Raw genomic sequence first — 56,398 nt, forward strand, 5'->3', positions numbered from 1 at the left:
GAAACCCAATGGAAAATGTATCTTTTACATTACTTATTCCTTTTTTGCTTAGTCCTCTCAAGGCAATCGTTTTCAGGGTTTTATGGTAGATCAGAAAGCAATTTTGCCAGAGGTTCCTTATTCACACCAGCACTAATCTGCCACCCACATTGCCAGAAAAGCTATGTATACTCTAGTACATTGCGAGTTAAAGGATGAGTGAGGACAAGAGCAGCTAAACTTCCAGGATATTTTGGGATAAAGACAAGGAAGAACACATGAAAATAAAGAGTTGCATGACAGCTCTGAGCTAATAAACCAAATGTAAGCAAGAATTTACCGTTTTCTAACAATCCATATGGAACACCAGGAATCAAGTTCCTTCAGTGAACTGCACACACGAAGCTGACGGCACACTTCCCAGTCAGGCAACATTTTCCACAGTAGTTATATGGATAGGAACAAAATTCTAATTCTTGGATTTTTCTTGAGATATATATATAGTTTCTCCTATGATGATTCATCTGAATAATTAGAAACTGTGGCAGGCAGCAGCAATGTCCCTCATACAGAAGCTGTGTATCATCCATGTTATAGCTTTGACCTAAACAGAATTCCAAGAAGAAACAGAGAAATTGAAAACCATCAGAAATCACATCTAACGCTGTGACCTCATATTTACAGCAATAGAAAAGGAATTTTTCTTCTCTTTTTAAAAGTATGCTGAATTTGTTAATCTAAAAACATTTATACGAGATACAAAACTGATAAGAGTGAGTAGATTGCTGAAGGGGATGGAAGCATATAACCAGGAGAAATCCTAAGGATCAGAGGTACATTGAAAAGACAAGCTGTGAGTGTGAGAGAGGCTAGGAGGTTGTTAAGGGAAATGTAGGGCTGGGTCAGGCAGGGAACGGGTGTGTGCAGGAGACTGGGATGATAGCAAGGAAGGACGTGAGGACAAGCAGAGGAAGGTAAAAGCAAATTGATACCGTATGGGAGGAGCGTATCTCATCCCAGAGTCTTAGGGTAGGAAAACAAAATCTGCAACAAACACACAAATGGGAGGCACATGTTTTGATATATGCACTGAAGTCTAAGCTTTTCAGACTTAGAAAAACAAAATCAAGGATAAGACCACATAGGAAAGCACAAAACTGGAAAAACATCTGAATGTTTTTAATGCTTTTCATATAACTGGTTTGGGTATAATATAGTTGATTATTTCAACAATTGAACCAGTGACATTATAAACTGTAGTGCATTGTAAACCAGAATTAACTAGTGCTGTAAAGTGGTTTTAACAACTTGGCCCAAGAAGAGGTCAGGTTGAAAATGTAAACTTTTAATCAGGAAATTGGCTGTAGGGACACAGGGAAATAGCTGCGTCCCCTACTTGATTACTGCATTCTGGCAAGGGCCCTTCAGTAGAAGGAGTCTGAATGAACAGGACAAGAAGATTAATTACAGTGTATGACTTCTGGACACATTATTATTTAATCTTTGCAATTTTCAGTTGGCTTTCATTATGAGTCAACAAAAAATTTCTTAATCATCATCTGTTTGCTATTTACAAATCTAACCTAGTTATCATTTAAGAATCCAGAAATCCAGGTCTCCCTGTACTCCTTCCTTTTCTGCCAACAATCCTTAGAGAACATAGAGGAGAAAAAAAAAAGGAAAGCTTTGGCCAGAGAACAGGGCATAACTGTAATACGTCCTGTTACTTCACACAACTGAAAATTCCACACTATGCTTACTGAGACCTGCTTGATGACATACATTATCAAGGATGACGGCTGTGCTTATGCTGTGTTCCAGTGTAATATTTCACATGCGACTCTAGAATCGTGATGTAAGAGAGATATTGTATCCCCAGGAAAAATACTGAAGACAAATTACGAAAATATATTACCAAATTTACCACTTGTCTGAAGAAAAAAAAAACTATCTTTGTGCCTATAATGGACTCACAGTCTTTCTCTGGACGGAGGCTTCAGGACACAGTAGTACATGTTTGATTGTCTCAAGCAGCAAAAAAGAATAGCGAGGCAGGCATTACTCTTCCTTTTTCCTCACTGCTCTGAATGGAATTCTTTAAGAATGTTACTTTCATGTAATTTCAGTGCCTATAATGAGATCACCTCTTCCACAGAGAGTAGGAAAAGTATGTAAAGCACTAGCAGGATCTACAGGGCAATGGATTTCATCAAAACAGAAGTTTCTTGAGGCCATAGATTCATAGACCTCTTGATCTCTTTGTGTATCACTTTCATACACCGCAGTTCATGAGTACAGAACAAGGTAATGTAGATTTATAAGGTTCATTTACTCCATAAACTGTTAACTTGAATGTTGTACGTATGTTTCTATTCTGGATTTTCTTATGAGTTTACCTTAATAGGGACAAACTATGTTGCTTTCTATATAACAGAAATTTTTTCTTTAATAAGTAGAAGAAGTTACTACAGTGATCTGCTACAGCGTGATGTTTTTTGTTGCTATCTTATTGTGCAAACAACAGTGTTCCAAAGTATGCAGAATTTCCTTCAGTGACCTCATATAACCTATTTGGCCTAATTTCTAATTACCTGTATAAAACAGAAAACAGATACATCTCCATTCATATTTTTCTATGCAAAAGACATCTTATTGAGAAAACTGAATTATTATTCACCCCATGAACTGAAAATCAATGAAAAGTACAGCAAAGTTGTAATTTAATCATCTCATTTTAATGTGGTTCTTTCTTGGTGAAGAAGATAGAGAAGAAAAAACAATTTATCTTTACTTATGCTACTTCTGTCACTGAAAAGCTTTCCAGGAAATACTTAGTGTTTAACTCTTATTCCTGCTGCTTTCAGTATGTATTCAGCACCTCACAGGATACCCTTAATATGTCAGAAAACTGGACTCAAAATACTGAAAATGAAACTATTTAAAATTAAATTATGTGGATTATGAAACACATAATTTTGAGAGATATAAGGAGAAAAGCATAAGAGAGGAAATTGTGGGATTTTTCCTTTCTCAGTTCAAGCACTTCTAACACATGACTGAGATCCCCAGGGAGAATTTTAAGCTCACTATATGCAAATTTTTTCATATATTGAGCTGGAATATATGTTTTGATGAAGTGGCTGGGAGGCTTTTTCTTAAATTGCCCTGTTTTTCCACATGCAGAAAGCTCTTAACACACTCCCACTGTTTGGAAATGCATTCTGCTACCAGTAGTAAAAAAAATATTCTCTGTGATTTTCTTACAAGTTGAACCTGGGGAGTAAAGAACCAGAAGAAACAGTGACATACAAAGTTCAATGAAACTAGAACGTTGGGGGGGGGGGGAAGAAAAATAGCCTAATGGCTTTATCCGAGAGTAATGTAAAAACAGAGAGAATTTTGTGAGCTCTCTGTTGAAAAGTCTGTCAGGAGCAGATGAAGCTGAATAGGTCAAGTACAGGTCAGAAACAGTTCAGATTGCACTGCTTTTAAGTTTTATAGAAGGCATCCTTCATTTGTCAGAAAGTCAATGGGACAAAAAAATCCTGTGTAAGTAGTTTAGGGTCAGTCAGTCTTCTTCCAGTACACAGACAGTCTCAGGAACAAAAATAAACACAAAATGCTATATTATTGTGAAAAAGGATGGTGCAACTAAAATACAGCAGGCACTGAATGAAAACTTCCTGCTATTCGATCTGCAAAATCAGTCTTTTTACACTCATGCAATTAAAAGTTCCTGAGTTCAGTTAAAAAACTCAGGTGCGAGTTAGCCAATTTCTTCAAGACAGCTCAGCCAAAATATACAAGAAATGCCCCACTTTTCTTACTGAAACACAGCCTGCCTCACTTCTGACCCAGAGGAATTCCAGTTTCTCTAAAAATCTTCTGTCTGAGCTTGTAGAGTAAGCTGGAGAAGTTACCTAAAGAACAGCACACTTTGAACAAGGGTTTAAATCAAGTCTTAAAACTGTTCTTTAGAGGTCAGTTGAGCCCTATGACAAAATATTTATGTAAATCTCTTAGAGGGAAGTCTTGCTATGAGAGCCAGGGAAGAAGTAAAGCCCAAAGGAAAAGTGGGAATAAAAATGTAAAACTTCAGACAGAACAGGTTCAGTCATTTCATGTGAGTACAGCATCACTTATGGATTAGGAGATTCAGGGGAGTTTTGCACTACTAGCATATACAGACATAAACTTAAATATTATTTTAAGGCAATGGGCTTCTCTCATACGTGCTAAATTAGACATAAAATGGAGTATGTGCAGCTGATGATGGAGTCTCATTGGCAACTCTGAAGGGACTGTCCGGAGGAGTCCTGATGTTGTGGAGGTGATGGCTGGGATTCGTGAAAGCTGTGAGCTGGAGGACTGCAGTGGGAATCTTTCTGAACTGTTTCTCTACAACACGTGACTTCCACCTGAGTGATTTTAGATTTTTAAGCCAATTCACTGGTACCATTGTCTTTTCTTCCTCCACATGGTCTTCCCACTGCTTTTCATTTAAGAAGAAGCACATATGTGATCCCCAATTTCTGTCCTCTCACAAAAAGAAGTCAGAAAATACGCTTGGGTTCCCAGGGCCGTGTGCGGGGTGAGTTGCTACACTTTCAGCGTGGGCAGGAGAAATATTACCCAGAGAGGCACTGTTACACAGCATAGCACAAAGGAATGTATCAGTGTGATGTACAGAGCTGAGACACTAAGGAACATTTTGTGTGGAAGAAGTTGTGCCATGCCAAAAAAGAGTGGCAAGACTGCTGGCTAGCGTGGCAACAGCCAGGCAGCTGCAAGTCCATCGGAATCTGTGGAATTACGAGTGCGTTGTTAATTTTAATCAGATTATTCTTAGAGTGAAAGTTAAATTTGAAGGGCTTTGGCAACCTCTGCTGAGGACACTGCTTAAATTGGTAGGTTTACAGCATGAACACAAAATTTAAATATGGGTGTTAAAATGTTAAATATGGGTGTTTTAAATACAGTTAGACATACTGACCTTAAGTCCTTTGAGTATTTACAGAGCACTTACTTTTCAAACACAGTGTTCTTACAGGCACTTGAGGCTGTGAAGTGTCAACAAATATTTATACTGCTGTGGAAAGAGCTCCTTCACAGAAGTGTGGCGGGAAGCTTTGGAGTGCACAGTAAATTAAAAACTCAATCTGTGTGTGTTGTGTTGCTTCTGTGCACTACACTCTCTTTGCTTTGGCTGAAATCCAGGCTCAAATCCAAACACTCTCCACGAAGGTGGGAAAATGCTGTCTATGGGACTTGGTCTTTTATCTCCTGGACTAAAGCTGCATAGAAAAGAGGAAAATTTTCCCATTTTTCAGTGGAAAACTGTTTTGCAAATAAAATCTTTGAATCAAAAGCTCTGTTTGCTGTTTGGAGAAAAGAATTATAAAGAATGACTCCTTGTCACCCTGATAGAAATCCCATTAGCTGGTGAAAATTTTAAATTCACACACTGCTCGTTATTGATCCATAATTATCTTTTAAAATACAAGATGAAGGAGAGCTACTATCAGTTTGGGAAAAAAAAATAAAGAACCTATAAGAAAGGAAAGTATGATCCAAGAAAACTCAAATAACACTGAGTGGCTGTACCTACCAAGGAATCTGTTAAAATAAAAACAACAAAAAATAAAACAAAACAGCCCGCTCGCCTCAGGAAAATTAAAATCAAAATCAAGAAAATGGAAGGCTGGTGGTTTCTGAAACACTGTCTCTGTACACCGGACTGCATGTGTAAAGCATGAACACAATCTGCTGTCTAAACAGGTTCTCTGAATCTGCGGTATGGTCTCCATGAAATGTTGAACCACAACAATGTTATCTCATGATTCATTGGGGAGCTGCATTTTTCCTTGAAGTGCACAGCCCACTAAGGCGAATAAAACAGCAGAAATATAATTCCCATGTGTTTCTGAGGCAAAACGCAAATAAATAAGACTTTGCTTTCACAAATTTCATTTTTCAACCCCAAGAAACAAAAATTTCCACAGAAAGCAGATGTTTTTTTCATGAAAAATCACATTTCATACACAATCCAACTTATTAACACCATAGTTTCTATGAAAAATCTAACTGGTTAATGAATTTCAGGCCATTTTCTAGAAAGGCCAGATCCACTCATGGCATAAACCATCACGGTTCTACTGAGCTCATCACTGAGTTTACACCAGCTCTGGCCCCACACCCAGTGATAATTAAGTACATGTAAACGTCAGTTTTAATTGTCTCTGGCACAAAAGAGGTCCTTGCTGCTGAAGCATAGGTATTTAGCAGTAGTTCATTCATAGGAGTTTAAGATGTGCAGGTTTGACCTTTCTCTACTCTAACAGGCACAAGAAAAACGTAACTATCTTCCTTACAGGAGTTAAAAAAAAATTAAGGGACTAAATATCCAAGCTCAAGTGAGTACTTCTTAAAAATAAATTTCTGAAATTTTAATGTATTTCTTCTTCAGGTGCTTTCAAGGAAGAAGGAAAACAAAGAGCAAATGAAAGGGAAAGAATAAAACAACCTCAGTGCATCCTGAGGCTGTAATCCTGCTTTCAAGAGATGGCATTAAAAAGAAACCTCAGAAAAGCCTTCAAACATCAGGTGAAAGAGTACAAAAGTCATTCGTGCTGGTTTTGATGTGATGCCCTGATGTGGATCTTGGAATCAGTTTTATCAGCTGTAATTGAATTGAGATGAAGGAGACCATTGACACACCCTCCCCATCTGAGGCTGGAGAGCATCAACGCAAAGCAGCGCGCAGTCAGTTAGTCAATCCTCTGTCGGCAGGGGAGAAGCCTGATTAAGAGCCCCTGGCTTGTGCAGTTTTGCTGCTCTCTTAGAGCGCCTGTAAACATATGTATCTTTGGAAAACTATCATATGTTTTCAACTTCCTGAAGAATTCTTGTAAAATATAACTGAACCACATTACCCTTTGTCCTGAGCTTTTATTCCACTAATGGACAAATTGGGAGGAGGCTGAGAACAAATGTGCTATTAATTACCCAGATGGCTTTTTAATAGAACCTTGGATGATTGTGCAGCCACTAAACATTGTCCAGAAATTTCTTAATAATGCTGGTGAACGAAGCATTCCTTGGGAGAGAATAAAGATACCATTGACTGGGAGGCTAAGTTATGTCAGGTTAGTTTAAGAGATAGCAGACAAAGGGTATGTATTGTATGGAAGGAATGACAGGCCGTATCCTAGCTGTCCAGCTCCTTCAACAATGACAGATTTTCTAATTCACTGCAGATTCTCATAAAAGTGGGTGGTCAGTTCTGGGGAACCAAACAGTGGACCTATTGATAGTGGGTGGGAGAGATGTAATTTGGAATTAACCTAGGTTGATTTAATACAGCGGAGAGTCTTAGTACCAGCATAAAATTAGGATTAATACATTAAATGTTAGGTCAGAATGTTAAATCCCATCGTTGAAAGACCTACATGCAGTCAGTCAAGGCTCAATATGAGTATTTCAGTCAATCAGGGCTATTGGCTGGAGTGTGCCATGCTTCCACAGCAGGAACAAAGAGTGTAGAAATTAGAAACTGAAGACACTTTTATGCTCTCCCTGCAAACAGCAAATTTAGACATTCACATTTTTAATGTATGTGTTCACGTTAATCTTCCTTCCACCTGACATCAAAATGGATAAGACAATACCTGGCTCAGACTTGTCCAGCTTTCTTGGAATGATTTCACATAAAGAAGAACAGTTCCTAGTGTTTTTCTTGTGAACTACCATTCACTTCTGTGTTCACTTTCACAGATTTTTGAATTTTTTTTGTATTTTTTCCATACAGAAGATGTATGGAAAATTACGTAAAATCAGTATCGTTATAGTCCTTCAGGCAATAGGAACTCAGAAGGAAGAGAATTGGTTTGGCTCAGAAGTTTTCCTGAGAGTAACAGATATGTAAAAAAAAAAAAAGAAACTTTAAAAATTGTGAAAATTATGATAATTGCAATGAGAAACAGGTAGCAGTAAATAAACTAGATTTGATACTGCCAAACAAAATATAATAAAATAGCTATCTGGAGTTGAGAACAAAACAGAAAGCAATAAGATTATCTAAAAAGAAACACATTAAATAAGAATCGTTCATCTATCATTTTTCTAAGAGTCCTAAAAACTGGGATCTTCACCCCCCATAACACTTAGTAAAGTTTGCTTTTTTGCTTCAAAAATTAGGACTAGTGGGAACTCAGGCCCTTTAAAATTTACAAAGACATGTCAGGATGTTAAAGAGGTAAGAATTTCTTTCAGCAGCACTCCCACCTCTGGTGCAGCTGACACTCCATGAACTCCCAGGATACTTCACAGACCACCAAGATAAGCTTAGAGACCACCAACTGCAAATCGAGCAGGCTGAAGTCAATACACCCTCACATTCTCTAAGCTACCCAAGGTCTCAAATCCTGCCATTGCTCTCCCACCTGAACGTCTGGTTGCACAGGTTGCTTCTACCTCGACCAGCCATTCTCTTGTCACTGCTTTTAATTTTTTAGTCTCCTGCAAGTCTGCTCTACTGTGCTGACACTTATGGGTGATGACTCCATGATCTCATCCTAAGGAAAAAAGGTTCCTATTCACATAATTTTGTTGTGGAAAACTGGCAGTGGGAAAAGTGGTTAACCCAGCTAGGAATACCGACAAGTTTTTATAACACCATCCTATGTAGGAATTATTATTGGTCAAAATAATTAGTCTTTAACTAGGGTCAAAATAGTGGTTTAATTTTCACATAGTTCAGCATTTATAACAACTTTTTTTCCCCTTTTCTCATTATTTTAATTTCATTGTCATTTATTCTTTCCACCTTGTTTAGGTCTATCACCTTCAGCAGTGTACTATGGTATCTCTGATTAACCCAGTTCTTCTTTAGTAAGTAGATTTAATAGTGTAAGTTAAGGTCTTGCTTACTTGTAAAAACAGATCTATGCTTCCTTCCTTCCTTCCTTCCTCTCTTCCTTCCTCTCTTCCTCTCTTCCTTCCTCTCTTCCTCTCTTCCTCTCTTTCTTTTCCAGACTTAATGAAATGTGGATCCCCAAGAAATACACTGATCCAGATTCCCTGATTTACTGGCTTTACTGGGAATAGGATGAATTTAAGTAGTATTACATAGATGAGCCATCTATGCTAAAATAACCATAATACTGAGCATTTAGACAGGGAAACTTACTGCACCATGGCTAAACTCAGTAAAAGCCCACATTTTTAGGTAGGCTGTAGGATGACCCTTTTGCTTTCAGAAGTAGATTGAGTGTCGTTACAAGCTGACCCTCCAGCCAGGATTCCCTCCAGCAATCCCTGCCATCCACTAGTTCCAACAAAGCCAGACACAAAGGGTGTGCACATCAAATGCTTTTCCTGGCAGTTACAGAGGTGATCCCACAGGCGTCTACACTGCCCTTCCTGAGATGACAAGCTGGGGTCAGAATGTAGTAAAGTGCTTCTGCTCTGCTGGCTTTTATACATTTAACTCTGATCCTCCACAATATTTTGTTACCAGTATTTCCATTTAATTACAACATACCAGTGGGATAAATAGAGAAATTGCAATCAGTCCACACTGCAGTGTTAGGGTTCTTTTTTTGAGAGAAACAGGAGGCTTTTTGGCTTTCAATCTCTCTCAAAGGCTGTGACAGAAGTCCTATCAGGTAAGGAATGTTCATTTCAGTATTTAGTGTATTAAAGCCTATATAAGGTTTTAGGCAATATTAAAGAGTCTTGCCTTAATTCTCTCTGTGAGCCAAAAGCAAACCTTATGAAAAATCCCTGCAAAAGAAAAAGAGGAAAAAAAAAAGGAAAAGATAGGAAAGAAAACAAGAATAACTAAGCATGAAAATGTATATATTTTTCTGAAAATGTATATATTTTTCTCTCAGTCCTTAAACACTGGTTTTGAGCAGAGAGCTGCCTCTCAGAAACAAGTATTACTACATAAACAGGAACTTAAGTATAATGAAGCTTCAAGGAAGATACCTGGAGAGTGTCAGTTGTTCTTGCAAGGACAACATTGCTACTAATGTACAAAACAAAATATGATAGGTGAGGTCAAGACAGAAGTTGTCTTAGCTCTAAATATGCTGGCAGTGTAACAAGCTAAGCTTGCTGTCTGCCAAGAAATACCTGGCCAATACAGTCTAATTTCCTTTCTTGTTTTCTTTTGGACATACTTTTGTAATTGCTTGTCCTCAGGTACAAAGATGCTTACGGGAAGTCATTAATCTTTCATGAGACTATTCTACCATTTCTTAATTCAGAACAATAAAAGCTTGGAAAGGCATGCATTCTCATGTCACTGTCTACTTCAAGGGAAAGGAAGTTTTAATGGAAGATAAATCTGATCAAATGATAGCAGGAGATAATGAAATAACTGTGTTAAAAAGAGTAGTGTACAGAGCAAAATAAAAAGCCCTTGAACTTCACTCTTTTTTCTCTGGTACAAGACCAGATGGGCTCTGCAAACATCACAAAACATTACAGCTGAAAGAGGGGTGATTGGTCCAGGATTTTTCATTCTCCTCTTCTTCCTCCCACCACTCGTCTCTTGTCACACAGTCCCCCCTTCCCCCTTTTCCTCCAGATACAGAAGATAAAAACACTTCTTGTTTGCCATTTGAAGCAGGTGTGGTTGGACTAAACGTAGAGAAGATGTCCAGCTGGAGGGACCCATCAGCCAGCTGCCCAATGCAGGCTACTTAGATAAATACCACCTGTTTCTAAAGAGCAGGGGGAGAGAGGGAAAGGAAAACAAAGCAAAACTAATGGTCACAAAGCTGAAACCTGCTGATCCTCTGGTTATTGTATGAATGCTTTTTTTAGCTGGTTAGTCCCCGAATTGATCATGAGTTTCTCAGAAATAAGCGTGTGTAGCATGCTTAATTTGATTCTGGACTGTGATGAGATGCTTTCAGGTAATCAGGGAAAATAATTCAACCAACGTTTATAGTACACACGTGCAGGATGATAAACATCATCCAGGAGGAACTAGAGAGGATCCACAAAAGGCACAAACAGCCCCACAGGTGCTTTCTAAATCAAAGACCATGCTGAAGGAAGGCTTAGCTAATAAGATTACAATCATGAGGGCACTGAGATGATTTATATTATTCTTGTGCTTACAATGTAGATTCTGCCTTGCTGTGCATCAGTCATATAATACATGATTGCTGTTCCTATAAAGAACAGCTCGCTTTTCTAAATCAGTGTGTACAAAGTGTCCCGTGCTTTTATTTAGAGCATCTTACAGATGTGGTAATCTCTTGAACATTATTCGATCTGAAAGCAATTATTAAGCAGTGACTCCAACACATCTGTACTGCTTATGGCCGTATAAAAGTGATTCATTTGACTAAGATAGACCATTCCCTAATACTGTGAGACGCTTCTCCTTCTGCTCGAATAGCCCTCAGGCAAACAACATTTTTTTTCTCAGAAGCAGTGAAGCACTGTGAATGTTCACAATCACGAGATTGTACTCACAAAGCTAGTTTGAATAGGACTGGAGAGAAATAATCACCCTTTTGAAATGTCTTTGTCCCCTTTGTTACTGATATTGTAGATTAAATTATCTCTAACTTGGAGAGGCAGCATGGTCCCGGGCTTAGCATTAACCTGAGCCTGAAAATGTGAACTCTCTTCCACGCCTGCTGCTCTGCGTGGCCTTTATGACCCTCAGTAATTCATTTGCTCTTTTTCTGACGTGGTTCCCCATGTATAAAGTAGGTATTCAGATACAGCAAGGAAAACTTAATTCATATATTCTGGATCTCATTTTAGAAAACTTACAGTAAATAAACGGAAACAAATACAAAGTTCAAGGGTTTGGGGTACAAAACAAAAGCATAGATTTTGCAGAACCATGGTTTCGGTTACAGTTCCACATATACTTGTAACACAGGAGTTTTGTAGATCTGCTTGACTTTTGGTATGTATTCTTTAGATAGTGCGTATATGTAAATAAATGTGTGCAAGTGTTAGAACTGCTATGTATCTAAAGTGTAATTTATATAAACTAAATGTGGTTTTACAGTACATTTGGCAACAGCCATTTTTGGAAAATTTCTCTTCTTAAATTTCTTTCAAGTTTCACCGTCTGTGAAAAGCTGAAACACATCTCTGGCTTTGCCCATTTAAGATGCATATGTTCTGCATCTTGCCAGGATGCTTTGGGGCATGTTGCTGGGAGGTGCCAGCTAATACTTTCTGTGTTCAGTCAGCATCAGAAAAATCCTGGGAGAAGAGGTACCAGAAAAGGGTGAGTACAGCTTTTGTAGAGGGAAATCATGGCTCAGAAAGCTATTACAGTACTCCAAACAAGTGACCAGAATTTCACATAAGCAAAAGTGAGTAATAGAAGCAAAAGTTAGGACTAAAAAGTCACTTCCACAGCAAAGCTCACCATGGGAGCTCCTAGGGGTCTGTACCAAGGCAAGTGTCACTCGGTGTGCTCACCATCATACAGCTGCACAGAGGGTCCTCCCACATCTTCAACACTGTGCAGCTCAGATCCCCCTCTCACAAAGGACACAGTAGAATGGAAAAAGATTCAGAGAAAAGCAGCAGGGATGATCAAATACACAGGAAGGTGCTCAGGCAGGAATCAGCAAGCGTTTTTCAGCCTGGGAAAGACATCTGAGGGAGGCTGTGATCAATGTCTGCAAAATGAAGAGTGGCACAACAGGTACAGATTAACCGCTTGTTGTCTCTTCTTAACAGTCTAAGAGGCATCAAACAAAATTAGTAGGTGACAGGTTTAATGCAGACAAAAGGTATATAAGTGTAGAAGCACAACAAAGTTAAACTTTGGAATTCCTACCACCTGTAAGGAAAGGTAAGAACTGACCCAGGATTTCTGTGAGATCTTTGAACCCCAGATCTTGCAGAGATCTCACAAAATATTTGTAACAGTTTCTTGATTTACTTTTCCCTTTCTGCTTAGTTTTGTGTATTTATGCTTTAATTGTTAGCTGCACTGCTGAGCCATACCAGTTTGCCAGCATGGTGCTGTGCCTCCTGTTTCACCTCAGAAGTTAAATTAATGGGGAAATTTTTGATTCTGCTAATTACTGATAATAAAGATAGTGAATGACATGTAATTTATCAATATAAAGGACTGATAAATGCCTTATGCATTGGAAATATTTTGATCTGCTAAACTGTCCACATCAGCTCTTAAAAAAATTGTTGTTCTTGTCAGATCTGCATTAATCCCTTCCTGCATCAGTGTAAGAAAATGTTAAGTAGGACACATTTTCAAGGGAGACTATTTATGTTTTCCTTTCTTTGATGCTGTGCAATACATTTCTCTGTAAGGAGACTCATTTATTTTCCTTTATCTTTTATTAATATACATGCATGCAATAAAAAAATGTATATAGAGTAACTATGTACACTGTTTTAATTTTGGACAGCTAGCTAGGCTGCCACGCAAACTTTTACTCTCTCAACCCTCTTTAAAGTTACTGATTTAACCACTAATTTTGTCTGCATGAAAGCCAGTGGCACAGGTTCTGGTCTAATGCTTGACGTACAAATAAATGTACTTAAACTTGGATAGTGCATTTTTCTTTCTGTTTTACCTGTGGCATTGCATAAAGGGAATTCTTTATACACTAATAGTGGGTTCATCTTTCTAAATTGTGAAAAAATATTTCCTAGAACTATGGCCCAATAGTCTGGGGTCTCCTTACATGTCACTTTATCTGTGTAATCTGACCATGTACTTCAGTTAATGTCTGTTCCATTTCTGTGACCCGCTTACTTTACTAATGTTTGTAAAATAATGACTTTAGGTAAAGATCAGCAGCAGTTGCATACAAATGACTTTTATTTTTAAAAAAAGAAAACCCTATAGGAGTTTCCTATTGGCCTATTTTATACCAAAGGAGCAAGCTCTAGATGTTATGATACTGTATAAACTAAAGGATTTTTTTTTTTTTGAGAGAGAGATCTTTAAATGACATCCTTTGTAATGTCTGTTAAAATACAGGCTTTGTTTTAATAAAACAAAAATAAGTAGGTCAGAAAAAATAATTAAAAATTATTTTATTTTATTGTAAAATACAGGAATTAAAAAAAAACCCTATACTACTTTGCTGTTATTTAAGTCCTGTAATTCAGATGTTTTTATTGAAGAGAACATTCTTCAGTTTTCCATGCGGCATCCTTGGTTACTCTAAACCACATGTGCCTGGAACAAACAGCCCAAAACTGTGAATATATGGTTGACTTTCTTGGCCATCTCCATTGCAGTCCAGATGTTGTCTGTCTTTCAGACAGCCCTGGATCTGGCCAACATCTTATAGGTTAAACAGAAATTAAAAGAATAACGAAATCATGGGAAATGCTCAATATTTAGTGTTTGTTATTATTATTTAAAAGACCTCCAAATTACTTGCCTTAAAGGGAAAATCAGCTAAGTTGCTCTGTTTCATGATTTTTACACATGCCAGAGAATCTTGTAAAATACCTCTTGTTCAGTCAGACATGGGAGCTGATTTCACAAGATGGAACATGCAGACTTCTATGCTTGAAGTCTATATATGACATCAGAATTAAGCCTTTCCGGCCCAGGGACAAGTAGAATGGGTATTTTTTTGTTCCTTAAGCTACCTCTTTCTGATTCATAGGGATTTCTAATCTAAAATAAAAGAAGAGCTAAAATTTTAATAAAATAAACTCAGCGACATGTTAAATTATCAGCATGATCTACAGAATATTTTCACTTATATAGATTAAGCGAATTGCTAAATTATTTAAATTTTGCTAATTTGTTTAAACTTTCATTATATAAAGCCAAAAAGAAGTTTTGAATTAATTTTGAAAAATACCAATAAATAGTAAAATATGGAAATCAGCTAATAACCATATGTCACCACTAGGAGGGACAATTGGCATGAGAGGAATTTCATGCAGTTAAACAACAAAAAAGGTAAAGTTCTGCACCTGAGGAGGAACAAACCCTTGCACTTCTACATGCTGGGGTCCTGCTGTTTGGAAAGCAGCTTTGCAGAGAAGGACCTGGTGGTCCTGGTGGACACCAGCTTCCTCATGGAAAAGGCAGCCAAAAGTGTCTTGAGATGCCTGAGGCAGAAAGTTCTGAGCAGGTTAAGAGAGGTGACACTTCCTCTCTACTCAGCACTGGTGAGATTTGTCTGGCATGATGGCTCCAACGGGCGCTCACCAGTACAAGAAAGATACGGACTTACTGGAGCGAGTCCACCACAAGGCCACAAAAATAATGAAGAGGCTGGAACATCTCTACTATGAGAAGACAGAGAGCTAGATCTGTTCAGCCTGGAGAAAAGAAGGCTCAAGAGAGGTCTTATCAATTTACATAAATACCTGAAATGAAGGTGCAAAGAGTGCCCAATGACAAGACCAGAAGCAGTGGGCGCAAACTGAAACACACGAGGTTACCCCTGAACATTAGGACACACTTTTTCCCTGTGGGGGTGACCACGCACTGGTATAGGTTGCTGGTGTAGTCTCCATCCTTGGAGATATTCAAAAGCTGCCTGAACACAATTCTGGGCAAACAGCTCTGGGTGACCCTGCTTGAGAAGCAGGGTTGGACCAGATGATCTCCAGAGGTCAGATGCAACCTCAGTCATTCTATTATTCTGTAAATGTTGATACAGACTTTTATAAGGCTTTTCATCAGTTCTTTCCCTCTTCTACAGACCAATAGTTTTATCTTCAATTTATAAATTGGAAAACAGTGATCTATAGTGATAAAATACCAGCGAGTCTCAAGCAAAGTCAGGAATAGCATCCAGCTTCTCTGAGTCCAAGGGCAATGCCTTGTCCATAAGGCAAAACTGATGTGAACACCAACCTGAGCAATGAAGAATGGTGTTTTATAATCACGATATTTATAGCTTGTATGATGAAAAACATTTTTTAATAACAAGAGATTAAGCTCAGTCTAAAAAGAGCTGATCCATTTTCAAAGCTGATATTGTGTTCCCTATGTGCTCAAAGAATGTGTGTGCTGATATTTATGCACTAGAAAGCCACATGAGCTCAGATCAAGAATAGCTTGGGGTTTCTTCTAATGTCCTGTTATTTGAATGTCCCATTCCTCTCCTGTGGGATCTACAATTTTCCTTTTAACAGGATCAAGTTCTGATTACAAATGGCTCTTCAGAAAATGTCAGTGTTGGACTTTTAGTATAAGGTATTGAAAGTATTTGTTTATTTAGTTCTTTTAGATTCTTTTCAAAATTATTGCAAGGAAACAAGCCCGATGGGTTGAAATATGCTACCCACATATCTAAGATTATTACCAGACACTTGTGTATTGTTTATACGTTTGTACACGTTTATAATTTTAGTCTTTAGTTACAGTGAAATATCTGTAACAATATGTAAAATATGCCCTAATGATCTAAAAAATACTGACTTTTCTCATTTTGGGAAAATATGTTCTATCATTTCTTACTGAGAATTTGCATTAATTTTCTGACTTTTCTCATTTTGGGAAAATATCTATGTTCTATCATTTCTTACTGAGAATTTGCATTAATTTTCTGACTTTTCTCATTTTGGGAAAATATCTATGTTCTATCATTTCTTACTGAGAATTTGCATTAGTTTACATGGAAAATGAAGATAACACATTGCAAAGTAAAGAAATGGAACAGAAATGTGAGTTAATCACAATAAGGTAAAAATATTGGTAAAGCAAAACCTAAAATACCCTGAGGTTGGAATTTGATTTTATTTTGTTCAGGTAAATCACACCCCCTTAAATGAAGGACTAATACACATGGTAACATGACGTAGCAGAAAAAAATGTAAATCATTAGAAATTCAATTAAGTTATTTGTTTTGGAGATACACAAGAAAATAATGTGATACTTACGACTATTCATTGTGAGATGCTTTGGGCTTGGTTTACGTCTTTTCATCACTGACTTCATGCAAAAGCTATCTTACTAACTGATGCATGTCAGTCCCTATATGTGGTATATGACACAAAGTAGGACTTTTTCTTCTGAATGTTCTTTATAAATTTAGCCTCTTTTCATAGAAAACAATTTCTGAACTGACACTGGCTTTCTCTGAAGATATCTTCCTGGTTCCTGAATGGCTTTGTTGATAATTTAGACCCAATCTCTACCAAGAACATACTTTTGAGAAGAATTTCTGGACAAATCAGCTATAATTCCTGGATAGTAATTCCACACAATAATTCCTGAAAAAATCTGTGCACACATCCACCTGCGTGGTTGTAGAAGGTTGCCTGCAGTCTGATATGAAAGCAGTGACTATCTTACAGCAAGGGGCAGATGGCAGCCTGGCCAGACATACCCCTTGGCAGCTTAGATTTAACCAGTTTGGATGATCCTGGAAGCCAAGTCCAAGGAAATTGTGCTGCTGGGAAGTTTCTGGGGCTCTGGGCTCCTCTGGAGGAGAAGATATGGACTGCTGTATCCTTACTTCTGTCAGTATCAGAGTTAGTTCGATCCAAAGCGGTTGATCAGAAGGTCTCTTGTGCTACACATCTGACCACAAAGTTCTTTCAGAGTTATTCTACAAACACTATGGTAAGAGGAATAGGTAATTTCTGTGCCTGGGAGACCAAGCCCACATCTATGTCAAGATAATATCTGACTGTGTGGCTTTCAGTCTCTACCTGAATTCTCTGCAGAGGAGAAGCAATAAGTTCTTGTTTAAGCCAATTAATTCTTGTTAAATCACAGTAGAAACTGAAATCTTTCACCAAAGAGAAAACAGGCAGCAAATAGTCTCATTCTTTTTCCTGGTCCTTCTGGCAAAGTGAGATGCATGATCCTTAGCAGAGATGTTGCTGGAGTATATCATGGTGTGGAAAGGTGAAATGTGTCTAGGACAAGGCAGGGTAATCCATTCCAGACTCGTGTGTAATGCAGGGGAAACAGGTGCAAACAATTGAGCTCCCTGTCAGTAAGCTACAATGATCGCTTTTGATATCTTAATCGTTAGTTGATCCATGTGCAACATTGGCAACATCACTGTCATAGCTGACTGCCTCCCTCACATCTGTAAACCTTTTCTGGGTGCTTCTTGATGTGTGTGTATGCGAGTCCATGGAGTCCTGACATCATGAGAAATTAAATTGGGCATGATTGCTGCCATTTCCGTTTTCCTGCTAGAAAACTAGAGAGCTGACAAATGTCAATAACTACTAATAGCTCGCTACTGTTTGTCAGATGCCACACAGGGCAGGTGTGAAGAGAAAGTGGCATGTTCCTCTGAGCACCACTCAGCAACCAATTCAATTGTGAGACTGCTATCTAATTGCTTTTGCAGATAAAGCAGTTGCTGTTGCTTCACTCCATGACACTCTGGTAACTGTTCAGCATTAAATATGTTCCCACTCTATTAACTACAACAAACCATGCTGTAGATTTCCTTACAGATAATAGCAACAGTTTGAAAATCATTTTTAGGCCACAGCATGGTTTTTATGTTTATAACACTATCAGCTAACAAATTAGCCACCTCTTCTCCCTTTTCCCACAAAAAACATTAACACAACTACATACACCTGATTTTTTACTTCCCTCCAGAACGTGACACAACCTGATGACAAAAGCTGCTGGAGTACATACTTCTGTTTTTACCTTGCCAGGTTGCGTCAGCTTGAGGATAGCAGGTTTCTACAGTGTTCAATAAGATTTGTGTATTCTCCTCATTTTATATTTAAATTTATTTCTGCAACAATAAAATGCTGTTTGTGTCTCTACAGCCAGTTTGCATTCACAGCAGGATTTCAGGTGAAAATTAGGTCTTCTCAGAGGGAGGTTTGTTCATGCAAAAATATTGCCAATGCTATACAAGTTTAATTAATTCCTTCGGAATCGTTCTGTATCCCTATCTATTTTACATTGTGATAGTGAATATTTTGAATAGCTATGAGATATATTTCAATTACTTTTGAGTTAACTAGTTCTTAACTGAATTTGAAGCATTTTTTCAGAATAATATCATTACAGGGCTGATACACAAGTGGCCGATCATTTATTTCATATAAGTGTATGCCTGCAATGTGTCCAGCTGAGGATCTCCTCCATTCACTGCATGTTTCTTCTAACACATTTATTAACTTCCCAAGAAAACTGATTAAAGAAATTAATTAAAGCATTCCATTTTCACCACTGTTTGATCCACTCTGGCTCACTGATTTAGCCTAGGTAGGTATTTCCAGGCACCTCTCTTCTACACAGCCCCACAGTGAAGGGTTTCATGAAGACCTTGTATTTTCTGCTGTGGAATCCTTCCAGAAGACTTGGCTTTCAGAAAATGCCTAAAGAATTTCTGTACCCTGGCTGGTATAACAAAGTTACAGGAAGATGGCTTGTAGGATACACCGGAATTAAAAAAATTTCTTTCTCCAGCAATTCATCAATGAAAGAAGCAGATGTGTAGATAAAAACTACAATGCTTTTCCCATGTCATCAAAAGTAATCAAAAATATAAATAAATAGTCTGGTCCAGTTCCCTATTAAAACTGGCAAAATCCAAACAAGATTTATTTTAGGTTGCCATGTCTTTGCTCATCTGACTACCACTGCATCTTCGTCTCAAAGGTGGCACGCAAGTTGGTTTTGTAGATGATTACATAGAATACTTCATTTCAGTTATTTCAGGACCAATGCACATTGAGGATAAGAAATCTGTTGGCTCTGCTTATTAAGGAATAATGAAACAAAATTACTTCTAATGAGCCATTATTTAGTCTGCCCCCTGCCTCCCACTCAAAGGAGGACTACCTTAACAAGACCAGAGACAAGTTTTCTAGCTGGTATTAAAGCCTTTCCGTAAGGCAGATGACTCCCATTTCTTTTCCTTCCAGAGCCTTTTTAGAAAGATCTTTACCTCATGTCAGGACTCAAAGATTCAAATAGAAAATTAACTATAGCCATTCTATTGGACTGTGTCATTTCCCAGGGTTGGGAGTGATGCATATATGAGTTTCTATATCTTTTACAGATAGTTATATATCCATATATGTAGACATAATAAATATATTAATTTAATACATGTGCATTCATAGGTATATATAGCCAAATTACGTAGATGTGATCATAAGTAGCCTCCAATGCTTTTCTGATGTCTCCTTGTAAACATTTACAGTTAGCACTCCCACCTTCCCCATTCTACTTCAGATGTGTAACCCTTTAGGACTGGGGATATGTATAAGATTTATGATTGGTAAATGACTAGTCCTTTTTAATATACTAAAAAATAACAAGTTACATCTCTGGGGTGAGAAATGACAGTACCTTTTTTCATCCAGATTTCACACCTACCAAAGTTTGGACTGGTGAAGGTGAGACCAGCTGCACCCATATTGACACCCACAGTGATCAGATGACCTAATTAATGAATGAAATTTTACCATTGCCTTTCAAAAAATGTTCTTCCATTCCTTCTTTTCTTACTTTCTCTCCAGGAAGTTTTCAGAGTCCCTCTGTCTCAACTACGAAGAAACAAAGTAATCTCTAAGGTCCCAGGAAGCTCATAGCTTACACTTCATAAGAAAAAAAAAACAACTCCAGTTTTGTTTGACATGTTTTCAAAGGCATAAGTTTCACCTATTCTCTCGTTTTGCAAGTTACAAGTTTTTATGTACTAATATTTTTCCCTGTTGGAAAGATTTAGCTTCTAGTGGTAACCTTTTGGAGCACCTGGCCCAGGAGAATAAAAGAAAGAAAAGCTTGATTTATAGAGGATGCCAGTGACTTTCTTCTGGCTGTGAAATTTAGCTCAGTCCATCTGACACTTTTTAAAGCACAACCATGCATGAAAAATAATGTATCTTTATAACTTCCTTTACTTTTTAAAACAAAAAGGTAATGTATTTATTTAAAAAGCTGTTTGCTTTCTTTAGAGTTACATTACATTTCAAAATATATTGCTTTATACAATAAGGATAATTTGGGATGGATGCTGACAGGTAATCCAGTAGAATACCCTTCATAGTTCTATGATATCATGATTAAATATTAAAATATTAGAAAAAACATATCTGGACAACATGATTGACCTTTGAAAGAAGAGCCTCATAAGACCAGAAAGAATTCATGTAATTATATGCAAAATTATGACCGTGTAGCAAGACAAGCCCAGCTGTACTCAATGGTGTAATGCCGCATGTGTATTCCCCCGTTAGGTCACATCCGTCCTCTGTAAAGTGTTCTCCAGTTTTCACCTAACTACATCCGCACTTTAGCCCCTCATCCATGTCTGCCAGCAGCCTGCTGGCTCTCACCAACATGGAAATTATACCAGAGAGGCCACAAGGCCACACAGCTGATTGAGCCCTAGTCTGCTGCTGAACAGGGAGTTTCTCCTGTTTCTCCACATCAGTCGGGGAGTGCTGCCAGAGCCCACACTCTCTGCCAGCCCAGTGGCTGCCATGGCAGGGCAGGAGAGAGGTCAGTGATGGTTAAAAGAATTTGCATGCTGCAGACGGGCAAGTACAATGCTACGTTTGGCTCCCATTTTGGCTGAAAATTAAACGGAGTGAATGAAGAAAGGTAAATGAGCGAGCAGGAAAGTGGCAGTGTGTGACCTTTAATAGCCTGGTGCAGAGGGAATCAGCTTGGGCTGCATCGCAGTACTCTCTCCAGCTGTGGAGAGGCTGGGAGCATTGCAGGCTTGGGGTTCCACAGGCAGATCTAGAAATAAGACATGCACTTGTAATGAGATATAATGCCTGTATTAGAATTTGAGATGGAAAGTTATATATGACTGATCAGATGTTTTCGGCATAGGCTAAAATGCTTAGTCTGAAGTGGCAATTAAGGCAGTAGAGTCAGCAATCTGTAAAATCTTGTAGGGTCTGAAGTTGAATGAGGAGTGACTGCTGTCATATAGTATGCTAGAAGTAGGTGGCATCAAATAAAATTATCTGGTATTATGTTAAAAATGAATAGAAGAAGCTTAACTCTATCCCTAGTAAACCCCTAGAACATAATAGATGATGAAAGGTTACATGGGTTTAAGCACTGACTGTACAAACTCACAGAAAAAACTCGATTGAGGGCTCTCAGAAAACCAGATAGTTTGTCTAGATGAGGAAGAAGGAAGACTCTGAGCTGCAAACAGGCACTGGACTTAACACTATCTATTTTCTCTATTCTTTCACGTTTCTCTAAGTATTTGCCATTGGACACTTTTGAAAACAGAATACTGGACTAGATTGACCTCTAATCTTCTGTTATACAGCTCGATATTGATATATACTTAATGGCACTGCAGGAAAAATGGAGATGCTAACTGGCCAAGCTGTTAGTTGGCATCTCCACCTTTCTACAAGGACACTTGGCATCTACTTAGAACAACAAAAGATTTTCCAAAAAAAAGCAAAAGCAGAAAAAGCAATTTCCAATCCTCTTCCATTCAAATCCAGTCCTTCGGCCAATGTCTTGATCACAGCCTTAGCATATGGACTATTTAGATGAAGAACTTCCTCTCTAATTGATCAGCTTGGTCAATCAGGATTACCACAACTGTTCAGAAACTCCTGTATAGACAGAAAATGCCCAACACTTCAACATTAACTGTTGAATCGATAGAAAGAATAAAGAAGACTCTTAAAATTTATCTGCAGGCCAGGTTACTGTACCTAGCTAAACTTGTGCCAACATATAAGGAACCAGAAACTATCCAAAACCTGAAAAAAGGCTGTCCTTGACAGCCACAGCTAGGCTAGCCTTTACATTTGTAACTCACATTGAGGACACTCTGGAAAGAATGAATTGTTCTGGAAGAAGTTGGATAAATCATGTTTTAAATTATTTTTGTGGGAAGGGAGCCCTTTAGTCTATTAACAAATGGCTTGCAAACTGACCCTGTATTCTATTTATGTATCAGCTGAATAGTTTAATGCATTTCAGCTTTTTGTGAGTTGTTCCAAAACAGTCTGTCAATGGTTACTTGAGTCATAGGTCATTGTTTCTGAGAGCTGATTGGATGACTGCAGTTTTTAATAAGGAGACGAAATGTGAAAAATAGCACCCAGAGAATAAAACACTTTAAAAGGTCTGTGCCAAAAGATTAATCAATTATGGCGAAATGCTTTAGTTAGGAGAGTTACAGCCTTTTACGCTGTCTGAGCACTCAAAACACATGGGTGACATGACCTGCGAATAACAGTTAGATGGATTCACTGCTTTAGCTTGGACTGTTTCATACTCTACAGATGTACCTATTTTATGCGACTTGGGTTAAAACATGAAGTGCGTTTCCTACAAAACCATGTTTTCATTTAGTCTAAGCTGCTAATGGTAGACAGTAAATGCATGGCCTTGACTGTGGTTGATCTGAGCTGTTTCTCCTTGCTTCTCACCTAATGAAGAGAGGCTGTGCAAGCAGCCTGATTTTAAGAAACACAAAAGCCTGTTGCAGAATTGCACTCCTTTAGCTGCTGCTCTACAGCTGTTGGTGCTGCATCACTCCTGCCCCTGGCAGCATCTGCCGCTGTGCCTGAGATTTGCCTCCTATGAGCCCTAAGTGAGTCAACGCAGGGATCACCCTCCTGGGGCCTGTTTCATGAAACCAGTGCAAATCAAACTACTCCTTTTCACCCCAGCAGATACAAAACAGCTCTTCATAAGCCCTGGCTCCTTTGTGTTACCATATCCAGCTTGGAGTTGCCTGTCCTTTCCTCCACTGTCCACCTCTAGTTCTTCCTGCTTTTGACTCAATGGATAAAACTTTGCAATGTTTCAAGGGCCTATTCCCCAGGGCAATTTTGTTGTCAGTGCAGGCAGTGAGTCTCCTAGATCGTTTGAAAGCCCTGCCAAAGACTGTCCTTGGGATCACAGCCACCCCAACAGTACCCATTTAGCATTTGCGATGGCCACAGTTTGCTCCCCGGATGCCTCCATGAGCCATGTGCCCACTTTGGAAGTTTGTAGCCACAGTGCCCAAGCCATTCCTCCTGACAGTTCTATAGACTCTATTCTTTGAGCACCCTACTATGACCATTTTCTGTCCTTCCGCCAGGGCTTCATCTTGCAGGTACATGGTTGTTATGAGCCCTTTCCTCTTGTTTACCATGAGGACACTTTTCCAACAGCTCTTCCCACCTGTCAGTAGGCTGCAGCCACTCAGTAATTACAATTACTACAATCGAGGCATCTATGTTAGACATAAGCATCTATCTCATCACCAAAGTCAGATAAGACTAAGTGCTTCTCAGACTCTAAACTCTTGAGTAAAACTGAGTTTCCTGACGGCCAGAGCAGGCACAAGATATACAGCCCGAGGGCCCAGGGCTTTGTTCATCATCACCAAAGCAACCATTCATAAATGATTATCTTAAAACCAGCAATGGGTTTTATATCCTCGTTCAAATGCTAAATATTCAGTTCTTTGGCTTAAATATTCAGTTCTTTGGCTTCTAAGCCATTAAAAAGCCTTCTTCCTTCACAGTTTTGGAGGACCGATAAACCTGTTAGGGGTTAGTTTAAATTTAAAGTAACCGGATTCTCATGAAACTCTCCCTGGGACTTTTAAGGAAAACACTAAACATCGCAACAGAATTCAGTCTTGAGAAGCAGTTACTCTGCCTTTCAGGGGCATTTAACTCTCACATAAATCACAGCATTTGAACTGATTCCTTGACTCACTATTAGTGATTCCAGAACAGAAAACAGAAATGTAGTTGAAATTTAGGCCAAATCCACTACAGACTAAAGGAAATGGTTGTGAGATCACTTGCACTGCAGCAAAGATCCCTGGGGCGGGCAGTAGGAAGGCACTTGTAAGTGCAGTTAGAAACAAAGTCACTTATACTGCCTGTTGTATTTATCACTTTATTTACAACCATGCCTAGACTAAATAGACTTTTTTTTTTAAATAGCTAGTTGATTTTTAGTACCAGTATTGTTGGGAGCTGAATTTTTGTTGGAAGCTATTTTTGTAAAAAAGCAGGAGGAAACAATCCCATTCTCCTTTCAGATCATTCATCTTGCACAGATCCTTGGATATCGCCTGATTCCGGGCAGTTGTATATCATACCTTCGAGACAAACATCCCTATGTGATGGGGGAAAAAAAACCACTGAGAAAGACTCTCCTACAATCTTTTCCCATGCCATTTCACACTGAAAGACATTATATTTTTTTACATTATCTGGGATGTGCCTGAGAGAAAATGCCATGGGTTTTTTTGCATTCATTGCTTTCAGAATGTTCTGCAGCTCTATGAAACTCCTGAACCAAAGTGACTTTAACTTTTAAAGAGCTTTTTATTTAGGACAATTAAGTCACGCAGTGTCTGAATGAAGAAGCAGGCCAACTAGTCCCTCAAATAGTTGATATCCAATTGACAATTGTTGCCCAAATACATTAGAGGGAGGGAGGGAGAGTTTGGATCTCCATTTGTCCTGAAAGCTACTGCTAGGTGCAAGAGCTGAGAATAAGGCAGGGGCTGACCGGAATTCCTGCTCTTCAGATCATGAGCTACCAGCAGGCCAAAAAAAAACCACTTCAGGTCAACTTATTTGATTTTGAATTGTCACAGGAAGATAAGACAGTTACAGTTAACACCAGCACATCCCTAGTGCTCTGGTGAGCACTGGGAATTGTTCACTGATGGTTTGTTTCTAGGAATGGATGGTGACAGGATGAAGAGAACAATGAGCCAGCTAAATGTAGGATCTATGGTCAAACGCTATGTCTAGCAAATGTCTGGGTTATGAAAACTAAGCCAATCATCCAAACCACTTCTTTTTACTCTAACTTGCACTTGTTCCTCTTCAAGCCTGTCAGCAGATGGGCTTATTTAATGAACTAACACATGGGTTCTCTTCCTGGGTCATATTACCACAGTCAAAGTCTTATGGTGCTAGGCACGGTAAGCATGTCTAAGGAGAGTACCACAGGGAATTTATACTACTTTGAGGATTCTTAGATCCAACATACCACAGATCAGTGTTGCTTGGGATTGATGGGGCACAAAGAAAAAGAGCTGGTGATCCCTGCATTGGAGGATTTTCCCCAGAAATTCTCCAAAGCTGAAACCTGCTCTGGGTGACCAGAATATCTTTACAAAGACTCAGAGACACATCACTGCCTACTTCACCTTTTGCTCTATATTTAAGAAGAATAAATGTGTGGCTTAATTTAGTCACTTTTGTAGTAATTCTTGGAAATGCCCATGTTTTCTCCTTAAATCCATTTTCCTACTGTACTTTTGCACTCATTTTTATTAAGATCCTTGTTTTACTTTTGAGTCAAGAGATCATGTCCCTGGAGGCAAATTGCATAATTGTGAAATCATAGAGACCAGAGAAACAATACCATAAGTACTCCCCAGGGCATAACCAACATGGAAACTGAAAAAAAATGTTCTCCCAAGGCTGATGCCTCCCAGACAGCTATAGCTTTCTATGTTATGTCAGCTTCTGTCTTGTACATAAACCATAAGACACATGGCCTCTTTGCATGACTATTTTGCAGCTGCTTTTATTGCTCCATCATAGACACTAGAACTTGAAATGCAGGCTGGAAGTAAAAACTTTCATAGTTGCTGAAAAAAATTATGCTTTTCTCAGGTCCATAACCTTTTCTATAGTCTATAACATGTCTTCAACCTGTTCAAAATTCCAAGAAGCAAAAACTTATCTGCTCTGACCCAGGGAGAGCAGAAACACCTTGAACAGTGCCAGGGAATTAGGTAATATTTTGTTTTCAGGATGATTTAATCTTTTCTATGGTGTGGTCCAGTCTAACACACGCACGAAAAAAGTGAGGGAGCACCTCTTTTACCTACCTAAAAAGGATGCCCAGTCACCTTCCTCCCCCTCAATGAACTTTATTTAATCTGACATTTTCCATATCTGTAACAGAAAAGAGATGGGTGACACTGCCCAGACTTCCTTGTCCTGAGTCTGTTGGTGGTGAATATTCAGGGCAAGTGAGAAAGCTCAGGTGGTGCTGGTCAGGTCAGGTAAGCCATTAGGAATAAGTTTATAGGTAAGACGAGACTATCCTGGCTCTAAACCCCGCAGGATCAGCACAGGCTGAGACCTTGCTGGCTGCCTTCACTGCCAACCCTTGTACTGGGGAGGACCTGAGGGCTGGTCAGTCCAACGGGTAGCAGCTCCGTCAGCAGGAAGTGCATTGTGAGAATTTCTCTGGCTGCTATGCAAAAATCCTCAAGACATAAATACCTATTTCCCTGCAGCAGAGCATTTTTTTTTTTTTTTTTAAAAAAAAAAAAAGCTATTCACATAATTTTTAACAGGCTATTTTATTTAAATAATTTTACATGGCATGATTTATTTCTTTTACTCTTGCTTCAGACTGGAATTACACTTTTAGTTCATGTTTCTCTATGCTTCTAGTGGCCCTTGGCCATGTACTCCACAGTCAAAGTTGTAACGATGGCTATAAATACTTTTATGAAGAGAAAATAATTTAGCTTTCCAAGGCGGAAGCCAGAGCCTGCTCCTGAGGTACCTTTCCTAAGGTAAAAAAGCCTACTACCTTCCCACCCTGGGCTGATCGATTTCAAAATCTTCACGAACATGAGGAGGGGGAGCTCTTTGATACATCCATCTATTTGCCATAGCGATCCATCTTGTGACAAAGTAAACACAAGAAGATGTCAAGATGTCCTGCTTCCTCTGGTTAGCATTATTCACAGTAGATACAGTGTTTTCATGAGGGGGTGAAAAGACTTTAAAGCAAAAGGTAAAGTCTAATTCAGGAGGATTGGAGGGTTATTTAGATATATATCAGTTTAAATCTTTTGATATAACATTGTGATGTCAGCTTGGGTTAAACCTCTAAGATTGAGACTGGATATAATACAGATAGTCCATCATGGAGAATGTGGCTTCCAGAGATCTGTAAAGTTAATCTAAATTATCCCGGAGATTAGCCCTGAGACAGTGAATGGTTCCACAAACATCACCACTGCTGTCCCAAGCAGCCATGTGATACCTTCAAACCTTGGTTAGCATTCGCAAGGAGACTAATCCTGAGCTTGACAGTGGGGAGAGGACATAATTTTATAGGTGAAGCCGTCACTCTCTGTCGGGGTGAGTTATGGGGCCGGGCTAGCAGCGTACAAGTTACAGGTCAAGCTCTTCAAAGACTGTCAGCTCAAGCAAATCCACTCTGCAAAGTTAAAGCCCCTCACCCTGAAGCGTCAAGTAATTTATTCTGTTTTAGAAGAAAAATAAGCTGTGACCTGTTTCTTATATTTCTAGCTACTATCTTTGACTTATTGTAGTCATCACTCAACCACTTTGTGAGAGGTATGTAGCATCGGTAACATGCAAAAGTTCCCAGAAAGCTTTTACGTATCTACTGTGTAAGTCCAGAAGAAAGATGCTTAATTACATGCTTTTTGACATCAGAAAGTGCAGTTTACTATCTGCAGAGACTTGCTACACAGCTTTAATTCCGGGAGGCTTTTTAAAAATTAATTTTGTATGCTGCCATTGAACATAAGAACCTGAAAAACGTCTAAGCATCATGACAACAAGTAACATCTGTGTTTGTCATTGCCCTCCTGCGTGCACTTACAGACCTGCGCACCCACCTGATACATACAGTGCTCTTAGTACAATATAAACATCAAGATTTCACTTTTTGCTGCTGACTTGTTTTATAAATTACATGAGGAAAACTTGCATAGGCTTCAGGATCCAGTTGTGCAAATATTTGCTTTGGTGCAATTTTAAAGGAATGCTGTGGATTCACATTGCTAGAAAGCAGATTTAAAGAGAGCTGTGGACATAAATAGGCTTGTAATAAATAAGGACAGCTCAAAGTCTGGAGTGACAGGCTGGAATGACAAGGACAACAAGAAATCATACAGTGAATCTAACTAGTTTTTAATTAAACATTCAAATAATACTAGATCACCAGTTTTACTTTCAAAATCATGTTTTGTTGGTTATGAGCACAGCCTCAGTGGGAAAAATAACACAGAATAGGAACAAAAATTTAAAAAAAAAATAAATAAATATTTCAAATTAAAATAATGTGTGGTTATGGGAGGAATCTGAAGCCAAAGATCAGTGCAGATGCTCTGATTCTTTTTACTTAATTGCATTTTTAAAGTGGTGGAAGAGGAATCAATGATGCATCAAAATTCAGGTGATATTTAATATAAGAAGATTATAAGCCTCTTTGAAGCCAGTGGATTTTTATTTCAAGTGCCTAGAACTACAGAAAACTAGAGGTACACTTAACAAAAGCAGTTTTCTGTTTCGTAAGTCTTGTCTAACATTTTTGTTCAAAACGGAAATAATGTGTGAATCAAAGAGTAGGAAACTCTGGTTTTACTGAAGCATCTATTGGATTGTGTTGTCTTAACACTGCCCTTCTAAAATCTTTTTTCCTATAAGAACATTTCATACTATTGATACTCAGACTGTAAGAAAGGAGAAGGTAGGAAACACCCATAACCATTCAGGCACGTTCACATCTGCACCTCTTTGCCCTTGTTACCACTCAACACTAACTGTCAGCTGAAGTGCTAGGAGTTTTGAAACATGAAGGTTTCATTTTGAGTTCCTGTTGAGAACTGAAATTGTCCACAAAAGACCACAAAAAAAACTTAGTTGGTCACATTTTGAGCCTAGTTTTCCAAATTCAAAAAATGTGGACAGGTTGGACAAGCTTCAAGTCAACATCCAAACAGTTCAAAGCAGAGAGATAGATCCAAACCAAACCAAGATCCTGGATCTGAAAGTTCCCACATTTCATACACTCTTGGATCAAGATCCAAAAATCTCTTTGGGGTCCTGTATGTACAAAGCAGTGAATCAAAATCATGTTCAAATGACCTTTCTTTTCTTCTTCCTCCTTAAGATCTGAAGACCTTCAAATCTGCAACCAAGTCTGAACACAGCTTCTTCCATTGTTCTCCAGGTGGGTGGCTGTTCATTCTTGAACATAAATACAGATCTTTAGAGTTTTGGCCAGCAAAGAAACAAAAGATTCAACAAATAACGTTGACTTGGCTATGATCTCATGAGACAATGTAATTGTGCCTGCTCTGAAGGCCAAAATATTTCAAATGGCAACTTGAGCTACGTTGTCAGTGACTACAGTGGTAGTAAGAGGTTCAGCACTTGTAGGTTTATTTTTTCAAAATTACCCAGTAATTTGGAGATCTCAGTTTGAGATACCATTTGCTTAATTTTCAGAAAATGCTGAATATCTTAATTCTAAAAATCAGAATGCCTCAGAATTACTGGCCCTTATTTTTTTTAGCTTTGACGTGTCAGGTAACCATTTCTAGAAATTTGAAAATGGTGCCACTCTAGACATTATTTCTGTAGAAACAGACACACAGTCTCTGCTGTTATTTTCCTGCTTCTATGAAGTGAGCATTTTTGTAAGAGATGCCTATACATTCCTTTACAAGAAAAGCAAAACTTTTGTAGCATCCGTTTTGTTGGATTCAGACTGATACCTGAGCAGCTGCCACTAAAGTAGAAAGTATATCGTTTACAAAATACAAAAAATCAGCCTAGTGCCGAGCTTTGGACTCGGGCGAGGTGTGGAAGCCCACTGCAATAAACGCTAAAGGGAAAATAAAGGCAGACGCTTCGGCAACAACCACGGATATATTTGAGCAGGAACCCACTGAAACCCTGCGGAAGAGGCTGCGGGGGTTCCCACAGCGCGCAACCCCCCGGGCATCCTCACCCGCTCATCCTCACTCACGCATCCCTCCCGTATTCCCCAGCACATCCGCACACCCATCTCCGCACAATCATCCTCACCCACGCATCCTCACGCGAGCATACTCCCCGCATCTCCTCGCGCATCCTCACCCTTGCACCCCCCTGCGTATCTTCACCCTCGCACCCCCCCTGCGCATCCTCCCCCTCGCACCCCCGTGCATCCTCACCAGCGCATCCCCCGCGCATCCTCACCCTTGCAACCCCTGCGTATCTTCACCCTCGCACCCCCCCCGCGCATCCTTCCCCTCGCACCCCCCGCACATCCTCACCCGCGCATCCCCCCGCGCATCCCTCCGCACACCGCCCCGCGCATCCCCCCTCATCCCTCCGCGCATCCCCACGCTCCCGCACGGAGCCCGCAGCCCCCGGTGGGTTCGGTGGGGGAGCAGCGCCACCTGCCGGCAGAACCCGCCTCGTTCCCTCGGCTCCCAACCCCCAGTGTCACCTTCATTCCGAACATAACAAGACTGGGCTGTAAAGGATAAAAGGGGCGTCCCTAAAACCCCGTCCGCTGCTGCAGGGCCAGCAGCTCCAGCACCTCTGAATCAGCTCTCAACCTCAAGGAGGTGGTAGAGAGGTGGGCGTTTGGTCTCTTCTCCCAAGCAATAAGACGAGAGGGAATGGCCTCAAGCTGCACCAGGGGAGGTTCACATCGGACATTAGGAAAAACTTCACTGAAAGGGTTATCAAGCACTGGCAGAGGCTGTCCAGGGGGCTATTGGGTCACCATCCCTGGAGGTGTTTAAAAGGCAGGTAGATGAGGTGCTCAGGGATATGGTTTAATAGTGGACAGGTACGGTTGGAACTGATGATCTCAAAGGTCTTTTCCAACCTAATGATTCTATGATTTAAAGCTGAATTGCACACTGATGGACAAAAACCTCAAGGATTTAGGCAGCCCCGAATGAGGAGATTCCCATATCCCGTGGGCTGGAGGTCTGCAAACTTGGTGCTTTAGTATGGCTGTGTGGCTTAGTGTAACTGCTTGTTGGTTTCCAGTGTAAGTAAACAGAGCACATGGGGCAAACTAAGGGTGGCATTTGGCCTTTGAGAAGGAAATGCATAAGGCCTGGTCAGCTGGGTCAGCAGAGAGCTTAACATAGTGTTGGTTTATCAGCTGAGGCTCAGAATGTCTAGCAGGGATGAATTTACAGAGTGGAATCAGAAAATGAGGTAAATACCTGGTTTTATATGTTTTTGGTATTTATAATCTCTGTGTAAAGTACTGAGGGGACATCTTAGCCTTCAGTGTTGGTCGATTTACAGTTTTTATCTTTGCTGTTTTATTCCCCCTTTTCAGTTCTCCAAGCAGATATGCACTCCTCATAGAAAAACACAATGACCAAAAAAAAAAGTGGTTGCTACACCAAAAAAGAATGAAATCTAAAAATTTCCTGTATTTCTGCTATCATTTGCCTCTTGCAAGAAGAATGGTGTGAGAAAGACTCTCCTGAGCTTAAATTGATGATCAACTAACTTGGATTTCAGCAAATAAGAAATCAGCAGATGTTTAGGATGGATAATGATATTTAGAACTAATGATCACTGTAGATTAATCAGAAGACAATGCTTGAGTTCAACCACGTATTTATCCGCAGTGGAGTCCTGTTGCTGTATTAGTGAGTTGGCTCCTTTGGCAGCAGTGAAATATAACTTTCTTCAGGAGGTATTCATTTCAAGTGTGGGAACAAACTGAATGCAGGAACTGACTAAGTCTTTGATGTCACATGTCAGGATATTGTAGATCTCATCAAATGTAAACTGCGAATGAAGAATCGGACTTTTTTAACAGTAAACCATTGCAGACTTCTCTGGGAATATCTGTCTGGAAGTAAAGTTCTTTGGGAGAAAAAAGGAACCAAATCTATACATGATTTTAAAATTATTTTTACCCTTCTTTTTAACTTTTTCTGCCTGCGTATTTTCAGCCATAACTATTTGTGCTGGTTATAAACGCATATCACCACCTACCCAAGGATGAACTCAAGAATATTTTCATGGGTTCCTGGCAGCACCAGAAAACTACAGTATCATACCTGAAATAACTATGAGCAGAAAGCCTGGTTAAAAGAAAAGTTAGTTGGAGCTTTAAAAATTAACTGGATTTGGCATGAAAGCTAAAATTGTTGTGTCTGTGTTTTCTTCAGTTACTTCAGTTATGTAATTGGTCCCATGAACGCTCCAGAGAAAAACCAGCCATTGGGATCTGCTCTGCTAACAGTCTCAGAAAGATGAGTAAAATGTTCACATGCTTATTTTTATCTTCCTTGGGATGTAATATGACAATTATCTTTTTGGGGAATTTCAGGTGTTTCTGATATTGGGCTGTCAGTCTATATTAAGTAACTGAGGCACAGTTTAAAGAGAGGTCAATATTTTCTCACTATTAGACTGGTTGATAGAATTGACAAATGAAGCAACAAACAGGCATGTAAGCCCTTCTTCAGCTATGAAAAGGAATTTCTGGACCTCATATTTCCTCTTCTTGATAATATGAGGGGATATATGAATTTATTGCCTCCCTCAACATACCTGGCCTCACTTACATCCCTGCTTTATCATGCTATGGATTAAGCACAACCTGCTTAATGCCGTGAGAGTGCACTGTGGCACTGTTGGGTGACTGGAATTTCCTTTTTTTCCTTTCCTGAAGAAAAGCTTTGGGATACTGATTACAGAGAAGTTTAGCTGAAAAGTAATAAAGGAACAGAGCAATAAAGTGATATTTGGCATATTTTGCAGGACAGAGAGATTTTCTACTAGTCCTTCTTCCTTTCATCTTTGTAGGACTGCTCCTCTTCCCCAGTTAATTTCCCTGGTCCCCTGTATTCCTTCCAGCCACTTCACACCACCACTACTGCAACAGCACTTTTCTGGGTGGCAGCACAACCAGAGACAGCAGATGGAGTGTCAGAGATATGCTTATTCCTGTTTGACATATTCCTCTTACCTCCCCTTTACTGACTGTGATGATTAACCTCAGATGCTGGTGTAAGGAAGCAACCAGAATTGCCCTCAATCTACTCATTCCCAGCATAATTCCCCCTTTTTCTCCTCAATCCACTCATCTTGCTGGGGAAAAGCAATGTGGTGGCAGTGGTCACAACTACTCCCTCCACTGCTCAGTGTGGGGCACCCTCAAAGCCTCAGTCATGAAGCCGGAGTCATACCAGAGGGAGTGCCATTTGCTTCACTTGTAAGGTTAGGAAGATGCATAATGTTTTGTAAGACAGAAGCCTAGGGAGGAATTCAAAAGAAAAGAATGTGGGCGAGGGATCAGGAATTGCTATCCGAGATATATTACAGCTTGAAAACAGAGAAGCCTAAATAATAACCACTGACATGCAGAATGCAGTTCTTAAATGACCGGGATGGTGAAAGTCCCCAGTACTAATACCATCCTTCCACCTCTGTTCCTCCCCACACATATATTCATGTGTACATACCTATGTGTAAAATCTCATCTGATTTACAACTATGGCCTGTGTTGAGAAGGATCTTCCCCAGAAAAGCTCAGATCTGGTGCTCTGTGTTTTTTAAAGAGTACAAGCTCCAAAACACTATGTTACAAGAGCGAGTCACTTTGCCCTAGAATAATGTTAGAACTTGATGCTCCATCCAGAAATAAGGCCACGGTGAAATGAGGTGATGTTTTGTTTCTTTTGAAAGAATATTTGTACTAGATATCTGCTTTTTAAAAGATCTATATATATAATGAGTCCTAACAGATCATTATCGAACTAAAGTAAGCCTCTTAAATGCTCGGTTTGTGCATGTGTAAATGAAGCTATGCAGAAAGGCTTTGGAATAGAATGAAGTTTATGAGATCATGAGTGAGCTCTATTTATAAAACTGTTTGGAAATGTAACAAAGAGTAGTTCATAGCTCTCTCTACACACGCCATCATCTCTAACAAGCAGCCTGGGACACGAGGCATTAGGGAATTCGTAGTCCAGAAGGATGAAAATACACAATTCCTATGTTTCATTACAAACAGGTTTTTTTCTAGCAAATAGTCTGATTTTGAAATATACTGGAACAGAATATGCTGGAAGTGTAAAAGAATAGTGGATCACATTTAGTTTGTGTCAGGAAGTAAAATGTTGGTGAAAAAATGCATATCGCAATTCAACAAGCCTGAATTGTGCCCCTTTTTTAAGGACACGCTATTTCATGGATGTAATGTTTCAATGGCTCCTTCAGATTTCCAGACTTGACTTCATTGTAGTCACCACGTGCTAAAACACCGCTCTGCTGGCACTGGTTCCTCAGCATCACCATGGCTCCTCCATGGCTCTACGTTAGGAACAGGGCATAGCCTCGCTGCCTGATAGGAATTACTGTATCACATCACAGTGGTTCAGAAATTTCCCTGGACAGTGAGAGGTTCAGGAGCAGGACTGTGGCAACAGAGGGAGGTCTGGTCTCTAGTCCCCTACAACTGCAAATGCCCCTATATGGAGGGAAAAGCAGGAGTGAAGTCCTGACAACCTCTTCCGCAGACAGTCTAAATGTTTCCTCCTGTACAAAAATGCAGACAAACTGAACATGAACCATGAGACTTGTTGAAGGACAAATAAAGCTTTCCATATACCCTAAAACTTTTTTTTTCCACTTTAGGGAACAAAATGAAAGCCACTTCATTAAAAGATGAATTCGTTTTTCTGTAAAAAATGGAAAACTTTTCGGCTGGTGTGATAAATTGCATCTCATGTTTGAAAAATGCACTTTCTGGCTTAGGAAAGTGGTTTTTTTCCTCTTACTAGCTGGCACATTCTACCATGAAAACAGCTTGAGCTAATATTTGATTAGGTAAATAGAACATTAGTGTTAGACCAAGAGGGTCTGGTCAAGCATTCGTGACTCAAGAAAACCCTTAGACACTCTGACCAGAAAGGAAATACCACTACACGTGTGTGAACGAAAAATGAGATATTTTATATGCAATATTATTTATTGTTCTATTTAAAGTTCGGACAATTGTAAACCGTATGTGTGCACACATGTGCATACACTTAAAATAAATAGTTAATGAAATCTGGATACAAATGCTGCGGCTGATCTCCTTCTATATATGCAGTGGACCTAGCCAAAACATAATCCTCGGGTTTTCCAGACCTGGATCAAGATCCAAATGTCGTGGCTCATGCCCACCCCTACTTCTTTTCAAGGAACTCATTCATCAGTGGTGTGGACATTTCTCTGGACTTTATTTTAGCTGCCAGAGATTTTTTTGCATTTTATAATAAGACTAATTGCAGCGCATGTGAGCCCCAAGGAATTAAGATGCTTCTCTGCTTTAAAATTAGTAGCTGTGACTGCCAAAGTGACATGCAGACATATTCCGGAGGGCAGATAGAAAGCTCGATGAGAGTTTCCAAGGCCACACAACAGAGTGCTGGCATTTTCAACCTAACAAATATGGTTTTCCAAAATACTTGTTTTCCTTTTATTTCCATGGGGCACTGCAGCTAAAATAAGTAGAATGAGCAATTCTTGGACTTAACTACTTGATTTCCCCTCTGATGAGCTTTCATCTCTCTCTTATTGCACCATACAAGCCTCTTCTGGACTGTTTTGAATATTGGTTCCTTGGCTAATAAAATTTTACAAGTGATTTTGAAAACAAACAATACTATATTATCCCTTTTTTCTAACTCATGAAATAAATATTCCATCAAAGAGACTTTTATGTTTCACAGTGGCAGTTCTCAAATGACCAGCATGGTATCATGTTCAAAACAGGGCACGGTCCATTTTTACAGTAGATTTACTCAATCACAGTTACTAATCGGATTAGTACTGCTTTTATGTCTGACAAATTTTTAAAAGTTGGGGGTCATTAAAGCACTTGCACATAGAGAGCCTGTGGTGCTGGGCTGTGTTTTTCCAGTTAACCATTTCTGCTTTGAAACAAATCAGACTATTTTCTTCCAATGGATGTAGACACTAAGTTGCTCTTTTAAGTTGCACTGCCACCAAGCATTTAAATCCATTGCTCAACTTAGTAAAGCACCAGCTTATGCGTGGAGAAAGAACATCAATTTAAAAGCTAGGAGAGGCTGAGTGCTAGGGAGGGACTCATGCATGCTACTATTGAAAAGGAAAACATTAACTTACGCCTTGCTCTTATTAGTTCTTATGCAAGAACTAATCCTTACCATCTGAATCACGGCTTTTGATATTGCAAGTGAAGAAGAAATTACATGTACATCCAATGGGAGAATTTGGCCACAAAAAGGCTAATTTTTGCTCAAGAGGCTGAACTCCAATGAAATCAGGAGGTTATTCCAGATCTTGCGGAAGTATAATACAGGCCTTGGTAAGATGCTGGGTGTGTATCTCATATGTGAGCTGTTCTCATGAATCGCACAGGTAAACAACTAGAAACCTGAAACTATAGAAAGGTCTAATAATCTCTATCAGAAGTTGGTTTAAAGTTCAAGAAGAATTAGTCCTGTGTCAAAAAGGAAGCAGATAAAGCAGACAAAAGGGTAGAAAATTAAGCCTGATCCTTCATTTCTACTGGAAATTCCCTTCTGGAGCTGTAGAAGGAAGCAAAGAGCATGCAATTGCCTTTCCAAAAGCTATTGTAGCATTAAAATAGGAGGAGTGGTTCTGACTGGGTCATTGCTGAACAGGCAGAAATGTGATGGGAAATTGGTAAAAAACATACAAAACATTCCAGGTGTCATACAGCACCAAAAGCAACCAATAGCATCTGTCTTTTCTTGAAAGTCAAGTCTATTTTAGATATTTTCAAAGGCTGTTACCAAAAGGCTGACTTGTTAAAATCACCACAGAAGCTGATATCTGGACATGGTTCCACTGCTGCATCTCCCAAATGCATGCAAGTAAGCAGCTTTCATACAGCCATTGAAATGCCCTCATTTGCTCTAGTTTAGTAAGTCTGGAGGATATACGCGAAGATTAGATTTCTCAATTAAAAAAAAAAAGAAGATATTTAATTGTTTTAACATTAATCAATTATGCCGAAAGGATTTTAGTAGAAACAGATGCACTACAATACAAAGTGACTAAAACAACAATTGAATGAAATAGATTCTATGTTTGTACATGCTCTCAATAAATATTAATTTTATGAGAAAGTGAATGGGCTAGCATCAGCCAAGCACAAATCAGGAAATGATAAAATTAAATTTACATACTGAAGCTTAGACTGTCCGCTGGGTAAGTGCATTGCTGTGAGATCTTTGATATTAATATCATATGTTATTTTCCAACAATAAAGTGCAGTAGTCCACATTTTTTAAAAAAAGAATAATTCACATATATAAATACGTATACAGTGAAGTCTTCCTGCCTGTGTGTCAACTCCCTTCTTTAGAAGGGAAAGCCAAAATAAAGATAAAACATAAAAGCTGAGGTCTTCTCTGCAATACTGCAAAGCTCTGTTGATCTGTAGAGTAACAATAGTATATAAATACAAATCTAGCTTGTTATTCATTAACAGAGATATTAGCTAGTCCGAGGAGGGATTATTAATGCAATTCTGTCTTCTTTTCCTGGCCAGGAAGCATTTTCATGTCTTCTCAGTGGAAAGCAGGAGAGGAATCTTTCCTTTGTTCTACCCAAAATCATTAACTCCTCAAGAATCTCGGAGCTGAACACGTTCTGTTACATACAGAGGTTGTTTGACTACCACTAATTCCTCAGCACTTCACAAATTAGCACAAATAATCTATACAGAGTAACACACCAAATGGAGTTATACAACTTTGAAGGCGTGATGTCTATTAATGTAACTCTGCTGCTGTGAAGACACTGCAAAATACTGTATGAGATTAGTAGTATTATGTTAGGCATAATATAATGTATCATAATAGAAAGGTTTCCTAGCAAAATTAGGGCTCAATGAAGTTTTGGCACTTGAAAAGGTGATTACTAAATTAACAGAGAAACCCAATTAGAAAAAAAAGGTTTTGTTATGTGGCACAGAAGGTCTTCCAAGGGCTGCTGTGGAGCAAGTTGACAAATGCATGAACAAAACCTCCTGGATCAGTACGTTTGTTTTAAAGGAAAATTCATGAGATATGAAATTGATCTCTATTATAGTTCATCAGTGCAAGTTCCTCCACATCTTAAATCCCTTTTAAGGCCTCATGTGAGAACACTAGCACCACTATATACTGCTATTAGAGGAGCAAACTCACCCAAATAAATAGTCCTCAAACTGGGCCATATTGAGAAATACTAACTGTGATCCTGAAGATTCGGGAACTCTTCTGTGGGGGCAAAAGGAGTAGGTTTCAGACAGAAAGTCACTAGAATTTAAGTGTCTACTGTAAGCCAAGGTCATCTTAAACTTCCAGAATAATCAGTGGAGACCTAGCCAACACAGTCAACAAAGTCAGGACTTCGAAGATAAATAAACAAAAGAGGCACTTGTTCTCCTAAAGAGGGACAACTAGAGCTGTTTGAGATGCTCTAGGGTACTTGGCTCAGAACCAGGGAAGACTGAGCACAAGACTGACAGAAAATCTTTGCCCTTCAAGAGCAGCAAACGGTCACCAGGTGAAATATCCTGTTGCATCAAAAATGTCACTAAACACACACATCATTAGGCAACTGAATCCCATCTGTGATGGAGTTCTAAGTTTATGAACTAGACAGAACTTGTGAAGTAGTGCCTATATGCATTCACTGCTATATTTAGGTAGACACCTAAATCCCGCATGCTGTGTCAGTTCTATAGTTCCTATCTACAAGACGGATGGCCACATACTTCCAATTGTCTGAGTACATAGGACACTGAGAGCAGAGCAGAGAAAAACATTGAAAGCAGTAACGTATGCATTTCACATGTTTAAACTCTTGGCATGTTACTAGTCACGCTGTCCCAGTCTATTTATTCTTCTTAAGCAAAAATAAACACCCACAAGTTGCGAGGTCTATGACAAGAAGACATTAATGGTATTCATCCATTTCCAGAAACAGATTTGGTAAAAGTATTGGCAGCAGAAGTTCTTGATAAATATAATCTAACAATTCAGGGTTGAAGAATTAACATGGGAGGGACCCCGCTCCTGGCTCATTTGCTAGGCTTGCAGACAAGCAAGCCCTACGGTAGCGCAAACATTTCCATCAGCAGGTCAGGAGGAAAGGCATATTTCATGTCCACATCACTGACCCAGACCTCTGGCCAAAAGGGAGTGATATTGATGCACTCTGGAGCAGGTTTATCTGACTCTTGATCAGAAAGCCATTAGCCTGACACAAGGGTCAAAGTAGGGAGTATAAAATGCACTGAGATAGGAGGTATCCAACTAATTTCCAGAAAAGGCTTGGAAAAAGAGAGTCTGTGGCACTTCCTCTAATTATTTTTATTACCATGCCGCACTTCAAAACAGCAGCCCAGGAAAAGAAAAAGCAAGGTAAAGCGCTGAAATCAATGGGAATTTTATTACTGACCTCAAGGACAAAACCTGACTTTTTCCTAAGTGTAAAACAGTGCCTGCTTGTTTTGAGTATATAAGTATTGCAAAATGGGCAGCGATTTCAGTGAGACAGAAATTTTCCTATGATTTCCTGTTCAAACCAGAGGCTATCAAATCAAAACATATTGGCTCAGCTCTTACATGCTTGGTAGACTTCCCTAGTGTCTGCCAGGGCCCCGACTGCACAAATTGGCTTTAACTGTCCTGACCAGCCTCACCTGGGACCCTCACCACGCTTTCTGCCCATAGACTCAGGAGCCCATTTGAGTTTGGCCCTGGGTTGTTGACTAGTGTTCCTGAAGAGATACTGGGCTTGTGTGGTAGGCACCTTTCCCTCCAACCCTATTTCTAGCTGCAGCTCCTGGATGGATATCAGTACTGGGCAGTAGCCTTGTTTCTGGTCCTGTCTCTAGTGTTCTGAATGGTGTTCCTGGCTAGACTTGGACCTAAATCTGTATTGCAGCTTATCAGAAACTGTTAGTTGAAGCTAGCAGCAGCAGGACCTGTGCTGTCAGGTACTGTGGGACTGTGGTGTGGTTGCACATGTAACAAATGACAATCATAGCTTGTTTTCTAGAGAGGACAAGAATACTCATCCTTGTTCCTCTACTGCTCTGTTTAATTTTCTGTCTCCCTAATATGATACCAAGAGAGTTAGGTTCAGCACTTGGAATGGAAGTGTTCAGACAGCTGTGTTTCCTGTTTGGTTTTTGTTTTGTCATTTTTACACTGACAACGTGGAAGGTGGATACTCATCTGTTCTTAATGTAGCTAGGGTGCTACCAGCAATCTATTCTTATAAAGTAATTGTTAACAAATTAGACCTGGATGTTTATTAAAATGTGGATCTCTCTATATGCAGTGTTCTGTCACACTGCAACACTAACAGCACATCAAAGATTCTGGATGATAAGTTCCAATAGATGTACTATACTAAAAATCCACTACCAGGTGTAGTACTCTTAACTCCAGACTTTATTATTCCATCCCCTATGCTTGTACTGGACTGGATGTAAGCATCTTTTAGACTGTTGGTGAGGAATTGGGACAAGTGTGTGATAACATTGTGTCTAGAGTTAACAGCCCTCAAATAATTTTATTCTGTAGTTTTATTTGTTTGTTCCTTTGCTCCCCCCAGTGGTTGAGTAAACTTGCACAATCTCTTAACATCCACTGTACCTATGGCAAGAGCTTTCACAGCAGGCAAAAGCCTCTCCTTTTGTTTTCAAAGTGGCACGTTTCATTTGATGCCTTCTCCTTATATCACTACAGATAACTAGATAGAGTTATTTCCTTCACTGTGCTAACAGCAAATTTGTAGACCTGCAGTATATGACCTTTGAGTTCACTGTAGTCTAGAGAGTTTTGATACAGTATGTTCTTTTGTATGAAAGTTGTGAAATAGTGCTTGTCTCCCTATAGATGTCTTTTGAAATCATACTATATTCTTCTTCTGAGATGGGGAAATAAGAACTTTTTACAGTATTTGAGGTCAGCACATTGCAAAGTTGTAGAGTGGTGTAATATTGCTGTCAAAATAATGCCCTCACAGAAGAGTTGAGAAACAAAATGTTAATCTCAGTTTGGAGTTCACCTGCAGCTCTTCTGGCTTAAAGAGAGGCCAGGCTTACAGTTCATCTACAAAGGCAAGGGATTTACTCAGTAAACCAAGGAAATTTAAACAACTTAAACTGCCATAATTTAAATTATTATCACGTTCAATCAAAAAACTGGTTAATCCTTGATCTCTTGGACCAAATCTTGAGTAACAGGGGGTTGAAACAGTCTTCTCTAATAATCCAGAAACTGCTACATGATCCTAGGATAGTTATAATTCTTTGGGTAAATCCAAACCCTCAGCATGTATTTATTTACCTAACCTTCACTGCGTAGCTACAGATGTGCTCAAGTCCACAAGTTAAGTTGTGGTAAGGTACTCATCTGGCTACTTGCTAGCGGCACTGAAGTTCTCACCTGGGGGAACTGGCGAGATTTAACCACAGGATCAAAACAAAAGAAACTAACAATCCATTATCTCACACTCTGACATATGTAACACTGATGCTACTCTTTCCACATAGCAGCTCTTCTAAAAAAAATTTAATGTTCACATTCCTGCTACCTGACATTTTCCAGGCTGACGCTGGTTAAATAAAGAGCCTGACTTAGTAGGACAGTGTGAGTGGAAAACATGATATCACTCGTGTTGTAAGTTTCTGTGGATAAAAAGAGAAATTCTACTGCTGGTAATGCCAACCTCCCATCTTTGTAAGCCAAGAGAAAAAGAAAATCTTGACATTTAGAGGGGGAGTAGGGAGTGGGATAATATAAAATGTTGCTAAAAATTTTAGTCTGTGAAATTGATTTTCTCCCCATATCACATTCCTTTCTTTAATAATCACTTGGGCAATTAAATCTCAAAAAATGGAGAATGTTTTCTTCACAAACTGAACTTCTGACATTATTATCATGCAAGGAAATCATCACACCATGCCCTGATGTGTATGTGAAAGACTGCAAAGTCTTTTTAGTAATCCTGCTAAGAATGTGTTTCTAATGGAAACCGTTTTCCGAATGAAAATAGTGCCTAAATAAAAACAATCAACTTCATGGCAAATGCTAGAACTGCTGATTAATAGTTTATGCATGAAGCAGATTAGTTGGTAGGCAACAGACCAAAGATGTCAAGAAAGGATTAGGAAAATAAAAAGCAGCCCCCGCACTTATGGTTACTTATACAGTAAACAATACTGGCCCTCCCAGCACAGCAACAACCATCTTTTCACTATATATATATATGAATATATTGTGGTGTTTCTTACTATTTTTTTTAGTATCATGTTTGCTCTGTTTGTTACACCAGAAGACATCATTGGTAGAGATGCTGTTTTTGCAGTCAGCTGTATTGCCAACATAGGTAAAATACTTGAGATGAAACAAATATAAATTATATGGTCATATATAACCCAGAATATGGTAGCACAGTTAAATTAAAAAGAGGAGACATCATGCTCTTGAGTTACTGACTTAAACCAGTCCATCTGCATAGATCAGTGAAGCACTGTGGGAATATTTTGGCTGAAGACCAGTGGCCCTTACTTACTTTTACATGGCACCATATCCCCACTAACAAACTATGGGTCAAAGGTGCTTGCTAAGCAGTTCTTAATGCCTCCCTTCACAAGAGGTTTAGAGCTAGCAATAATGAAATATAGACAGGAATTACATTTCTTCCTGCCTTTTCTCTGGTTTATCAAGATATGTGATAGGAATGATTTTTTTTTCCGAAGACTTTCAATTGTTGTTTTTCTATAGTTACTGAAATTTCCAAAATGCAGTCCTGTTACAGTTGCAAAATACAGCAATGTTTCTGGATTGGAAGCCATGTGGTGTCTGAAAATATTTCCTCCTCTCTTATGACCAGTACCAGTTTTTCAAATGTTCCTATTTTTGTCTTGTTTGCTGACCTGCAGGTGACTTAATGCCAATTCTGTCTATCCAGCTGTAGTATCGTAACTTCTGAATGTTGCAGCTGATTGTTCCCTAAAGTTCAGGTGACAGGAGTCAGCTGGGGGAAATTTGGATGGATATGAAATAAGGTGGAAAGGCTAATTATAACCTTTGTCATTTTTGTATCTGTTCAGATAAACCACTAATTCAAACACATTTGCAACTGATTATAGATCAAAGAATGGTCAGCAGAACTAACTAACATGTTCCAACATAGTATGATGCCTTATCTCATCTTACTAATGCCCCAACTGGCTCTAGGTGGCTTTGCTTGAGCAGGGAGGGTTGGACCAGATGGCCTCCAGAGGTCTCTTCCATCCTCAGCTGTTCTGTGATCGTGACACAGCTGGACAGGAAGGGAAGTCACAAGCAAGTAACAATATTATGTCAGGGCCAGAAATGCAGCAATGGCATAATTGTAGGCACTGGAGAATTGAAAAAGCACATGAAAGCCTCAGAAAATGAGGTTGAGTGCACAGAATCAGTAAAGTGGCTGAAATGGGAGATCAACAGACTGCCTTAGATAGTAAGGATGGGTAGAAAAGACGCTGGAAAAAAATTCCTGAAGAAGGTATTACAGAGCCTCTGATATAGAAAGAGGTGGACTTCACAACACTTCTCATCCGAAAGAACAGGGGAGACTACATGGCATGCTAACATGGGTGGAACACTGACACAAAGGAAAGAATTGTGGAAGAGCAGTTCATGTGGGTACAATAATCAGGCCTGCAGAAGCAAGGAGACCGTGCGACACTGAAATTATCTTTAGGTGCGCTGCAGATGTAAGGTGCAGCACTTTGGGGCACTTCTTTGGCTGCACAGCTGGGCTTTGCCTCTTGGCTCCTGCCCTCTCCATAGTCACAAGCCAGGGATTAGTGAAGAATGAGCTGAAAAAGGGGCTTTGTGTTGGAACAGGGCAGGTACTAACTTGCCTTTTCTTCCCCTGTCCCCCACACCTTGGTCCTACTCAGGTTTTATCCAAAATTCTGTTGCCATTTGGCCTCCCCATGCATAGACATTTACAAGTGAAGAGCAGCAGGAGACATAACTCTAGGTACCAGGTAGACCTTAACAGAAAATGGAGTGAGAGGGACAAGGTATGGGCAAGTCTCTTCTGAAATTATTTGCTAATTGCTTGTGATTTCAAGATACACTATGACAGAAGATGAATGTTGTATGTGCTGCCTCCTCAATCTCTACTCTGCCTGCCAGATGATAGAACAATGGTGAATTGCACCTGCTAAGAACGTGCTTCTAGAACTCAGTAGGAGAATTTGGTCATCTTAAATTTATGAAACAGGCTATTTTTTGTTTGTTTGCTTAATGTGGCACGGTATTAAATTGATGAGTTTATTCCCCTGAGCAACATCCGTCAGCTTCCTGAGATCAGCTACCATAAACCGTATCAGCAACCACAGAATCTATCTAATCCACTGCTGAGAAAACCCCTTTTAAAACAAAAATTCACATGCAGATCTTCAATCATGTGGAATTATTGGGTCTGTATATGGCTGTCTGACAGATATGTAAGATACCACTGACAATATTGTTGGGATTTTGTAAGCAGCAAATAAATCATTACTTTGACTGTCACCCATTTGCCCATTTGATTCATAACTGGAAGCTGGAAGCAGAAGGCTTAGCATTTTAGTGGGTTTCTGTTGCTTTCTTCTTAAGTGATTGAGCTGAAAACTCACTCCATCCTTTCTCAAAATGCCACAAAGTAAGTAGCCACTAACCAGCAGACGAGGGGCCTCTCACTTTATGTGTTGAGTTTGGTAACTGCTGAACATCAGGGATCCAGCTCACTTCAGTGGGATGAAAACAGTTGTTGCCCATGACATGACCTGCAAATTATTTGTCTCTATTTTCCAATGTACAATCCCTCATTAGCAAAGAAAAAAAAAAAAAGAACACTTTCGGTTTTGTGTTTTGTTTTTTCCTTCTGATTGAGGAAGGTCACACCCGGCTGCTTTAATTATACTTCTAAATATATGCATGTTAACATTATTTCTTTGGCTAGGAGAACAGAAGTGAGAGAAGGCTTTTGGGGTTTGTATTTCTTTTTTTTTTTTTCAAAGAAAGGCATAAATTACTTACTAATAGACACATTTGTTGTTCAAGTCTGATTATAATTATAGATGTTAAATCACTAATTATAATTTTATATTCATTTTTTCACACAATAGTCATTCTTGTTTGAAACTGCCATGCTTATTTCTTTTTATAAAATTCCCCAGACTGTTTAACAGAACTCAGCAAAAATAAGCATGCAACTTGAAAAATAAATTTGCTTCTACTACATGTTTTTTAAAAAGCTGTTGATTATAATAACTATTTGCTAAAATGTGAGCTCATTAGCTTATGAACATTCTGGTAGTGTCATTTAAGAAGTTGTTTATAAGGGACTGCTCCCACGTTATGTGGCCCAGCTTGTTTTCCCTTGTGTATATGTAACTGTGCCATTCAGCTCTGCAGATTATAAGGTCACACTCGGTTAAGATCATGTAGTCAATATTGTGGTAGAGAACCCAGGGAGAATTCATCAAGGATTATATCAGCAATCACCTAAGCAAACCTAATACAAGTTGATATGCATTTAAATTTAAAATACTTGAGATGGTGGCTTACTACACTGAAGACATTAATACTAAGTTTCAGAGGTTGGTTACTTATTTCAAGGTGCTGCTCAGAAATGGTCCAAAGGCTTTAATAAGACAGTCTGAAACAATAAATGTAAGCCATTATGCAGAATAAGTTTCAAAGGATCTCAGCATCCCTGAGAAACTCATATCTTCTCAGAAAGAAGATGCATTCCCACCACTGAGTTTTTAGCTTTTCAGTGGTTGAAATGGCCAACCCTATGCTCCTTATACAGACAATGTGAAGAACGACTCTTCTTGACAACTTGCTGGGATTCTCTTACATGTGATAGGGTGACTACATTAAGGATCAGTTATATTGCCTAATTTTAACTACCTAAACTGAATTTTGTTGTTGTCCCTTCTGTCATCAATGGGAAAGAGCACCTCTAAGAGAAGTTTCATGACATCCTAAAGAGGTGGCAGTGTAGATGAGATGACAGTCTTCCGGGTGGGATTTTTTCTTTTCTCCTCCTCTGACTGTAGAGGGCTCTATGCAACTTAACATCCAATTTGCATTAGCTGTGTATGGCAGAAAACTGAGATAAATACTAACATAGAAGTAAGGGTAACAATACTGCTCAGATATGCTGCCACACACTAGTGACTATGGCAAACCAGCACAGAGTTATATGAGGTACTGGTCTGCTGCTTTGGACTGCTGAAAAAAGCAACTAACAGTGACTAAGGCTTATCCTTTTAAATCTAAATTTAGGAATTACTATAATCCACCAAAACACAGCCCAAAACAGCCTGGAAGAGACTGGTAGTATGTAATGTTTCTGCATTATTGCATCTATCATATGACACCATCTTCCACAGCCCAGATTACAAGAAAATACATTCTCCTCACTCTGCCTTTTCATCTAATTTGAACAGTTTAATAGGTATGATATTTACAGAACTACCAGCTGCATGCAGTCTCTGTCAAGGCAGTGGTATGTACCCCCAAGCAGTGTAACTTCAATCAAGCAAATACATTTCTTCTCTCAGTTGAATAATGCAATGTTCACTAAAGATGCACATCTTCACGTAGGACATAGTTTTGGGAAATGCCAGGCATGGAATTATAAAAAAATAAGTGTGTTTTCCTGTAATATCTCAACCTTTTATCATCAAGCCACATCAAGCAAGAACATCAAGCCCAAAACTGGTTGAATAGTCACAGAAACAAATCTCTGAAGAAAAATATTTGTTCTACAGCGCATTGAACATGAGTCACTGACAGTCATGAAGTCATAAAAAAGGAATAAAACAAACTATAATATAAAAGTAGGATTGTAGCATATGGACACAAGAAGTAACCTATCTGATGCACTCAGCAGTAGCTAGAGTACTGCTTAAAGATATCAGTCCTGCACTTCAAGGATAACGTGGTCAACTGAAAGAGAAAGCAGCAGGAATGATCATCAGTCTAGAAGACAACACATACATGATTAAGTGGTTCCATGTGCTACTCAAAGAAGTTTGAGAATATGATTGTGATTTTCATATATGTAAAATAACTGCTTCATAGAAGAAGGAAACAATCTGCTCTACAATGCAGGGGAGACAACAAGGGGCTCAGACCACAATAAGGAAGCTGGACATGGGAGGCTTCGGACTGACAAGACTGTCTAGATATGGGCAAGATTTCCTGGGACATTGTGTTTTTCAGAATCAGTTGAAAAACTTCTGCCAGGAATGGCAAAAGCACAGTGGTCTTCCTGTGGTAAAACTACAAAAATTACCTTTGAGGTCAGTTCTGCTCTACTGCAGTATAACACACTTCAAGTTTGACCAAATATGTGGAGTTTGCCACTGTGCCCATTCACTATGCCGTCCTCTCCATCTTCATCCTTCATCTTTGCAAGTGATCTTCAAACGTAGCTTTGTCTTTTACTTTCTCACAGCAGCCAGGAACACAGGACATTTAGCCCTTAACTTTCAGCAGCTGGCCTACTCCCCACAAAACAAAATGGGTAATAATCCATTCTCCAAGATGCTGTTAGGTTTCCATTAAAAAATACCTGTGTTTAACCAGAGGCTTAAGATCACTTATAAGTGTTGAGCAAAGCAGATCAGAACTTCTAACTTTCTGTTGCATTCCAGTTGCCTAATTAATTAATAAATTAATGTTAGCAGGTTAAGGTAAGTTTGAAGCACTCCTTATACTACTAAGGTTTACACTTCATTAAGGTAATGAATGTAAGACTTGCACAGTGGGGTCTTCAGCATGACGTGTATTTGCTATATGTTAGCTAATGGGAGGTAAAAGAACATGGTGAAGATGGATTCCAGGGCGTTATCTGGACTTTATTCAAATATTGATTGTACAGCCCAGCTACTTTGCTATTCTATTAAAAATCTATACAATGAAACTAAAATTCCAGGAAGCAGAGAAGAGCACAAAGTGGTAGAACTTGCTTAAGTTCTTAAAGCTCTCTGTTTTCAGAAGAATATATACATGGTGAAAACTGTGGGTAGAATGTAGTTAAGCCTAAAACCACCTAGTTTTGAACTGTGTACCTGCTTCTACATTGCATAATAAAAATGAGAGATCTTAGTTTTGAAATCACTTTTGAGATGTAAGACTATGGTAGAAAAAAGAGCTGGTACTTTAATGTCTAAATAAGCAAAAGTTAATGTTTGGGCTTGTGGCCTTTAGAAAGAAATATGTATAGCACCAGTAACAAGCAAGAGGTGGAACTCAGTACTCTGAAGAGTTAAAGTGAACTTTAGTCTTCCACCGATCACCCCCTGGTACTGTGTCTTCATAAATTTCCCCTGTTTATGGAGTGGTTTTGATGGCAGGCAATTCTTTGTTGAAAGTTAAGTGCTCTTTTATACGAATAAATAAAGAAGGCTTTGGTTTGAATGAATACATTATTTTGACAAATGTTTATTGGGAACCCAATTATGGCTTCATAAATCAGTGCTATCTGTGGTACATCAGGTGAGCTCAGCAATGCCATCAAGTGGCACATTGAATATTAGTGAGATAATTAAAACAATTCTGTTGAATGTTGTCCCTCTTACCCAGGTCCGACAGTAGTCAAAGCAGGAAGAAATTGTTTGTTATTTTTATTTAACTTATTACAATACTTCTTGTAAGATGTAATGGGCATACTTCAAAAAAAAAAAAGAAAAAACATTTGTTTTCAATTTGCAGTTAGATTAAAATGACAAGGTCAGGCAAAATGCATGAACTGAGTGGCAGATGAATTTTTAGAGTAGTTGGGGAACAGAAAGGATACATATGAAGTCTATTGTTTGAACTTTATGCCTAGGTGAAGTGGGAATTTGTTTTGTCTGAAGTGGTCACTGATGATATGAAATGTGTCTAAAGTCAGTTCATGTGCTTCCTTGTGCTCCCTGCTGCAGTAATTCTGAGTCTCAGGGATGTTTGATCTGAATTGATAATGCTAACAGATTTGGTTCCTGGCACAGTTTATCAGTTTTTCTTATCTCTAGTCTCTTTTCTTAAATCCTGTTTCTTCCCTTTGCCTGTGGCTACTCTAACTGCAAATGCGAAGTATTGAAAGGGGAAAGAATACCCAGCTTTCATAATTTAGATTTAAAACCCAGCAGCTCTGAAAGACTTCCCCTTAGATTTTCTTTCTGAAGAAGTTGTGGCTATCTACCTTATTTCCCTTGCTGTTGATTTAGTATTTCAACATAGGACTGAAATGTTGCCTAATTTCACTCTGCCTTCTACTAAAAAATCTTGATCGACAAGTTGATCATTTCCCAGGCCCTGTGAGTGCAATGCATCAGAACAGTTGCTTGCCTCTTCTCCTGTGACAAAGACAAAAGAAACTGCACCACTGCATACTTTGCGTGGCCCCTTATTGCTGACAAACCCAGCATTCAAAGCATTATGTCTTAGAGCTCAAAGGAGAGGAAAGCTTCAAGGAAGATATGCAAGATTCCTGTTGCCATTCATAAATCATTCTGGCTCCTGTTGTAATCCAGAACCACAATCTGGCATCACCCCTAAATACAGAAGGTTGTGTGAAAGTTTAGCAGAACAAAAACAATAAAGGAGTCATTAAAACACCTAGAAGATAAAACATTCGAAAATATTTCCCCAGATTTCCTTGTGGCAAGACAGTGATTGAGCCATAAATCAAAGCTATTCTTCTTCAGGGGATATTTAGGGAGAAAGCAGTACGATTTGTAGATATGCTCATCTGAAGAACTGTAGCTCTACACTAAGGGGGAGAGGCAGACAGAGATAATTGATTGCTGCCCCAGTTTTTTTCAAATGCACTCTTCTTTCCTTCCAACAAGAAAAGAAAAGCAAACCTTGCTGTAACAGAATCAACATAAATTAATAGCTTTTAATGCTCGTTTTCATTTGATTAGCTTTTCATTTTTCCTATGTTTTATTTGCATTGCTAAAAACTAAAACAGTGAATTGTGTTGGATGGATAGATTAAATAGCTTCTTTTTCAAAAGTAACTTTGACAAGCGTGTAGAGGAATATTCATGTTATGAAGGCTTCATACAGCATCACAGAGAATGACAGTTATTCAGAGTCAATACCTCTAGTCTGTTATACACTACATAGTTTTGATACTCACAAAACTATGACAAAGAAACATGCTGTCCAGCAAGTAGTTGCTTATAAGTCCACATAGAAAAAACTTATACTGTTCATTGCATTATGAAATTTTGAAATCTACCAGTTTCCACTCTCTCTTTTTGTCCTGCCTCTCCATCAGCTTCATCTGAACATGCCTGTGGTCTGCAATAAGCAGTGGGATGAAAATGCCTATAATAAATGACAAGAAACATAATACCTAACACCAGACTAAGAACAGTTACGATGCTCACAATTGTCAAGTGTATTTCCTTGATAACGGAAGGTTTCCAAAACATAGACACAAACAAAATACCTAGTGTTACAACAGTGCGAGTAGCATAATAAACAGAAATGCAGACTTTTGTTTTTCTGCCCCTTATGTTAAAAAAGGTAAAAATTAGAATGATCCCAACAACTATTCTGTACAGGTATTCCATCTTCTTAGATTTGCAAAATGTTGTATGTTGTTTCAAAGTCCAGGTGAAGCCACAGATCCAAAGAAATATCAGCAGACTTACAGAACTTCTAACACTTACTAGAGCAATCAGTGAAATACTGAGTATCCAAGAGGTGATGGTAAGCAGTTTATAGAAAAGATACATTAACTTGGGAAGCAGACGAAATTCATCTTTATCAGGCAAAGATTTTCGTAATGATATCTGATAATCAACCGTTGAAATGGAGATACCACAAAAAGACATAAAAATGGCAGCATCTAAACAAGACACAAGAACAAATGTTAAACTCAAATAGAAGATGCTTATTTTATGTTATAATTTCCAAATGAAATTTTTGACAAGTTCACGCTTTCTTAATAATTTCTTTCTACTAACATTATATTTCCTCTGTGCTCCTAAACAAGTCACCCTAATTTCAAGGCTCAGTTTAGCTACCTAAGTCTAAGCATCTAATGCTGCTTGGAATGCTTGTGTTATTCTGCCCAGCCTTTGGGCATTGATGGTCTTGCCTAAGTTGTGTGTCCTATGTGTCATCAGATGACTTAAGATATTTCCAAAGGACTGCAAATAGGCTATAAAGACATAAGTTTCAGCAACTAATATTGACTCTGGGGTGTAAATAATGTACAAATCTACAACTGCGACTTGACCCTTCACATGGTTATATTTGAGATTCATTTGATCATTTTGTCTGAGTACCCATTGACTCCATGGGCTACGAAGGAACCCTAGACAGCAGTGCAGGTCTCTCCATTTCATTAGATAAATTCCAGCCCTGCATAAGTCAATTTCTTGTCAATAATCCTGCTAGATTTAGGCCTGGAAATGGTACAGCTGCTGTCTTGCTGTTGAGATTTGAACCAGTATTTCTTCATCATTTTCCATTCTGCAATCCTGTCATATCCTTAGTTATTTTCTGATTCTGTTCCTCATCTGTAAGGTGAGTGATGGTAGTGACAGCTCACAGGGCTGCTCTAAATATGGTACTGATTTCAAGGTGTCCAGTGAGCAGTTTTAAAAGAAACTGTACGCAAAAGCTCACTAAACAAACTGCTCTAGTAATAACACATTAATTGTATTCAAGAGCTTATTTTTAAGTGATGTATTATTATGTTTCTGTTAGATACTATGACTTGTTATAGTGAAATCCTCCTCATGGATTTAGCAGAATGGACCATCTACTAGACAAAAATTCTAACTAAATCAGAGTAAACATACAGTGGAGTATACATTTTCCAAAGTATGTTTAAAATGTTATCCAATCACGAGTTATCTTTTTTAGGTAAGATACTCAACATGCTAATTAAGCAGAAAGACAGACTCACATTGACAGAAATTAAATTTGCCATGTTCCATAAGGATGTAAATCTGGACAAAAAGCTGTGGTGTGGTCTCAAGAAAAGTCTTGAATACCCTGAGCATGTTAATATCAGTTACTACATCAACAGCTTGTTTTTGAATGAAGTTGGGAGGGTCTGTTTCTGATGCAGCTTCACTGTTGGTTTGTTTAAATGCAGCTTGGCAGCCACATTTCAAAGCAAACCAATATCTAAAAAAAAAAAAAAGAAACTTGATTAGACAGATAATCATTTATGATCAGTGATACAAATGCAATGTAAAAACTACTAGAACAGAAGCAGACTATCAGACTTGCCTGAGTAAAGGTTACAAACTTTATTTTGTAAGGTTCTTATTTCTTTAAAAGTACTGCCTTTGTGAAAATTCCCTTAGCATCTCTTTTCAGTCTCTCTTTGAGAGACTCACTTCTTTTGTACCCTTTGAAGTGTAATAGTGAATATCTGGCTGTGAACATCCACATGTATTATAGATCCATAAACCTCAAGGATAATATCTGATGAACTTCAAATACACAATAGGCTTTAAAAAATATTGCTACAGTATTATTTTCTAAATACTTGGGAAGACTTTCATTTCGGGAAATTACTTTGAAGAGACATAGATTTCCTGGGATGACAGATTCTATTTATAATCTCAGTGATTTTACATGAACAAGCCATTTGCCTTGGCAAATGAGTGCATCTGAATGATTTTTAGAACAGTTCTGGTTTATTTTCAATTAAGTCTAAATGAACACTTCCTCTGAAAGAGCACTAAATGCAAAGATGAGTGGAATTAGTCACAACTGGTATGCACTGTGTGTGGCAAAGAAGTATTTCTGTTCAGGGTATCTTTAATGTCATGCTTTTGGGTAAAAAAAAGTTAGCACTTATTCCCATTTTCGAGGCCATTGCTTCAGGCCTGGAGATGGGCATAACACCTCAGAGGGGAGAGAACACTTAAGTTTTAATCAAAAACCATTTTGGTAATTAAGGAAGGAACCTGCTGTTGCACATGATAATTTTATAGCCGTGTTTAGGAAAACAGCATGGTGGTTACAACCTGATGTAGGAGCAGAACTTTAGATGCTCATAGTATTTCTGCTGTCCCTAGCAGACTCTCACATAGAGACACACTGCCCTGGTGAATGATCTGTTCCATTGCACTACTGCCATGGAAGTCAAGAGTGGCAGGCTATGCACTTTTCTATAATACATTAAATGTGGCAATTCCAGAATAAGGGTTTTCCACACCTTAAGACCTCTTTCCACTTGAACTGCTCAGTAACAAACAAAGACTCTTTTGGAACTGGTTATCAAGTGAAAGCAGGGTCTAACATCCTCCTAAATATGCGTGTAAATCCTATCTTAAAGCAAAGCAATGCTTGCTCTTTTCTGCTGGTTACTTGACTTCAAGTGGTCCTTAACAGCAGCTGTGCAGACGATAAACAAAGCCTTGTAACCTTGCAGCACCATAGTAGCTATTGTCGTTGCCAGCAACCAGGTGTAAGCTTCACAAGGACTCAGGATTGAGCCTTGTCAGGCTTGCTCTGCTTGAAATTTTCTTGACCAATCTCTAACTTTGTTTTATTTGGTTTAGCTTGGGGATTTTTTGCAGAAAAAAATGGTGATTTCTTCCAACTGACCATACGGCTAAATTGTTTTACTTCAGTTTATTTTTGTGTGGTACAGCCATAGTTTTATATAGGTAATGGTAACAAGCAGATATTGCATACTGAATGAGATATTTATGACAGGCATGAATGACATTGTAGGATAGAAAAATATAGTTGTGGTATGAAAGCTGAGGTCTTGAGATGTGGGGTAACAGAGTGCAGTGTAGAACAGTACATGCATAGGATGATAAGGGTTGGCTTCACACTGGAGGCTCCATGACTATAAGCAACTCACCAACAGTCAGTTATAGAAATGCAGACCTGTAGCTGGATGACGCGAATTTTAGGCTTAAGAAAGAGAACAAAGAAACTGCATCTAACATGCATGAAAGGCACATAGATACTAAATTTGGATGGAACATGAAGACGCAGAGAAATGAAGAGAAAGCATAGTCTAAAAGTGTGCTAGAAAACATAACAAAAAAAGGCCCAAAATGGATCCTAAGAGTGAAGAAACCATCACGTGAACATGTTCATCCCAGCAAGACTCCAGACACTGGTAACACTCATAACCTCCTCATACACCAGAATGAAACTGCTAACCCAGAGGAGCAGAGGAAAGGGGAACAAAACACAAGAATAAAGGGAAAGGAACTAAGAAATACAGGTGTAACATTTTTAACCGTGTTATTACTACTGAAACTTTTAATGATAAAAATATTCTTTCTTTTGCTGTAATAAATATAGCTAGACCAATAATGATTCTTAGAACCACCTGTTAAAATTTCACTTGTACTAATAAGTGGCTTTATAGGAATATAAACCCTGTGTCATTGCCCATAAACAGAATTTTGAGCCTAACTGCCTTCAGACATCGCTTTTAAGCCTATTTCTGCCTATTCAGAAACGCTATTGAAGTTTAAATATTCTTCTCCAACAAACCCATTTTGACTATAACTAGCAGGTAAGGACAGCAAAAGCAGCCCTCTTTCAAGAAAACTCGTTTTTCAGCTGATTTTTCTATCATTATAAACATTGCTAAATGCCTTCCTCCTCAACAGAAGAATTTAGTCATGTGGATTATGAAGATTACGTTGGTCATTCAGATATGTTTCCTTGAGAAATCAAGCAGAACACCACAGACTATTCCTTGGTTGTCTGACACAGTTGTACAAGCCTGCTCAGGTGCAGACTGAGAAAGGCAAGGTCCTATCCCCTGCTTCCACTGGCTAAGGCTGCATCTGAGATGATTTCAAGATCCATGCTGAAGTGCCACAGGTTTCCAATTCCCTGATTGTCCACAGAACCGCATGCACAGCGGACCCCAGGAAACCCATGCACTTGCATTTCCATTACATAGAAAACAGGGGGCAGCAGACCATCAGACACACAGATCCCACAGAATCATTTATTCCCACTGACATTGGACCACAGTCCCCTTCTGCTTACAAAGGGAGCTAGGAAGAATTCCTGGCTTCTCCAGGTGCTAAAAGTTTAAAACCTTCACCACCTTTAAAGACCAAATCCTTTGACCACAGGAGTGACAATGTCAGGGTTGTCACTGTCCTGAGACAGCCAGGATTTGCAGGTCCTGCACTAAGTGCATGCTAGAGGAATAACGACATCCCTAGTATGTTAAAGCATGTCAACCACAGAAGTGAGAATTGCAGCCTTGAAGCACCAGTATTTCATGTCGAGCTGGTATGTTACTACTGAGGAGCCTCAAGGGAAGACCCTTTGCTCTTCTCCTTGCAGAGATTCATAGGCTGCAGCCCTGCCACTTGATTCTGTGAGCTGACTCTAGATCTATTATTCACTCCAAAAGGAAACTGTTTTCTGCTTTTATGTTTTTGTGCATTTATCTTACTGTTCTCTGAATAATTGCTTGTAAGCAAAGAAGTGAACTGTTTGGCAAGGCATCTGTAGCTTTTTCAGCTTATAAAGCAATTATTATTCCAAAACATCTGGTCCCTGTATCTGAGATGTAAACATCTGGAGAGCTTGCAATGTTGTCAAGAAAAAACAGTTGGGTAGGTCAATCTGTTAGCTGGTTTTAGACTCATTCTTCAGTGCCTGTGTTTGTCCAAGCAGCAAGAAGCAGAATCCA

At 39.0% G+C, this 56,398-nt stretch overlaps 2 protein-coding genes across 2 annotated transcripts in view; one reads left to right on the plus strand and one right to left on the minus strand.

Annotated features, from left to right (window-relative positions):
* The first annotated feature begins 17,285 nt into the window (after positions 1-17,285).
* On the plus strand, positions 17,286-31,188 carry LOC128851114 (splicing factor 3A subunit 2-like). Its single transcript, XM_054057244.1, has 2 exons — positions 17,286-17,543; positions 30,706-31,188. Exons 1-2 carry the CDS (start codon positions 17,286-17,288, stop codon positions 31,186-31,188), a joined length of 741 nt encoding a protein of 246 aa, XP_053913219.1.
* Positions 31,189-50,951: 19,763 nt separating this feature from the next.
* Positions 50,952-56,398, minus strand: part of XKR9 (XK related 9) — a 10,807-nt gene continuing 5,360 nt past the window's right edge. Inside the window, exons 2-3 of the mRNA XM_009570897.1 lie at positions 52,664-52,887; positions 50,952-51,595 (exon numbers count right to left, since the gene is read on the minus strand). Coding sequence (XP_009569192.1) covers positions 50,952-51,595; positions 52,664-52,887 — 868 coding nt within the window. The remainder of the gene's footprint in view (positions 51,596-52,663; positions 52,888-56,398) is intronic.

Source organism: Cuculus canorus, chromosome 2 (genome assembly GCF_017976375.1).
Source record: "Cuculus canorus isolate bCucCan1 chromosome 2, bCucCan1.pri, whole genome shotgun sequence".
In the NCBI taxonomy this organism is placed as follows: Eukaryota; Metazoa; Chordata; class Aves; order Cuculiformes; family Cuculidae; genus Cuculus; species Cuculus canorus.

Excerpts from the sequence above, each read along its gene's own strand:
- LOC128851114 (XM_054057244.1), top strand. The coding sequence starts at position 17,286 with ATGGCAGCCTGGCCAGACATACCCCTTGGCAGCTTAGATTTAACCAGT. Across the intron at positions 17,544-30,705 it reads GTTATTCTACAAACACTATG|CACATCCGCACACCCATCTC; the intron begins GTAAGAGGAATA and ends CGTATTCCCCAG.